General features: G+C 46.2%; 3 protein-coding genes, 2 non-coding genes and 1 pseudogene across 8 annotated transcripts; 4 read left to right on the forward strand and 2 right to left on the reverse strand.

Moving 5' to 3' along the window:
- Positions 1-3,953: 3,953 nt before the first annotated feature.
- On the reverse strand, positions 3,954-5,175 carry RXFP4 (relaxin family peptide/INSL5 receptor 4). The gene has a single exon (XM_010368102.1). It carries the CDS (start codon positions 5,158-5,160, stop codon positions 4,039-4,041), a length of 1,122 nt encoding a protein of 373 aa, XP_010366404.1. The 5' UTR covers positions 5,161-5,175; the 3' UTR covers positions 3,954-4,038.
- A 10,764-nt stretch (positions 5,176-15,939) lies between these two features.
- On the forward strand, positions 15,940-41,473 carry KHDC4 (KH domain containing 4, pre-mRNA splicing factor). Of its 3 annotated transcripts, none has more exons than XR_748508.2 (14): positions 15,940-16,056; positions 16,544-16,760; positions 21,390-21,518; positions 21,849-21,928; positions 24,655-24,707; positions 25,014-25,177; positions 26,384-26,595; positions 29,091-29,151; positions 31,222-31,279; positions 31,512-31,765; positions 36,358-36,531; positions 37,314-37,398; positions 38,411-38,502; positions 40,186-41,473. XR_748508.2 is itself a non-coding variant. In XM_010368103.2 (14 exons), exons 1-14 carry the CDS (start codon positions 16,019-16,021, stop codon positions 40,383-40,385), a joined length of 1,845 nt encoding a protein of 614 aa, XP_010366405.1. In that variant the 5' UTR covers positions 15,940-16,018; the 3' UTR covers positions 40,386-41,473. The 3 variants fall into 3 exon arrangements, 2 of the variants coding, with proteins under 2 accessions (XP_010366405.1, XP_030790868.1); XM_010368103.2 differs by having other exon boundaries at positions 37,286-37,398; XM_030935008.1 differs by lacking the exon at positions 40,186-41,473 and having other exon boundaries at positions 38,411-38,536.
- On the forward strand, positions 26,139-26,267 carry LOC115899449. Its single transcript, XR_004059154.1, has one exon.
- LOC115899444 lies at positions 33,092-33,228 on the forward strand. Its single transcript, XR_004059149.1, has one exon. It is a non-coding gene; the product is annotated as a small nucleolar RNA SNORA42/SNORA80 family (small nucleolar RNA).
- A 1,975-nt stretch (positions 41,474-43,448) lies between the features above and the next one.
- On the forward strand, positions 43,449-56,737 carry RIT1 (Ras like without CAAX 1). Of its 2 annotated transcripts, XM_010368104.2 has the most exons (6): positions 43,449-43,584; positions 44,038-44,186; positions 44,336-44,392; positions 49,810-49,883; positions 50,112-50,303; positions 54,130-56,737. In XM_010368104.2, the coding sequence occupies exons 2-6, from the start codon at positions 44,081-44,083 to the stop codon at positions 54,358-54,360; spliced, it is 660 nt and encodes a 219-aa protein (XP_010366406.1). In that variant the 5' UTR covers positions 43,449-43,584; positions 44,038-44,080; the 3' UTR covers positions 54,361-56,737. The 2 variants fall into 2 exon arrangements, with proteins under 2 accessions (XP_010366406.1, XP_030790869.1); XM_030935009.1 differs by lacking the exon at positions 44,038-44,186 and having other exon boundaries at positions 43,484-43,584.
- Positions 56,738-60,047: 3,310 nt separating this feature from the next.
- LOC115899331 lies at positions 60,048-60,153 on the reverse strand (annotated as a pseudogene).
- Positions 60,154-69,728: the final 9,575 nt, after the last annotated feature.

Below are 69,728 nucleotides of genomic sequence, written 5' to 3' on the forward strand. Positions count from 1 at the left end.
CTCCACCTATTGTCCCCATCCCCAGTGTTATTCATTGTCAGATCCAGCCCCCACAGGGCCCTTGTTCATCTCCATGATGTCGGGCCCTGGGGTTACCCGTCACAGGAGCTGCTCATTTACTGTCCCTCTTTGAGAGGCAGTGAGAGATGAGCTGGTTTCAGTTCTTGGTTTTAGTTGGTTTTACTTCCTGTTTTCCGGTTGGTACTTTAGGGCTGTGGGGGGAGGGGAGGAGGTGAGAATCTAGGGTTGTATAAATGCTGGTATGAATTCACATCCCTGCTGGAGCCTGTGGGGTCAGATTAGCAGAAGGGGGCTCAGGCCCTCAGCTAGAAAGAGGAATTTAAGTCATGTAGGGAGCAGGCTGGGTGAGCAGCCAGCACCCTCCCCTTCTGTAACTCTCATCCACCAACATCAAGCCTTTACAAGATGCTTTCTCAGCCATTAAGGGGATCCTGAGAATGGGGAATTGTTCTCATTTTATGGGCAGGGAAACCTAGGTGCACAAAGCTTGCTAGGCCAGGAGGGGACTGGCCTTCTTAGTTCCAGTCCACCACTTTTCTCCTTTGGCTACTCTGCCTAAACATACCAGGGCTGGCTGGGTGCAGTGGCTCACGTCTGTAATCCCAGCACTTTGGGAGGCTGAGTTGGGTGGATCACTTGAGGTCAGGAGTTTGAGACCAGCCTAGCCAACATGGTGAAACCCCATCTCTACTAAAAATACAAAAATCAGCCAGGCGTGATGGTGGGCACCTGTAGTCCCAGCTACCTGGGAGGCTGAGGTGGGAGAATTGCTTGAACCCGGGAGGCGGAGGTTGCAGTGAGCCGAGATTGTGCCACTGCACTCCAGCACTCCAGCCTGGGCGACAGAGCAAGACCCTGCCTGGAAAAAAAACAAAAACAAAACAAACACCAGGGCTGCAGATTTCATACACAGGGACACAGGGCTCAGCAGCTGTCTGCCAGGTCAGCTGGAGGCAGCTCAGACCCAAAGCTGTGAGGGTGGCACCTTTAGGTAGGAAAGGAAGGTAGGTGGGGGTGGGGTGAGGATATTAGATAGCATGCAGAGACCACCAAGAAAGGGGAATGCAGGCTCTCCTAGAATCCCCGACAGATCCAGTGAGAGATGCTGGTCAGGACAGGACAGAACGCGGAAACCTGGAGACAGCCCAGAGTGGGTGTGAAGTCCCCCGCTGCTTTCTTCCAAGCAGTGCTGTCCCTTCTGCCACCCTGTACCAACCCCCTCCTACACACGCGCGCATGCATGCACACACACACACACATCTTCAGCCCCAGAACATGGGGCACAAGCATTTGTCTGATGTGGTTGCTCCTGAGAGCTAGGCCCCTTCCTCACATCTTTGACCATTGTGTCCCCTGTCCCCTCCCTAACCCACTTTTGGGAACCCACGGCCTTAACCTCTGTCCCTCCTGCTGAAGTTTCAAAGCCATCTGGCTTTGTATTCCAGGGACCCAGGGACCAGGTTCTCACCAAAACATTGCCTTCCTTCCATTCCAAGAGAAGCTCCAGGCTGCCTGCTCTGCCCAGCCCTCCCTTCTCCATCCTCCAGCTGCACCCTCCTCCTTCCACTCCCCCACAAGAGTAGGTCTTTGTGCATGCGTTCATCTCTAACTTGGACCTGTGTATACTTTGTCAATATTTACCTCTGGGGCCCATAAAGCAGAGATGCCCCCAGAGGAGCCAATATCCGGAGCCCAGCAAAGCCGTCAGAGGGAGCTGCTGGGGTGGGAAGATGGGTGCTTAGATGGGGAGGGATTTTCCATTGCCTGCATGGGCTAGGAATAGACCTGGAGTTTTGGAACTAGTTTAAACATCATCAAAAAGAGGAAATTAAACAAGAGGCTAATTAAGTTCCTTTCACATTGCTTAATCTGTTGTGAATTGGGTGCCTCTTTGGAGCCTCCTCTGCCCAGCAATTAAAGGAAGTGGGACAGGGGGCACCTGGAAGCACTGTGGCCTTACCCTTCACAGGGGGCTCTGCACTTAATAAGGTGGCACTGCTCCCAGCTGCTGTCCCAGGGCCTGAGCAGCCTGTGTCCTCATAGGTTACAAGTCATGCCAGAGAGCCTGGGGGTGGGGCAGTGGAAGTGGGAGCTCTACCTCATCTTCCCTCTGCCTCCCTCCTTTCTAGGGTCTGCCTCCCAGAAAATCCTTCTGATGGCTAATCTTTATCATTGATGCATCTCAAATACAGGAACCAAAGAGGAGCCCCTGTCCTGAAGAACACACCTTCAAGAGGGTCTTAGGGGCCAACCTCTGAGTTCTTTATGTGAGACTTTCATTATACCCCACCTCAGAGCATATACAACCATTCCAGATGAGACATGGTTCCCCATCCCCATCTCCCAGCTGTGCGCTTATTTCCTCCTTTCTCTGTCTCCATTTTACACAGGGTGTAAGAATAATAGCTCGACCGGGTGTGGTAGCTCAAGCCTGTAATCCCAGCACTTTGGGAGGCAGAGGCGGGTGGATCACTAGAGGTCAGGAGTTCCAGACCAGCTTGACCAATATGGTGAAATCCTGTCTCTTAAAAATACAAAAAAATCGCCAGGCGCGGTGGCTCAAGCCTGTAATCCCAGCACTTTGGGAGGCCGAGACGGGCGGATCACGAGGTCAGGAGATCGAGACCATCCTGGCTAACACAGTGAAACCCTGTCTTTACTAAAAAATACAAAAAACTAGCCAGGCGAGGTGGTGGGCGCCTGTAGTCCCAGCTACTCGGGAGGCTGAGGCAGGAGAATGGCGTAAACCCGGAGGCAGAGCTTGCAGTGAGCTGAGATCCGGCCACTGCACTCCAGCCTGGACCACAGAGCGAGACTCCATCTCAAAAAAAAAAAAAAAAAAAAAAAAAAAAAAAAAAAAAAATCGGCCGGGCGTGGTAGTGGGAGCCTGTAGTCCCAGCTACTCGGGAGGCTGAGGCAGGAGAATCGCTTGAACCCGGGAAGCGGAGGTTGCTGTGAGCTGAGATCATGCCACTGCACTCCAGCCTGAGCGACAGAGCGAGACTCTTGTCTCAAAAAAACAAAATAAATAAATAAATAATAGCTAACAGTGTATTTCACTGTTAAATCTTCAGTAGCCCATTTTACAGTTGAGAACAGTGAGGTACAAAAAGGTAAAGTAATGTGCTGGAGGTAAAGGTGTGAATCCAGGTGCTCTGACACTCAAATTGATACTCTGGGCTTTGCATTTGGGGCAGGCAGGAAGAGTAGCACCACTTTCTGAGGTCTCCGCTTTTCTGGCTCTACCTGCAGCCTGTTCTCCCAGCCCCCTCCCCTTTTTAATCTCTCACCTCCCTTCACCCCGCGCCCCCCATGTCTTTGATTTGTCATTATCTTCACTTCTTTCAAATCCTGATACAAGGGGAGACACACAGGCGCTCTGTCAGCACCAGGGTTTTACACCCAGGGCCTGGCAGGTGCTGGGAATTCCAGCAGTACCCCACACCTGGCATCCCTTCAGGGGAACTACAGTTTTTGCAGCTGAGGCCTCTGTGGGCAGCAAGTTTCTGTGGTCACCACTGAGATGGTAAAGTGGGGACAGGGGAAGCAGACATTTTTGGCCTTGATACTGGAGAAAGACAAGGGATACCCTGTTTTGAGGTGGGGAGTGGGTACAGAGGGACGGGGCACTGACCTCTGATTCATTAGCCTAGAACCCTTAGGGAAGTTTTTCTAGATATTTTTGCAGAAGGCAGAAATGGAGCAATGAATCCTTTTGTTCCATACTGCACTGGAGGTGGAACTGGGATAAAAGGTCAAGACAATTTGTGGATAATCCAGAGGTTTATTCTCAGATCCTCTTCTTTCCCATCTCCAAATAAAGACTTAAGCTTTGTCACACCCAGCTCTGATCTGGGCCCCCGCCTCCCCCATTCACCACACCCAGAGTTGGGGATCAAAGATCAGACTTTTCCCTGCGGGCGCTGCAGCCTGGCAGAGAGGGCAGCTTCTCCCCAGGACTCGATGATCCTACACTTGGTGGATCTCAGAAAGAGGAGCGTGTTCAGCTTGCGCCCTTTACCCGGGTGTCCCTCTGTCCAGGTTGGTGAGCAGGGTAGAAGGGCAGCTCTCCGGGGGGTTGCTCACGACCCACCGCCTGCCTACCTGCTTTAGGGCCACCTGTTGCACCCAGCCTCCGCCCTGGGGCCACAGCCTCGACCGCAGATCCCTGAAGGTGTCTGCCAGAGCCTGCCGGGGCTCCCGCCTCAGGAGACAGTACAGCACAGGGTTGAGGCAGCTATTGCTGTGTGCCAAGCAAGTAGTGACAGGGAAGACATATGTCTGGATAGTATAGAAAGTACTGTTCCAGGGCACTAGGTCAAACTTCACCAGGACACCCCAGAGAGTGACCACATGGTTGGGAAACCAGCAGAGGAAGAAGGAAGCCACCAGGATGCGGACAGAGCGGGCCACGACCCTGCTGTCCTGCTGCCGCCGTTGCCGCTGCTGCAGGAAGGCCAGCAGCAGCAGGTAGCTGGTGGTGATGACGCCCAAGGGCACCATGAAAGCCAGCACCACCCTCTGCAGCTGGTAGGCCCCCAGCCAGTACCTGCTGGGGAAACGCAGCAGGCAAAGGCGCACACCACACACCTCACCCTCCACCCCGAAGACAGCTGTGGGCACCGTCACCAGAGCAGCCGCCACCCACACTGCCAGAGTGGCTATTCGGGCCCAGAAGAGTGAGAGGTGGGTGCCTGGCCCCGCAGCCATGGCCACCACCCAGTAGCGAGCAACACTCAGCGCTGTGATGAGGAAGATGCTGGCATAGACGTTGAGGACAGTGGCCGTCAGAACCATCTTGCAGAGGGCACCTCCGAAGGGCCAGTGAAAGTCCAGTGCCGACTCAGCTGCCCAAAAGGGGAGAGTGAGTGCCAGTCCCAGGTCCGCCAGAGCCAGGTTGAAGACGAAGGTGTCTGAAGGTGGGCCAGGGGCTCTCCGGGCACAGTTACTCAGTACCCACAGCACCGCCAAATTTCCCAGCAAGCCAACGGCCCCCACAAGCCCATAGGCCAGGGCAACTATGAGCCTCAGGGCTAGGAATTTGACAGGCATCGGAGCATCATCAGCACTCAGCACACTGCCTCCGGAGGCATTGGCCCAGAACACGGGTGGAGAGGCAGAAGTATTGAGTGTGAGCATCGCAGGGCATCAGAGATTGGTGGCGCTGAGAAGAGAGGTCTGCAAGTATCTGCCAGACTGGCAGAGGCCACTGAAGGCTCTAGGCAGAAGGCTCTAGAACTAGGTCCTCTGGGGCCTCTGGCGAGCCCTAGTCCGCGCCCACACCTCAGAGGGAGGGGTATGGAAAGGACAACCCACCACCTCCCTGTTGGTCAAGATTGGTGGTGGGTGGGGCAGGGCGAGGCAGAGCCTGGGTACATGCGCATGCGCCTGCCTGTAAGAGGGACTCTAAATGGCAGAGAGGGAGGGGAGAAGGGAGAGTTACCTCACTATGGAGGGCAGCCCCAAGCCTCCACCCCAGGGAGAGAGCTGGAGGTTCCCCATCCCAGAGATAACAGGAACCAAACTAGAGCTGCCTCTGTTCCTAACAGCGTGCAGAGGCCTCCCTCCTCTGCAGAAAGTGTTCCCTTGAGGCCCAAAGGAAGGGGCCTGGGAGGTGGCATAGAGGCAGGGAATCAGCATGGGTGTCCAAGAGAGGAAAGAGCAGAGGCTACGGAGTCCCAGACCTGCTACTCACTAGCCATGTGACTGGGAGAGTTACTTCACTCCCATAAACCTGTTTTCTTGCTTAAAATTTTCAGGTAAGTCTGCTTCACAAGAGTGGCATGATGAAATGAGAGAATACGTGTGAAATAGCAATTTGTATGAATATTATTTCAAAGGAGAAGTTTGAGGTGTTTGTGGCAGAAGGGTACTGAGAGGCTATTACCGTGCCCAGGGAACAGTGCCAACTAAAACAGGTTGGAATTCATCTCAGCAGCAGTAACCTTGAGGCTAAGAGCAGGGAGGGAAAAGAGAGAGGAAGTCACAGCTTCCTGTTTCCTCCCCGCTGGGAACACTGGGCCTGTGAGGGCCTGCATGGACCTGGGCATGCCCTCAGTTCTGTTCCTGCTCCTGATAATTAAATATTCCTGCTAACCTCTATCGCCGCCCTTTCTTCCTTTCCTGCTCTAGTCTGGACAGAGCTCAGCGGTCCCCCTACTTTCTCCTGCAAACCGCATGTCAGAGCTAAGGATCCTGAGATACACCCTCACCACACCTCATCCTGTCTCCCCATGATCTCAATCATAACTGGAAAAAAAAAATGCTTCACTGGGCCCTCCCCTTTCATTGCCTACATCTCTACCTACTGCAGAAGGAGCTGTGATGGGGACAAAGAGAAGGCAGGAGGCGGGTAGATAAACGAGTAAGGCTTTCTCAAGGTTTCCAATATATTCAGCCCCTTCTTGTCCTCTGCCAGCTAATTAAGATAACGTTCGATGTTCAGTTCCCTTGGAGTGCGGAGGGAAGAGAGGGGCCCTTTGCAACAATAAATCAGCAGTGGGCTTTGTGAACACATAGGAGAAACCCAGAGGTGAGAGTGATCCAGGCTGGGTGCCAATATATTGGGGCTTTCGAACCAGGGATGAGTATAAAGGGGGTGGCAGAAGGAGAGTGCCCAGCCTGAGGTCAGGTGAGCCCCACAGGCTACCTCCTGGCCTTGTGGCTGCTCCTGTGTGACTGTGTTGTCACTGTCTCTCGGGGCCATGTCTACTCCTCTGCCCACCCAGAATCACCTTGCTAATCTGGCAGTTAAGATAACCGCTTGGCCGGGCAAGGTGGCTCATGCCTGTAATCCCAGCACTTTGGGAGGCTGAGGTGAGCGAATCACCTGAGGTTGGGAGTTCAAGACCAGCCTGACCAACATGGAGAAAGCCTGTCTCTACTAAAAATACAAAATTGGCCAGGCATGGTGGCGGGTGCCTGTAATCACAGCTACTCAGGAGGCTGAGGCAGGAGAATCACTTGAACTGGGAGGTGGAGATTTTGGTGAGCTGAGATCATGCCACTGCACTCCAGCCTGGGCGACAGAGTGAGACTCCATCTCCCCCCAAAAAATAAATAAATAAAAAACAACAAAAACTGCTTAATGCTTTGGACTTATTTTCTTTATTGACTTAGAGAAAAGAAAGTAGACCAGAATTCCAGGGTTGTGCTATTCATTTCAAATATCTGGTCCTCCAATCATTTCTTTACCTTTTTATCGTTTTTAGTCCTAAGCCTTTCCCTTGGTCTGAGACTAGCAACACCCCCTTGTGGTTATGTGGAGAGGTGATGCCACCAGCTGGCCGTGTCTAAGAACTTCATTTGTCTAGCATTTCGTTCATGCATTCACTAATCACAGCATTCCCTGAACCCTTACTGTGTGCCAGGCACTGTGCTTGATGCCAGGAGACAAAAACAAAAAATATAGTCACACTCTTCATAGAAAATAATAAACTTTTTAGATGGAAGGGATCTTTCAGACCATCTCGTTCAACTTCTTTTTTTTTTTTTTTTTTTTTTTGAGGCGGAGTCTCGCTCTGTCGCCCGGGCTGGAGTGCAGTGGCCGGATCTCCGCTCACTGCAAGCTCCGCCTCCCGGGTTTACGCCATTCTCCTGCCTCAGCCTCCCGAGTAGCTGGGACTACAGGGGCCCGCCACCTCGCCCGGCTAGTTTTTGTATTTTTAGTAGAGACGGGGTTTCACCGTGTTAGCCAGGATGGTCTCGATCTCCTGACCTCGTGATCCGCCCGTCTCGGCCTCCCAAAGTGCTGGGATTACAGGCTTGAGCCACCGCGCCCGGCTCAACTTCTTATTTTATGTAGAATGAGAGTGATTTGCCCCAAGACCACCAGGGAGGTGACGGTAGAGTCAGGGTTTGAGACAAAAGTCTTTTGACTCCTAGAACAGGAGTCTTTGCCACTACATCACGAACCCTGAGGGACACAGTGCCAGGACGTGGATGGAGGGACAGTGACAACACCTTTCAAGATGATTCTTCACTCACAGCTGCTGAGAGATGAGGAGGAACTAGATTCAGCAAAAATGCTTGTGCTGTCCCCCACCTTCATATTACCCTGTAGAGCCAGACTTTGCCAGTGCCATTTTCTTGTCTGTTTGTTTTTACTAACTCATAGGCAGTGCGCCCAGTCAGCCACCAGTGCCATCTTCCATCTCAGAGTCCAGGGACCGGTAGTAGTACATTATGTGTCTGCCTTCCATAAAAAGGACCTCTAGGGGCCAAACCATCCCCTCAGTCACCTGAATAGCCACACCTCCCTCAGCCGGCATCTCTCTCCAGCCCCACATCCCTGTCCCTGCCCTTCACAGCCCAGGCTACGGCGTCTCCGAAAAGGAATTGGAGAGGAGGCAGAAGGGACTGAGTTATCACTCTACAGAGCACAGAGAGGAGGGAGCTTTGCATTTACATTTGTAGTAGAGGGGACAGAAACTAAACCCTTGGGGGTACTACAAATGGTGAGAATAGGAAACCTACCTCTAATCCAAATCCCTAAGCTCACATCAACTCAAGCAGCCACCATCTCTACTCTGTCATACGTCTGCCAAGGTTCACTGGGGGAAAATCTCCAGTATTGGTAAGGGGTATGGGCAGCTCCAATGCTCAGGGGCAGGTTCTAAATCAGTCTCTCGGCCAGGCGCGGTGGCTCACGGCTGTAATCCCAGCACTCTGGGAGGCTGAGGCGGGCAGATCACGAGGTCAGGAGATTGAGACCATCCTGGTTAACATAGTGAAACTCCATCTCTCCTAAAAAGACAAAAAATTAGCCGGGCATGGTGGTGGGCGCCTGTAGTCCCAGCTACTAGGGAGTCTGAGGCAGGAGAATGGCATGAACCCGGGAGGCGGAGCTTGCATAGAGCCGAGATCACGTCACCGGACTCCAGCCTGGGCAACAGAGCAAGACTCCGTCTCAAAAAAAAAAATTTTTTTTCTTTTTTTTCTTTCTTTTTTTTTTTTTTTTGGTTGAGAAGGGGTCTCACTCTGTTACCCAGGCTGGAGTGCAGTGGCACAATCTCGGCTCAGTGCCTCGACCTCCCCAAGCTCAGGTGATCCTCCTACCTCAGCCACAGGAATGTGCTACCACACAGGCTAATTTTTGTATTTTTAGTGGAGACAGGGTGTCCCCATGTTGCCCAGGATTGTCTTGAACTCCTGGGCTCAAGCAACCCTCTCACCTCAGCCTCCCAAAGTGCTGGGATTACAGCCATGAGCCACCATGCCCAGCATCAAAAATACTCTTGAAACGTCAATTGATCTGTAGATTCAACACAGTTTTTTTTTTTTTTGAGACAGAGTTTCACTCTTGTCACCCAGGCTGGAGTGCAGTGGGGTGATCTTGGTTCACTGCAACCTCCGCCTCACGGGTTCAAGCGATTCTCCTGCCTCAAGCCTCCCGAGTAGCTGGGATTACAGGCACCTGACACCATACCCGGCTAATTTTTGTATTTTTTAGTGGAGACAGGGTTTCACCATGTTGGCCAGGCTGGTCTTGAACTCCTGACCTCTGCCTTGGCCTCCCAAAGTGCTGGGATTACAGACGTAAGCCACGGTGCCCAACCTCAACACAGTTCTAATCAAAGTTGTAGCAGGCTTTTAAAAGCATGTATAGGCCGGGGGCGGTGGCTCACGCCTGTAATCCCAGCACTGTGGGAGGCCGAGGTGGGTGGATCATGAGGTCAGGAGATCGAGACCATCCTGGCTAACACGGTGAAACCCCGTCTCTACTAAAAAATACAAAAAACTAGCCGGGCGTGGTGGGGGACGCCTGTAGTCCCAGCGGCTCGGGAGGCTGAGGCAGGAGAATGGCATGAACCCGGGAGGCGGAGCTTGCAGTGAGCCGAGATCACGCCACTGCACTCCAGCCTGGGCGACAGAGTGAGACTCCGCCTCAAAAAAAAAAAAAAAAAAAAAAAAAAAAGCATGTATAAAATTGACAAACTGATTCTAAAATCCATGTGAAAATACAAATACCTGGCCGAGCGCGGTGGCTCACGCCTGTAATCCCAGCACTTTGGGAGACTGAGGTAAGTGGATCACCTGAGGTCGGGAGTTCAAGGCCAGCCTGACCAATGTGGAGAATAACCCTGTCTCTACTAAAAATACAAAAAAATACAAAATTAACTAGGCGTCGTAGCGCATGCCTGTAATCCCAGCTACTCAGGAGGCTGAGGCAGGAGAATCACTTGAACCTGGGAGGCGGAGGTTGCAGTAAATTGAGATCTCACTATTGCACTCCAGCCTGGGCAGAAGAGCAAAACTCCATCTCAAAAAAAAAAAAAAAAAAAAAGCAAATATCCAATTTTGTAAAATAGTAAAATCAATTTTTTGTTTTGTTTTGAGACAAGGTCTCTGTGCTCTGTTGCCCAGGTTGGAGTGCATGGTGCAATCCAGGCTCACTGCAGCCTCTGCCTCCTGGGCTCAAACTATACTCTTTTTTTTTTTAATTATACTTTAAGTTCTAGGGTACATGTGCATAACGTGCAGGTTTGTTGCATATGTATACTTGTGCCTCAAACTATACTCTTACCTCAGCCTCTGGAATAGCTGGGACTACAGGTGTGCACCACTACAGTGGGCTAATTTTTTTTTTAAGTTTTTGTAGAGACAGGATCTTGTTATGTTGCCCAGATGGTCTCGAACTCCTAGGCTCAAGCAACTCCCACTCTGGCTTCCCAAAGTGCTGGAACTGTAGGTGTGTACTACGACACCTGGCTATGTGCATAGGATTACTGTAATTAAAAACAGTGTATACTGGCTGGGCGCGGTGGCTCGCGTCTGTAATTCCAGCACTTTGGGAGGCCAAGGTGGGTGGATTGCCTGAGGTCGGGAGTTGGAGACCAGGCTGGCCAACATGGCCAAACCCCATCTCTACTAAAAATACAAAAATTAGCTGGGCGTGGTGGCGCATGCCTGTAGTCCCAGCTACTTGGGAGGCTGAGGCAGGAGAATCTCTTGAACCTGAGAGGCAGAGGTTGTAGTGAGCCAAGATTGTGCCACTGCACTCCAGCCTGGAGACAGAGCAAGACTCTGTCTAAAAAAAAAAAATCAGGCCGGGTGCGGTGGCTCACGCCTGTAATCCCAGCACTTTGGGAGGCCGAGGCGGGCGGATCACGAGGTCAGGAGATCGAGACCATCCTGGCTAACACGGTGAAACTCCGTCTCTACTAAAAATACAAAAAAAACTAGCCGGGCGTGGTGGCGGGCGCCTGTAGTCCCATCTACTTGGGAGGCTGAGGCAGGAGAATGGTATGAACCCAGGAGGCGGAGCTTGCAGTGAGCCGAGATGGTGCCACTGTACTCCAGCCTGGGTGACAGAGCGAGGCTCCATCTCAAAAAAAAAAAAAAAAAAAAATTAGCTGGGTGTGGTGGCTTACACCTGTAGTCCCAGCACTTTGGGAGGCTGGGGCGAATGGATTGCTTGAGCCCAGTAGTTCAAGACCAGTCTGGGCAACATGGCAAAACCCCATCTCTACAAAAGATAACAAAAAATTAGCCAGGCATGGTGGTGCATGCCTGTGGTTCCAGCTCCTTGGGAGGCTGATGTGGGAGGACCACCTGAGCCTGGGAGGTCAAAGCTGGAGTGAGCTGTGATCATGCCACTGCACTCCAGCCTGGGTGACAGAGTGAGACCCCATCTCAAAAAAAAAAAACACTGGGTAACTTCATGACAATCCAAGCACATGGCACAAAGTATAGCCAGGCCTCATAGGGGCTAGAAATGGGGCTGTATACTCTCATTCTTTTTGAATAGCTGCTCCATTATTCTTTTTGATAGATTTCCCCTTGTAAGAAAGTGGAAATATATTTTAAAATTATTTTTAGAGGTGACATCAGAATCCCTCACAGGAAATCTCCTTGTTTGGAAAAATTATTCAATAAATGCTTGAGGTAGCACCCCTAGGGGTGATGTGGTGAATACTGGAGACATTGAGAAAGCCCACCCTCCATCTTTTCTTTTTCTCCCATCACAACTCCTACTGCTGTGGGAAAGAATATTAGGCCAAAAGAGCATGACCCAGTTTGGCATTTTCCAAGGTTGGGCTGATCTAAATGAAGTTGGGGGAGATACTCTGGAGACAGGTATGGGAATGCAGCACCACCATCTGGAGAAAAGGGGACTGAATCTTAGCTAGAAAGTGCCACTGAAACAAAGGGGGAGTAGCAAGGGGAGGAGACTGACAGATTATGGGGCCTAGCTTTATGGATTTTATGGCTCCCCAAGGTGTCACTACCTTAGAGTTGGTAGTAAATGACCTAATAATACCTAAATGACCACTAGGCAAGAATAAATGAAATTCATATGTCAATTTTTTGACCATACCCCCAACAGAAAGGAAAAATGACCTCAGCCTAACCTATCTCACTTTAGAGAGACTTTTTCAATTAGCAGTAGAACAAGGTGCTATTGAATTGAGTTTAGAAAATCAGACTCGGTTGTATCAATAGAGAAATGTTTTATTATTTTATGTTTTTGTTGCTCTGTCACCCAGGCTGGAGTGCAGTGGTGTGATCATGTGTCACTGTAGCCTCAAACTTCTTGGTTCAAGTGATTTTCCCACCTCAGCCTCCTGAGTAGCTGAGACTACAGATGTGCCACCACACAGGCTAATTTTTATTTTTTGTGGAGATGGGGTCTCACTATGTTGCCCTGGCCTCAAGTGATCCACCAGCCTCAGAATCCCAAAGTGCTGGGATTATAGGCATGAGCCACCTCACTTGGCCATCAAAAGATAAATGTTATTGGTGAAATTAAGACTTTTATGAGAATTATAAGGCTGGGAGCAGGACTCACACCTGGAATCCCAACACTTTGGGAGGCTGAGGCAGGTGGATCACTAGAGGTCAGAAGTTCAAGACCACCCTGGTCAGCATGGTGAAACCCTGGGCATGGTGGCCAGCACCTGTAATCCCAACTACTCAGGAAGCTGAGGCAGGAGAATCACTTGAACCCGAGAGATGAAGGTTGCGGACAGCTGAGATAGCATCCTTGCACTCAAGCCTGGGCAACCAGAGGGAAACTCTATTTCAAAAAAAAAAAAAAAAAAAAAAAGAATTATAAATAAATGAACTAAATATGAACTAAATATTTAACTTAAGAAAGTAAGGGGGGCTGGGAGCAGTGGCTCATTCCTATATTCCCAGCACTTTGAGAGGCTGAGGCAGGCGGATCACGAAGTCAGGAGATCAAGACCATCCTGGCTAACATGGTAAAACCCCGTCTCTACTAAAAATACAAAAAATTAGCTGGTGTGGTTGTGCTTGGGAGGCTGAGGCAGGAGAATGGTGTGAACCTAGGAGGCGGAGCTTGCAGTGAGCCAAGATGGCGCCACTGCACTCCAGCCTGGGCGACAAAGCAAGACTCTGTCTCAAAAAAAAAAAAAAAAAATTAAGTGGGGAAAAACAATATAAATCTTCCCAAAAGGAAGGCCGGGGCATGGTGACTCATGCCCACGCACTCAATCCCAGCACTTTGGGAGGCCAAGGCTGATGAATCATCTGAGGTCAGGAGTTCGAGACCAGCCTGGCCAACATGGTGAAACCCCGTCGCTACTAAAAATACAAATAATTAGCTGGTGTGCTGGTGTGCGCCTGTAATCCCAGCTACTCAGGAGGCTGAGGCAGGAGAATCACTTGAACCCGGGAGGCGGAGGTTGCAGTGAGACAAGATCACACCACTGCACTCCAGCCTGGGCAATAAGAGCGAAACTTCGTCTCAAAAAAATAAAAAAAGTTAACATGGAATTGATGAATACAACTAAAAGCTAGGTTCTTTAAAAAGGCAAAAAAAAAAAAAAAAAAAAAAAAGATAAGACACTGGCAAGATTAAGGAAAGTAAAAAGAAAAAATATTTTTTAAAAGTTGAAAATCCCAAGGGTTGGGGATGATGTGGAGTAATAGGAACCCTGGTACATTGCTGGTGGGCATGTAAAATAGTGTAGCCAGTTGGTTTGGCAGTTCCACAAAAGTTAAACAAGATGTCCATGTGACCTAGGAATTCTGCTCCTACATATAAGCCCTAAAGAATTAAAAACAGATACTTAAATACTTGTGAATGTTCACAGCAGCACTATTTACAATAGCCAAGAGGTGGAAACAACTCAAATGTTCATCAATGGATGAATGGGTAATTGTGGTCTGTACATCCAATGGAAAAGAAATTCAGTGATAAAAAAGAATGAAGTTTATTCAGTGATAAAAAAAAGAATGAAGTTCTGACATATGCTACAACATGAATAAACTTTGAAAACACTGCAAGTGAAAGAAGCCGATACAAAAGGTCACACATTGTGTAATTCCATTTATATAAAATGTGTAGAATGGGTAGATCCAGAGAAACAGTAGATTAGTGGTAGCCCATGTCTTGTGGGGCGAGAGAAATGTGAAGTGACTGTTAACAGGTGAGGGGTTTCTTTTTGGGGTGACAAAAATAATCTGGAAAAAAAATCTGGAATTAGATAATGGTGACTGTCGCACAATCTTGTGGACACACTAAAAAACACTGAATTGTGCACTTAAATTTACTCTTTTTAAAAAGGGTAAATTTATGGTATATCTCAAATTTTTTAAAATGACAAATATAATAAACAATGTAATTTCAATCAGAATCCCAACAGCATAGTGTTTCGGGGAGAATAGGAAAAGGGGCACTTTGGGGAGGCCGAGGTGGTAGGATCCGTTGAGCCTAGGAGTTTTGAGACCAGCCTAGGCAACATAGTAACCCCCCACCTCCGCATTCCCTGCCACCCCGGTATCTAAAAAAAAAAAAAAAAAAAAAAAAAGCCAGGTGTGTAGCGCATGCTTGTAGTCCCAGCTACTTCAGAGGCTGAGGTGGGAGGATCTGGAAACCCATTGAAGTTCCAAGACATCCCAAAGGTTAGAAACCTAATTTAGCCTCGGCCGGGCGCGATGGCTCACGCCTGTAATCCCACCACTTCAGGAGGCCGAGGCGGGTGGATCATCTGAGGTCAGCATAGGCCAAACCCCGTCTCTACTAAAAATACAAAACAAAACAAAAATTAGCTGGGCGTGGTGACAGGCGCCTGTAATCCCAGCCACTTGGGAGGCTGAGGCAGGAGAATCGCTTGAACCCGGGAGGCGGAGAGTGCAGTTAGCCGAGATCACGCCATCGCACTCCCAGCCTGGGTGACGGCGTGAAACTCGGTCTCAAAAAAAGAAATCTTTAGCCTACAGAATCAACTCATTCAAGGCCTTTCAACTCCTGGCCTCCCGCACTCCAGCCAGCTCAACCGTTAAGTACACAGATCCCAGAACAGGATGCTCCATAACCTACGCTTGATCGCTTCTCCAGCACTCTACCGGCTTTTTAGCGTCCCATTCTTAGACGCTCCAGCAAGATGAGCAGCTTATCTTCTTCGACCTTTGCTTAATATACAACTCTATCATACATATTTGCCTGTGTATCTGCCTTGCCACATTGAGAGTACCAGAACGGCAGGGCCTGCGGCTTATTCATCTTTTTATGTTTATATTCCCTGCTTGGTGCACAGAAATGGACCAAACAGACAGAGAAATTCTTCAAATGATCTTGGCAACGAATCATTTTCCTTTTCCTAAGTAACAGAAACGTGAAACGGGCAAAAGCCGCGGGAAGGCTGTCTCCCCAGACAGAAACTAGGACTCAACACAAACGTAGCGGAATTTGAGGAGAAACCTGTTTAATCTGACTCATGCGTATTGTCTTCTTGTCTCACAACATGCCCACGATAAAGATGGATTCGGCTAGGCCCGATTCCGCATCTATAGTAGGCATAGCAGCCATCTTTCTTAAGGGTAAGGGGCAACCCGGAAGATCACACCCTACCTGTTTCAGAAACGCCAGACGCCTTTAAATCGTCAAGAGTCCAATCGGAATCGACATTTTCACCGGAACCGCTCGGCCTCACGACCGGAAAAGGCTGTGCGTAAGAGCGTTGGGGGCGGAAGTGACGAGAAGGTGGTAGTCGGGTAGTTGGCGGGTGGTTGAGTAGAACCGGTCGCCATGTCCGCGGGGAGCGCGACACATCCTGGAGCTGGCGGGTACGGCTTCAGAGGCGAGGGCATCGGAGCGAGCACTGGGGCGCGGGAGAGGCGGAGGGACCCTGAGAAGCTGCGTTTGGGGTGGAGGGCCCCTTAAGTAGGAAGTAAAGGGCTGGACGTTTGGGGAGAAAGATCTTGAGCAGGCCTGGGGCCCTTAAAGGGCCGGCTGGGATCCGAGGGAGGAGGGAAACGGGGACTTTTGGAAGGGCGAGCCAAGGGGAAGGCGTAAACGAGAGCGTGCAGGATAGAGTGGAGTCTTTTGATACAGGTGACAGTAGAAACGAAAGATTTTGGGGAAGGGTGGAAAGTGTGGGTTTGTTAAATATAGCAATAATTGTTTAAGGAGAGGGGAGTTTTAGATTTAGAAGGTGATTCGGAAGTGTAAGTGGAATATAATAGAGGGAAAATGGGGTGCTAAGGCGTAGTAAGGAAAGAATAACATACATGAAAGCTTTGAGGCCTAATGTTTTCCTTTTTCTACATGTAGGCGACGCAGCAAATGGGACCAACCAGCTCCAGCCCCACTTCTCTTCCTCCCTCCAGCGGCCCCGGGTGGGGAGGTCACCAGCAGTGGGGGAAGTCCTGGGGGCACCACAGCTGCTCCTTCAGGTGCCTTGGATGCTGCTGCTGCTGTGGCTGCCAAGATCAATGCCATGCTCATGGCAAAAGGGAAGCTGAAACCAACACAGAATGCTTCTGAGAAGGTATTTGAAGTCGAAGGGTCTCCACTAATTGCGAATTTAATAGTTGTTTTGCCAGGCGCGGTGTCTCACGCCTATAATCCAGCACTTTGGGAGGCTGAGGCGGGTGGATCACGAGGTCAGGAGTTCGAGACCAGCCTGACCAACATGTTGAAACTCCGTCTCTACTAAATGTACATAAATTAGTCGGGTATGGTGGCACGCGCCTGTAATCAGCTACTTAGGAGGCTGAGGCAGGAGAACTGCTTGAACCCAGCAGGCGGAGGTTGCAGTGAGCTGAAATTATGCCACTGCACTCCAGCCTGGGCGACCCAATGAGACTCCGTCTTTTAAAAAAAAAAAAAAGTTTGTAATTCTGTAATCACATAATAATTTGTGTTAGTAAAGGATAAAATGGATATAGTAGTTGAGAGATCATTCAGTTTTGGAATGTTCCAGAAGATATTTTGTTACAAATACATACGAGGCATTTTTGATTGGGCTGATTACATTTATGGACGAAATACCTTGTCTTGTCCTTGTCCACTTAGTTCAACTTAAGTTCTATTTCCATAGTCATTTAAAGCAACATAACATGTTTTTAATATATGTGCTTTTTCCCTGAACTCAAAGGAGAAGTTCAGGTAAATCAAGTGAGCCCCATAGTGTCATCTCTAATTAGAACCTGTAGGGTTTTATTTATTTATTTATTTATTTATTTATTTTTTGATAGAGTCTCACTCTGTCTCCCAGCCTGAAGTGCAGTAGTGGGGTGATCTCGGCTCACTACAACCTCTGTCTCCTGGGTTCAAGTGATTCTGCTGCCTTAGCCTCCCAAGTAGCTGGGATTACAGGTGCATGCCACCATGCCCGGCTAATTTTTTTTTGTATTTTTAGTAGACAGGGTTTCGCTATGTTGATCAGGCTCATCTCAGCCTCCCAAAGTGCTAGGATTACATGTATGAGCCACCATGTGCAGCCTATTGTTTGCAAAGATTGTTTTATGAGGAAAAATTAAAAACATCTTTTTTTTTTTTTTTTTTTTTTTTTTGAGACGGAGTCTTGCTCTGTCGCCCAGGTTGGAGTGCAGTGGCCAGATCTCAGCTCACTGCAAGCTCCGCCTCCCGGGTTCACGCCATTCTCCTGCCTCAGCCTCCCAAGTAGCTGGGACTACAGGCGCCGCCACCTCGCCCGGCTAGTTTTTGTATTTTTTTTTTAGTAGAGACGGGGTTTCACCGTGTTCACCAGGATGGTCTCGAACTCCTGACCTCGTGATCCGCCCGTCTCGGCCTCCCAAAGTGCTGGGATTACAGGCTTGAGCCACCGCGCCCGGCCGAAAAAATTAAAAACATCTTGACGAAGATGTAATGCTCCTTGTATATTAAGATTCTTAATACTGATATTAATAGTTTAAGCTCTTTTTTTCCCTTAAAATAATAATCTTTAGGTAGTTGACCTCAGCAAGATACATAAACACTGAATTTAGAATCATAAAACCTGAAAACCCAGAATCCACAATTTGAAACCCAGAATCCACAGTTACTGGTTACATGGCTTTGGCGTAACGAAACTCAGCTTTCTCGTTGGTAATATATACCTGCATTGTGTAGTGCAGTAGTCACTAGCCTCATGTGGCAATTTAAATTAAAATTAAGGGGCTGAGTGTGGTGGCTCACACCTGTAGTCCCAGCTCCTCTGTAATTCTTCTTGGATTCTTGGAAGGCTGAGGTGGAAAGATCACCTGAGCCTAGGAGCTTGAGGCTGCATTGAGCTGTCATTTTGCCATTGCACTCCAGCCTGAGCATCAGAGTGAGAACTTGTCTAAATAATAAAAATAATTAAATACATTATCAGCCTCCATAACTGTGAGAAATAAATTCCTGTTGTTAAAGCAAAAAGCAAGGCAAAACCAAACAAAATACAATTTAAAATTTAGACCTTTAGTCACATTAGCCACATGTCAGGTGCTCAACAGACACATGTGGCTAAATGGTTACCATATTGGAGTGATAGACTAGAACACCTGTCACCAAAAGTTCTCTTAGACAACATTGATAAGTATTATTAAAGGCGGTCATAAGGATTCATTGAGATGATAATGTAAATGAATACTATAGGGGGTTAAATAAAGGTAAGGTGATATTGTTGAGTTTGTATTTAGTTTTGCCTCCACATTTAAAAAATGTATTTAATGCACAAAGTAAACAATATCTTACCTTCTAGACATAGGTTGGGGAGATAGGCCCCTGTAGTCCCAGCTACTCAGGAGGTTAAGGCAGGTCGGTGGTTCACTTGAGGCCAGAAGTTCAAGACCAACCTGGGCAACATGCTGAAACCCTGTCTCTACAGAAAAGACAAAAACAGCTAGGTGTGATGCATGCCTGTGGTCCCAGGGTCTGGCTTGATTGCCCAGGCAGTGACTGTGCAGTGGCACGGTTAAGTAGTATGTACTCCCAAGTAGTAGGACTACAGTCGCATGCCACTGTGCCCGGCTAATTTTTTTTTTATTTTTGGAAGAGATGGGTTTGCCATGTTGCCCAGACTGCTTCAGCCTCCCAAAGTGCTGGGATTACAGGCATGAGCCTGTTTGGTTGGTTCGTTCATTCGTTCGTTCTTTCTGTCTTTCTGTCTGTCTTTCTGGTTTTTCATGTGATAGAGTCTTGCTCTGTTGCCCAGGCTGGAGTTCAGTGGCGCAATCACTGCTTACTGCTGCCTCAGCCTCTTGAGTAGCTGGAACTACAGTCTCATGCCACCATGCCCAGCTAATGTTTTGTATTTTTTGTAGAGATGTGGTTTTGCCATGTTGCCCAGGCTGGTCTGAAACTCATGGGCTCAAGTGAGCCACCCGGCCCAGCCTTTTTTTTTGTAATTTATTTATTTATTTTTGAGACGGAGTTTCACTCTTGTTGCCCAGGCTGGAGTGCAATGGCGTGATCTCGGCTCTTTGCAACCTGTGCCTCCCGGCTTCAAGGGACTCTCCTGCCTCAGCCTCCAGAGTAGCTGGGATTACAGGCACAAACCACCACACCTGGCTAATTTTGTATTTTTACTAGAGTCAGGGTTTCACCATGTTGACCAGGCTGGTCACGAACTCCTTGTAGTTTAAATTGAAAGAAACTAGATCAGGTTTTACCATCTTAATGGCTTTTCATTCTTCTTTGTTCTTCCGTAATAGAGTGAGGAATGATTAGTTAGATACAATTTAAGGGCTTTTGAGAACTTTACAAGGATGGAATTAGTTGGATTTTATGTTATGATTGTGGGAGTGGCACAAAACAACTTCCTATTATACGCTTGAAGTATATGTGTTGTGTGCGTTGCTTCTCTACCTTCTATTATGTTTTACTCCATGTACAGCCAACTAACTGAGCTATAGAGTATCATAACTTTGCTCTTTAATTTTCTTTCTGAAGGTTGTAGCTTCTAGTCCCTAGTGCTTCTATAATTAGGTGGTCATAAAAATGCACATAGGGCTGGCCGGGCGCGGTGGCTCAAGCCTGTAATCCCAGCACTTTGGGAGGCCGAGGCGGGCGGATCACGAGGTCAGGAGATCGAGACCATCCTGGCTAACATGGTGAAACCCCGTCTCTACTAAAAAAATACAAAAAACTAGCCGGGTGAGGTGGCGGGCGCCTGTAGTCCCAGCTACTCGGGAGGCTGAGGCAGGAGAATGGCGTAAACCTGGGAGGCGGAGCTTGCAGTGAGCTGAGATCCGGCCACTGCACTCCAGCCTGGGCGACAGAGCGAGACTCCGTCTCAAAAAAAAAAAAAAAAAAAAAAATTCACATAGGGCTAAGGTCACAGAGAAATCTTGATTGTGGCCTTCAAGCAGATAGACTTTATTTAGTGAGGTTTTTGTTTGCTTGTTAATTCGTTTATGAAGAATGACCAACTGTGTTTACAGGCAGATGAAGGGAAGGGTAGGGAGGTGCGGGATTTGGGAAAGGATAGTTGTATTTTGGATGACTAAAAGGCTTTATCTAGGCTGGGCACAGTGCTCATGCCTGTAATCCCAGCACTTTGGGAGTCCAAGGTGGGCAGATCACCTGAGGTCAGGAGCTCGAGATCAGCCTGGCCAACATGGTGAAACCCCATCTCTACTAAAAATACGAAAATGAACTGGGTTTGTTGGCTCATACCTGTAATCTCAGCTACTCAGGAGGCTGAGGCAGGAGAATCATTTGAACTTGGGAGGCGGACATTGCAGTCAGCTGGGATTGTGCCACTGCATTCCAGCCTGGGTGATAGAGTGAGACTTCATCTCAAGAAAAAATAAAAATAAAAAAATAGGCCAGGCGTGGTGGCTCACGCCTGTAATCCCAGCAGTTTGGCAGGCTAAGGCGGGTGGATCATGAAGTCAGGAGTTTTGAGACCAGCCTGACCAATATGGCAAAACCTCATCTCTACTATAAGTAGAAAAATTAGCCAGGCATGGTGGTGCCCACCTGTAATCCCAGCTACTCAGGAGGCTGAGGCAGGAGAATCGCTTGAACCCGGGAGGCGGAGGTTGCAGTGAGCTGAGATCACACCACTGCACTCCATCCTGGGCGACAGAAAGAGACTCCGTCTCAAGTAAATAAATAAATAAAATTTAAAAAAAGAAGACTTTATCTCACCATAAAAACTTTTTAATCTAATTTCTCTTTTTTCTAGCTTCAGGCTCCTGGCAAAGGCCTAACTAGCAATAAAAGCAAGGATGACCTGGTGGTAGCTGAAGTAGAAATTAATGATGTGCCTCTCACATGTAGGAACTTGCTGACTCGAGGACAGACTCAAGATGAGGTGAGGAGGCATTGGGACTCTGGGGAAGGTGGTGAGTGGATTCAGATAAAGAAGACCTCTAAATAGACAGGTGTTAGATATTTATTAGTGAGTTTGGGTCATAGTCTCTGAAGTCAGAACTGGGTTTAATTTAACTTCAGAGGAGGATAATGAAATGGATATAAATGAATTCTCTGCATTGATTTGAGTAAGAAACCATGGAATAAAAATTTCAGATATAGGAGAGAATTCATTCCTTCTTACTTGGTCGAATGAATGAATGGGAAGAAAATCTGTCTGCCATTGAAATCAACCAATTGCCACATCTTCATTGAACATTTCCTTTTTTAGATCAGCCGCCTTAGTGGGGCTGCAGTATCAACTCGAGGGAGGTTCATGACAACTGAGGAAAAAGCCAAAGTGGGACCAGGGTACGTATTCTCTTGTTTATGGAAGGGTTGGGTGTATGACTCACGTTAGTCTCATGTTTTTCATCCGTAGGTAATACGTGTACACCATATTTGATTCGAGGTTTGAGGGGTATGTGTGTGCACACTGTATAGCAGAATTCTGGATATCAAACAGATACAAGATGTTGGGAGCTGCTTTTGTACTTTTATTTCACATTTAATGTTTTTATTGGAGGGAACAAATTATAGGAAAGTGTAAAAGAAGATACTAACCACTAACATTTAATGTATATACTTTTTTTCTTTTTTCTGTCCTATATGATCTGCAGAAATAATGTATATACTTCCTTTTACTTCCTTTTTTTTTTTTTTTTTTATTTTATTTGAAATGGAGTCTTGCTCTGTCACTCAGGCTGGATTGCAGTGGCACGATCTTGGCTCACTTCAAGCTCCGCCTTCCAAATTCACGCCATTCTCCTGCCTCAGTCTCCCGAGTATGTGGGACTACAGGCACCTGCCACCACGCCCGGCTAATTTTTTGTATTTTTAGTAAAGATGATGCTTCACCATGTTAATCAGGATGTTCTCAATCTCCTGACCTTGTGATCCGCCCACCTCGGCCTCCCAAAGTGCTGGGATTACAGGCGTGAGCCACTGCACGTGGCCATGTATATACTTCTTAACTTTTTTCTGTGGAAATAGTTACCCTCACAAATGGGCTCATATATATATTTTTTGTCTTTATGATGGTTATACGTTGTGATTATTCAGGTAAAGACAATCTGTTTCATTTCATTCCTTCCATCATTCAGTGTTTGAGTTTCTCTTCACTGTCAGTTGATAGGTACTTAGGAAATGCAACATTTTTAACATTAGCTTAAACTACACAAAATAAGTAACAAAATTTACTTCCTACCCCAAGCCAAGAATTTATTTATTTATTTAGAGATGGAGTGTTTGCTCTTGTCACCCAGGCTGGAGTGCAGTGGCGCCATCTCGGCCCACTGCAACCTCTTCCTCCCGGGTTCAAGCAATTCTCTGGCCTCAGCCTCCCACATAGCTGGGATTACAAGCGTGCGCCACCGCACCCAGCTACATTTTGTATTTTTAGTAGAGATGGGGTTTCACAATATTGGCAATATTGTCTTGACTCCTGACCTTGGGTGGTCCCCCCGCCTCGGCCTCCCGAAGTGCTGGGATTACAGGCGTGAGCCACTGCGCCTGGCCCAAAGAATATATTTAAACTTTCTATATGTTTTGGTTGCTGTTTTGAACTTTGTCTTTAAAAAGTTATTTTTTTTTTTTTTTTTTTTTTTTTTTTGAGACGGAGTCTCGCTCTGTCACCCAGGCTGGAGTGCTGTGGCTGGATCTCAGCTCACTGCAAGCTCCGCCTCCCGGGTTCACGCCATTCTCCTGTCTCAGCCTCCCGGGTAGCTGGGACTACAGGCGCCGCCACGTCGCCCGGCTAGTTTTTTGTAGTTTTTAGTAGAGACGGGGTTTCACCGTGTTAGCCAGGATGGTCTCGATCTCCTGACCTCGTGATCCGCCCGTCTCGGCCTCCCAAAGTGCTGGGATTACAGGCTTGAGCCACCATGCCCGGCCTAAAAAGTTATTTTTATCTGCCACTTTTTATTAACTGTATATGGTTATTGATCACTTTATTATAATTTAAGTCATCTTAACATTTAGAATCTAAATTATCAGTTGATGTGGGCCTTAAGAGGTTTCTCTATATGCATGATCAATCTTTCCCCATTAATTTTGTGTGTGTGTGTGTTGTTTTTTTTTTTGAGACAGTCTGGCTCTGTTGCCCAGGCGGGAGTGCAGTGGCATGATCTTGGGTCACTGCAACCTCCACCTCCTGGGTTCAAGCGATTCTTGTGCCTCAGCCTCCTCAGTAGCTTGGACTTCGGGCATGCCACCATGCCCAGCTAATTTTTGTTATTTCAGTAGAGATGGGGTTTTGCTTTGTTGGCCAGGCTGGTCTCAAACTCTTGGCCTCATGTGATCTGCCCACCTCAGCCTCCCAAAGTGCTGGGATTACAGGCATGAGCCACAGCACCCGGTTTGCCCCATTGATTTGGATAAACAAGACCACATTTGTTTATAACCTATTAGCCAGCAAAAAGGAATTCTGTTCTTAAATATTGGGTTATCTCCATAGACTGGAAAATCATGGTAGTGAATCCATAAGAACAGATTTGATCTGAAATCTGTTGGCCAGTTGACTTTTAAGATCAAGAAGTTTATAGCCGGGCACAGTGGCTCAAGCCTGTAATCCCCGCACTTTGGGAGGCCGAGACAGGTGGATCACGAGGTCAGGAGATCGAGACCATCGTGGCCTACACGGTGAAACCCCATCTCTACTAAAAAAAACAAAAAAAAAAAAACTAGCCGGGCGAGATGGCGGGCGCCTGTAGTCCCAGCTACTGGGGAGGCTGAGGCAGGAGAATGGTGTGAACCTGGGAGGCGGAGCTTGCAGTGAGCTGAGATCCGGTCACTGCACTCCAACCAGGGCGACAGAGCGAGACTCCGTCTCAAAAAAAAAAAAAAAAAGATCAAGAAGTTTATTTGTTCCCCAGCTGTTAAGGCATGTTCTTAGACATTAGCAAAAACCCTTCTAATGTATATAGTCCCTTTTGGTTATTTGGAAACTTGAAACAGTACAAATTAGATCTGGTGACCCATTTGACTCCTTTTTTGGTTCTGACCACGTTGAGATCATCCTTTTTTGTTTCTCTTTATAGGGATCGTCCATTATATCTTCATGTTCAGGGCCAGACACGGGAATTAGTGGACAGTAAGTAATGTTTTTGGCTCACGTAGCACTTTTTGTGAAGAACAAAGTACAGGGGTCTGTATAGCAAGTTGGCAGACTGTCCCTGATGGCTGTTCTAGCCCTTGTTCATGAACCGTACACGAATTTGTATGGGAGTTTAGAGGGGTTGACAGCCGCATACTTGGGTAACGTATAAAGCGGATTTACGTGTGAGTGATTGAACACTGGCCTGCCTGTGTTCGGTTTTACTGTTTTACCATTCGGTTTTACCATTTTAAAAAAATTTACTGTTTTACCATTCGGTTTTACTGTTTGTGTTTTTCCAAGGAGCTGTAAACCGGATCAAAGAAATTATCACCAATGGAGTGGTAAAAGCTGCCACAGGAACAAGTCCAACTTTTAATGGTGCAACAGTAACTGTCTATCACCAGCCAGCACCCATCGCTCAGTTGTCTCCAGCTGTTAGCCAGAAGCCTCCCTTCCAGTCAGGGGTATGTTTTGGGGAGGGATCATTAATAGCTTTATCATTTCTATAAAAATGATACGTGCCGTCCAGGTGCAGTGGCTCATTCCTGTAATCCCAGCACTTTGGGAGGCCGAGGTGGGTGGATCATTTGAGATCAGGAATTTGGCCGGGCGCGGTGGCTCAAGCCTGTAATCCCAGCACTTTGGGAGGCCGAGACGGGCGGATCATGAGGTCAGGAGATCGAGACCATCCTGGCTAACACGGTGAAACCCCGTCTCTACTAAAAATACAAAAAAAAAAAAAACTAGCCGGGCGAGGTGGCGGGCGCCTGTAGTCCCAGCTACTCCGGAGGCTGAGGCAGGAGAATGGCATAAACCCGGGAGGCGGAGCTTGCAGTGAGCTGAGATCTGGCCACTGCACTCCAGCCTGGGTGACAGAGCGAGACTCCGTCTCAACAAAAAAAAAAAAAAAAAAAAAAAAAAAAAAAAAAAAAAAAAAAAAAAAAAAAAAAAAGAGATCAGGAATTTGAGACCAGCCTGACCAACACGGTGAAACCCCATCTCTACTAAAAATACAAACCTTACCTGGGCATGGTGGCAGGCGCCTATAACCCCAGCTACTTGGGAGGCTCAGGCAGGAGAATTGCTTGAACCTGGGAGGTGGAGGTTGCAGTGAGCCGAGACCATGCCACTGCACTCCAGCCTGGGCCACAGAGCAAGACTCCATCTCAAAAAAATAATAATAATAATAAGACATGTGCCAAGTAATACATATAAAGAAGAAAAAAAAAATCGTCAAATTCCAATCCCGAAAGTTACCTGCCATAGGTATTCTGTTAGTGTGTTATCCAGCTCTCCACAATATAATGAACACCTGAGAACATATCTCTTCATATTGATATGTTCTAGAAAGGAGATTGATAGAGCAGAAGGTATGGTACATTTTGAAGTTAGTGGTTTTAGTTTGTATTTGTAAACTTGATGATAACTGGAGGACTAAGAAGGCTGAGTCTGATGAAGCAAGACTTTGCTGATACATTCCTCCTAGAAAAAAGGGTTGGAGAGAGCAGCCTTCACTGAAGAGTATCACAGGGCTGACTGTGCTAACCAACACTCTATCCCAGTTTTACAGGAGACTGTCTTTGCTATAATTTCTTACTGACTTATTTCAAAGATTGAGGATTTAATTATATATTCTCTGTTTAATATGAAGTATTCTTTTCTTCCTACAGATGCATTATGTTCAAGATAAATTATTTGTGGGTCTAGAACATGCTGTGCCCACTTTTAATGTTAAGGAGAAGGTGGAAGGTCCAGGCTGCTCCTATTTGCAGCACATTCAGATTGAAACAGGTGCCAAAGTCTTCCTGCGGGGCAAAGGTTCAGGCTGCATTGAGCCAGCATCTGGCCGAGAAGCTTTTGAGCCTATGTATATTTACATCAGGTATGGATGCATAGGGCAGGGGACATGTGAATTCTTGTCAACTTGTTGGTACAGTCAGGAGTGATTCAGAAGGAGCAAGAGAAAACCGGGTGTAATTAATAGTAACATGAGGGATTTAGGTAAATGCTAGGAGTAATTATAATTAGTTAAATAAATTGTAGAATTGGGGAACGGTGGCTCATGCCTATAATCCCAACACTTCTGGAGGCCAAGGCGTAGGACCTCTTTAGCCCAGGAGTTTGAGGCCAGCCTGGGCAACATAGCGAAACCCCATCTCTACAAAAAAATTAAAGAAATTAGGCCGGGCGTGGTGGCTCACACCTGTAATCCCAGCACTTTGGGAGGCTGAGGCGGGCAGATCACGAGATCAGGAGATCGAAACCATCCTGGCTAACAAGGTGAAACCCCGTCTCTACTAAAAATACAAAAAATTAGCCGGGCGTAGTGGCGGGCGCCTATAGTCCCAGCTACTCAGGAGACTGAGGCAGGAGAATGGCGTGAACCCGGGAGATGGAGCTTGCAGTGAGCCGAGATGGTGCCACTGCACTCAAGCCTGGGCAACAGAGAGAGACTCCATCTCAAAAAAAAAAAAAAAAAAGTCAGATGTGGTGGTGCACACCTATAATCCCAGCTGCTCAGGAGGCTGAGGCAGGAGGATGGCTTGAGCCCAGGAGGTTAAGGCTGCAGGTAGCTGTGTTTGCACCACTGCACTCCAGATTGGGTGACTGAGTGAGACCCTGTCTTAAACCAGGTGCCGTGGCTCACACCTGTAATCCCATCACTTTGGGAGACCAAGGCAGGTGGATCACCTGGGGTCAGGAGTTTGAGACTACCCTGGCCAACACGGTGAAACCCTGTCTCTACTAAAAGTACAAAAATTAGCCAGGTGTGGTGGCAGGCACCTGTAATCCCAGCAACTCAGGAGACTGAGGTAGGAGAATTGCTTGAACCCCAGAGGTGGAGGTTGCAGTGAGCTGAGACTGCGCCATTGCACTCCAACCTAGGCGACAGAGCAAGACTCCGTCGCAAAAAAAAAGAGATAAATTACTGAATTAGGAGACGAAATTGTCTCTTCAGTATTCAAGTCTTTTTTTTTGAGACGGAGTCTCGCTCTGCCGCCCAGGCTGGAGTGCAGTGGCCGGATCTCAGCTCACTGCAAGCTCCGCCTCCCGGGTTCACGCCATTCTCCTGCCTCAGCCTCCCGAGTAGCTGGGACTACAGGCGCCCGCCACCTCACCCGGCTAGTTTTTTGTATTTTTTAGTAGAGATGGGGTTTCACCATGTTAGCCAGGATGGTCTCGATCTCCTGACCTCGTGATCCGCCCGTCTCAGCCTCCCAAAGTGGTGGGATTACAGGCTTGAGCCACCGCGCCCGGCCTATATTCAAGTCTTTTGGTTTTTTACAAGTCTGTACAAAAGTGAATCTTGGCCTGTAATCCCAGCACTTTCAGAGGCCTAGGCAGGCGGATCACAAGGTCAGGAGATCGAGACCATCCTGGTTAACACGGTGAAATCCTGTCTCTACTAAAAGTAGAACAAAAATAATTAGCCAGGCATGGTGGCGGGCACCTGTAGTGCCAGCAACTCAGGAGGCTGAGAGGCAGGAGAATGGCGTGAACCCGGGAGGCAGAGCTTGCAGCGAACCAAGATGGCGCCACTGCACTCCAGCCTGGGCGACAGAGCGAGACTCCCTCTAGGAGTAGCTGGGACTACAGGCGCCTGCCAACACGCCCGGCTAATTTTTTGTATTTTTTTGGTAGAGACAGGGTTTCACCGTGTTAGTCAGGATGGTCTCGATCTCCTGACCTTGTGATCTGCCCCTCTCGGCCTCCCAAAGTATTGGGATTACAGGCGTGAGCCACCACACCTGGCCAAAAAAAGTGAATCTTAAAGTGAGCTGTGATAAGCCTGAAATAATTTTCATTTAAACCTATATCAATATTAACACATTTTGGCCGGGCGCAGTGGCTCAAGCCTGTAATCCCAGCACTTTGGGAGGCCAAGATGGGCGGATCACGAGGTCAGGAGATCAAGACCATCCTGGCTAACACGGTGAAACCGCGTCTCTACTAAAAATACAAAAAACTAGCCGGGCGAGGTGGCGGCGCCTGTAGTCCCAGCTACTCGGGAGGCTGAGGCAGGAGAATGGCGTGAACCCGGGAGGCGGAGCTTGCAGTGAGCTGAGATCTGGCCACTGCACTCCAGCCTGGGTGACAGAGCGAGACTCCGTCTCAAAAAAAAAAAAAAAAAAAAAAAAAAAAGAAGTACCATTATTCAGAGAAAGACTAATAAAATATTTGTGGTAATGATAATAGTTATATCTAAAAGACTTACGTTATTTTGTGTTTCTGTTTTGTGATTTTCAGAGGCCTAGATTTTGAGCTACAGTAAATGTATTAATGTAGATTTGTAAAATAGCATGAAAAAATGAAAGCAGAATTCTGCATCTTTTATTTATTTTTCTCTCCTTTGAATTCCTGGTTATTTCTTTGCAGTCACCCCAAACCAGAAGGCCTGGCTGCTGCCAAGAAGCTTTGTGAGAATCTCTTGCAAACAGTGAGTTGTATTTGTCTGATACTCATTCAGAAAAGCAGTTGCCGTTTTGGAGTATGTCTTAACTCTTTCTTTCACCTGTTTAGTTTCCTAGTACTGCTATAATAAGTTACTGCAGTTGGGTGGCTTAAAATAACACAAATTTATTCTGTCACACTTCAGGAAGCAGTCTGAAATCAAGGTGCTGGCAGAATTGGTTCCTTCTGGAGTCTGAGAGAGAAATCATCCCATGCCTCTCCTCTCTCCTAGCACCTGGTCATTGTGTTGGTTTGCTATTTTTTTTTTGTTTTTTTTGAGACGGAGTCTCGCTCAGAGTCTCACTATGTCACCCAGGCTGGAGTGCAATGGCGCCATCTCGGCTCACTGTAAGCTCCGCCTCCCAGGTTCACGCCATTCTCCTGCCTCAGCCTCACGAGTAGCTGGGACTACAGGCGCCTGACACCACACCCAGCTAAATTTTTATATTTTTAGTAGAGAAGGAGTTTCACCACGTTAGCCAGGATGGTCTCGATCTCCTGACCTTGTGATCCGCCCACCTCGGCCTCCCAAAGTGCTGGGATTACAGGCATGAACCACCGTGCCCGGCCCATTGTGTTGGTTTTGGCTTATATTAGCATAGCTCCAGTCTGAAGTAAGGGTAGAGCTATAATAATTTAAAACCAGTTAGACATGTTTGGGGGATGATTGCTCATTTGATTATGGATTCTTTTTTCTGTAAACAACCAAAAGTTAAACCTTAGGTCTTTATAGCACTTAAAGGAAATCAGGTTTTGGACTGAATATGTTCAACCTTGTGTTCTCTGGTACCTTATTGGGTAGCTTATGGTGGTGTTTTTTTTTTTTTTTTTTTTTTTTTTGGAGACAGAGTTTCTGTCGCCCAGGCTAGAGTGCCATGGCACAATCTCAGCTCACTGCAACCTCCATCTCCCAGGTTCACGTCATTCTCCTGCCTCAGCCTCCTGAGTAGCTGGGACTACAGATGCCCACCACCATGCTCGGCTTAAGTTTTTTGTATTTTTAGGAGAGACGGGGTTTCACTCTCTTAGCCAGGATGGTCTCGATCTCCTGACCTCGTGATCTGCCCGCCTGGGCCTCCCACAGTGCTGGGATTACAGGCATGAGCCACTGCGCCTGGCCTTGTTTGTTTTTTACTTTGTTTTGTTTTTTTTACTTCCTTTGTTTTTTTTTACATATCACCTGATTTACCAACCCTTGTACCAGATAACTTTCTTGACCATTTCCCATCTTTTTGTTGGTACTTGAGGTTATGGACTTAATAATATATAGGAAGGAAGTATGAGGAAAATACTAAACCCTTAGTAAACCATGAGTAAACCTTGAGGAAAAGTCACCCAGTAAATGTGAATGAATGAGGTCTCATCAGTTATACTAACAACTTGGAAATTTCCTAGTTACTTAATTTCTGTGGCTTTCTAAATGATTTTGTACCCCAGAATTGAGTATACTTTAGGGGATTCAGGATTATTCATGCTTCTAATGCCCAAAATTGGCTTACTAATTTATAGATCTGCCTTATTAAAATGTTGAGGTGGGCTGGACGCGGTGGCTCATGCCTGTAATCCCAGCACTTTGGGAGGCCAAGGCGGGTGGATAACGAGGTCAGGAGTTCGAGACCAGCCTGGCCAACATAGTGAAACCCCCATGTCTACTAAATATACAAAAACTAGCTGGGTGTGGTGGCACGCACCTGTAGTCCCAGCTACTTGGGAGGCTGAGGCAGGAGAATCGCTTAAACCTTGGAGGTGGAGGTTGCAGTGAGCTGAGACCATGCCATTACATTGTAGCCTGGGTGACAGAGCAAGACAGTCTCAAAAAAAAAGGTTGCAGTGATACGAGATCGCACCACTGCTCTCCAGCCTGGATGACAGAGTGAGACTATATCTCAAAAAAAAAAAAAAAAAAAAAGTAGGTTAAACCAGTTTAAATTTGATTGGAACATCGGTAGATATATTTTAATTGCTAATGGCTTTGGTCCTAGAATTACATAATCAGACCCTTGTAAATACACAGCTTGGGCTGTCCCATGTTAATTTGTTTCCCCCTCTCTTTCAGGTTCATACTGAATATTCTAGATTTGTGAATCAGATTAATACTGCTGTACCCTTACCAGGTGTGTACATCTTGAAGTGTTTAAAAAATATTTTGCTAGTGATAGTTATGTGTAACTATGATACTGGAGGCTAGACTGTGCCAGGGCACTATTAATGTTCCCTTTAATTTAGGGTAATTTGGAAAGCCATTCATGCCTCAGTATTTTTCTTCCCTAGATATTAAGTTTAATATTCAGCTAAATTGTCTCATTCTGCTGCAGCTGATTAAACACTTTTTTTCTTCCCCCTCAGGCTATACACAACCCTCTGCTATAAGTAGTGTCCCTCCTCAACCACCATATTATCCATCCAATGGCTATCAGTCTGGTTACCCTGTTGTTCCCCCTCCTCAGCAGCCAGTTCAACCTCCCTACGGAGTACCAAGCATAGTGCCACCAGCTGTTTCATTAGCACCTGGAGTCTTGCCGGCATTACCTACTGGAGTTCCACCTGTGCCAACACAATACCCGATAACACAAGTGCAGCCTCCAGCTAGCACTGGACAGGTAGGATGTCAGGATATGCAACAAGATACTACTGAATTTAGGAAAAACTGGGGGAAGAGGGGAAGTAGTGGTATTCCAGAAATAAATCATGTAATGTGGAATGTTTTTTTCCTGTCTTCTGTGTTCCTACCACCAACCTACCTGAATATTTTGGATTAGCGTGTATGTGTGTATGTCATCCTAAAGTTTATATTTTCACAGTCTTGCACACCAAATAACTGTTTAAAGTGGGGCTGGTGGGCACACTTGCTATAAAGGGTCAGGTAGCAAATATTTTAGGCTTTAAGGGCCATACATTCTCTGTCACAACTATCACACTTGGTAGTTGTAGTGCAGAAGCAGCCCGTGGATAATACCTCAAGGAATAAGCATAGCTGTACTCCAGTATAACTTTATTTATAAAACAGGTGGCAGGCCACAATCATAGTTTGCCATACCCTTGGCCATTGTTTGCCTAACCTTGCCTTTGCAGTGTTAACAAAGTCCTCAAGGAGAATGGGGCTACCTTCACCACACCTCTCAGTGATTGGAACTGAGTTACAATTTCACATCTTAGGAGGAAACATAATCTCAGCATTTGGGGAGGCCAAGGCAGGAGGACTGCTTTAGCTCAGGAGTTTGAGACCTGCCTAGGCAACATAGTGAGACCCCATCTCTACAAAAAAATTAACTGGACATGGTGGCACATACCTGTATTTCAGCTACTTAAGAGGCTGAGGTGGGAGGGTCCCTTGAGCCTAGGAGGTCACGGATGCAGTGAACCAAGATGGTGCCAGTGCACTCCAGCCTCAGTGACAGAGTGAGACACCGTGTCTCAAAAAAAAAAATTATGTAAGAGATATATAAATTTTTCAAATGTAAGGATTATAAATGCTGGTATGTTTCTTTTATAACTTAAGAAATGTATACTTACTTTTTTTTTTTTTTTTTTTTGAGATGGAGTGTCGCTCTGTCACCCAGGCTGGAGTGCAGTGGCACCTCTCGGCTCACTGCAAGCTCTGCCTCCCAGGTTCACGCCATTCTCCTGCCCCAGCCTCCTGAGTAGCTGGGACTATAGGCGCCCGCCACCACACCTGGCTAATTTTTTTGTATTTTTGGTAGAGATGGGGTTTCACTGTGTTAGCCAGGATGGTCTCGATCTCTTGACCTCATTATCCGACTGCCTTGGCCTCCCCAAGTCCTGGAATTACGGATGTGAGCCACCGCACCTGGCCACAATTTCTTAAATCGTGAAAGTAGAATTGTAGGAAAAGAGTAGATGTCTGGATGATAATCTGGATGGTTTATATATCCTGGTCTTAGAGGCAGGGGAGAGACTTCATGAGAGCATGGTAATGGATTTATGGTGGGTCCTTCGCTGTGGGCCTCTCATAGTGTACCCATGCCAGAGTAAATGGCAGCCTCAAACCATTGCCCAGCCCCCTTACCTGTGGGCTGTGAGCACTGAAGGGGGTTGCACAGTGTATAACAGAAAAACTATGACCTAAATTTTATTTGTGGTCCCTGGTAAAATTTATTTATTTTATTTTTATTTATTTTTTTTATTATTGTTTTTTGAGACGGAGTCTCGCTCTGTCGCCCAGGCTAGAGTGCAGTGGTACCATCTCAGCTCACTGCAAGCTCCGCCTCGCAGGTTCATGCCATTCTCCTGCCTCAACCTCCCAAGTAACCGGGACTACAAGCGCCCTCCACCACGCCTGGCTGATTGTTTTGTATTTTTAGTGGAGACGGGGTTTCACCTTGTTAGCCAGGATGGTCTCTATATCCTGACCTCGTGATCCGCCCACCTTGGACTCCCAAAGTGCTGGGATTACAGGTGTGAGCCACCGTGCCTGGCCTTTCTTACTTTATTTTGAGAAGAATCTCACTCTGACGCTAAGGCTGGAGTACAGTGGTGTGATCTTGGCTCACTGCAACTTCCGCCTCCTAGGTTCAAGTGATTATCCTGCCTCAGCCTCCCAAGTAGCTAGGATTACGGGCACATGCCACCACGCCCAGCTAATTTTTGTATTTTTAAGTAGAGATGGGGTTTTGCCATTTTGGCCAGGCTGGTCATGAACTCCTGACCTCAGGTGATCCGTGGCCTCGGCCTTCCAAAATGCTAGGATTACGGTGCTAGTATTACAGGCATGAGCCACCGTGCCCGGCCGAAATTATTTTAATTTTTATATTTAGACAGCTCTGTAGGTCCCCAGTTTTGAGTGTCAGTCCTTTGTAATTGGGAAGCAATACAGCAGAGTGGTTAAAAGCAGGGAGTTAAGGCGGCTGTGTTGGCTCATGTACCTGTAATCCCAGCACTTGGGGAGGTCAAGGCGGGTGGATCACTTGAGGTCAGGAGTTCAAGACCAGCCTGGTCAACATGGTGAAACCCTGTCTCTACTAAAAATATAAAAATTAGTTGGGTGTGGTGGTGGGCACCTATAATCCTAGCTACTCGGGAGGCCGAGGCAGGAGAATTGCTTAAACCCCAGGAGGCAGAGGTTGCAGTGAGCCGAGATTGCATCACTGCACTGCAGCCTGGGTGTCAAGCAAAACTCAAAAAAAAAATGCTGTGAGTTAGAATTAGATTGACAGTGTTCATCATGCTTTCCCATTTTTGAGCTGTGTGATTATGGGATGTAACTTGACCTGTCTAGCGTTTGGTTTTCCTTAGATGTAAAATGGGCACAGTGATAAAAATCTAAGAGGTTTGTGAGGATTAAGTAAGATCATCCAGGCCGGGCACGGTGGGTCAAGCCTGTAATCCCAGCACTTTGGGAGGCCGAGACAGGCGGATCACGAGGTCAGGAGATCGAGACCATCCTGGCTAACACGGTGAAACCCCGTCTCTACTAAAAATACAAAAAAACTAGCCGGGCGAGGTGGCGGGCGCCTGTAGTCCCAGCTACTCGGGAGGCTGAGGCAGGAGAATGGCGTGAACCCGGGAGGCGGAGCTTGCAGTGAGCTGAGATCCGGCCACTGCACTCCAGCCTGGGTGACAGAGCGACACTCCATCTCAAAAAAAAAAAAAAAAGATGATCCAATCTGTCAATAAATGTTAGCTGTGTTATTAATACAGTCAGCCACCTTACAACGTTTTAGTGATAGACCTCATATATGATGCTTGTTCTGTAAAATTGTAGTAGCATATTTTTACTGTACCTTTTCTACATTTAGATACACAAATACCATTGTGTTACAGCATTCAGTACAGTAACATGCTATACAGGATTGTAGCCTAGAAACAGTAGGCCATATCATATAGTCTATGTGTGTAGTAGGCTATTTTCATCTTAAGTTTGTATAAGTACACATTTGTTCAATGACAAAATCGCCTTGCAGTGCATTTATCAAAACATTTCCACTGGCGTAGTGGCTCACACTCGGCGTAGTGGCTCACACCTGTAATCCCAGTACTTTGGGAAGCTGAGACGAGTGGATCACAAGTACAAAAAAAAAATTAGTTGTGCATGGTGGCACGTGCGTGTAGTCCCTCGGCAGGCTGAGGCAAGAGAAGCGCTTGAACCTGGTAGGCAGAGGTTGTAGTGTCCCTCCGCAGGCTGAGGCAAGAGAAGCGCTTGAACCTGGTAGGCAGAGGTTGTAGTGTCCCTCCGCAGGCTGAGGCAAGAGAAGCGCTTGAATGTAGTAGGCAGAGGTTGTAGTGAGCCGAGATCGTACCATTGCACGCCAGCCTGGGAGACAGAGCAAGACTGAGACTCTGTCTCAAGACAAAACAAAACAAAACACGTATTACCATTGCTAAGCAACGCATGGCTGTATAGAGTTTTCTCTTCAGACCTGCCTATTCTTCTGTAATATATATTGTCTTTTGATACCCCTTATTCCTTTTTGGAACAACATCTTCAAACATTAGACTTAATCTTGACATAGTAACTTACTAATAACTAAGGGAGTGGAAGAGAAATTGCTTCTTCCACAAGCATTAGCAGCATTTATAAATTACAGAAAGCTTATTACAGAAAGCTAATCACGTTGACTGTCAGTGGTTGGAGTTCTGTTTGTTAATGGTCATGTTTGCTTCTAGTAGCCCAAATGCACAACACAGTTTTCTTAAAAGTCCAAAGCACTGGGCCGGGCACAGTGGCTCAAGCCTGTAATCCCAGCACTTGGGGAGGCCAAGACGGGCGGATCACGAGGTCAGGAGATCGAGACCATACTGGCAAACACGGTGAAACCCCGTCTCTACTAAAAATGCAAAAAAAACTAGCCGGGCATGGTGGCGGGTACCTGTAGTCCCAGCTGCTCGGGAGGCTGAGGCAGGAGAATGGCGTGAACCCGGGAGGCGGAGGTTGCAGTGAGCTGAGATTGCGCCACTGCACTCCAACCTGGGCGACAGAGCCAGACTCCGTCTCAAAAAAAAAAAAAAAAAGTTCAAAGCACTGTATATAGGATGTCAATTTCATGTTTCCCTAGGATGAAGGTGAGAAGGCTAGGTGATACTGTTACCAAATTATACATGAAGGAAACTAAGGACCTGAAGATGTAAAATTCATACGATACTTACTGATCCTTAAAGTATATTGTAATCATTGTTTACTTATTCCTTGGGCATTCTCACACTTTTTTTCTTCCTTGGTTTGTTTTGGTCCCAGAGTCCGATGGGTGGTCCTTTTATTCCTGCTGCTCCTGTCAAAACTGCCTTGCCTGCTGGCCCCCAGCCCCAGCCCCAGCCCCAGCCCCCACTCCCAAGTCAGCCCCAGGCACAGAAGAGACGATTCACAGAGGAGCTACCAGATGAACGGGAATCTGGACTGCTTGGATACCAGGTTAAATAAAATACCCTGTTTTCCTATCTTCATCTTATTCTCCTACTATATTCTCCCTTTAAAAAAGATAAATTCACGTCATTCTCCCAGCACTAGGATTTCTGCTCTCTGGAATTTATTTTGGTTAGGTTTTTTATCCTATTCAACAGACTCTTGAAAGCCTCTGAGAGTTCTTACTTTCTTATACATCTCACTCAAAGCTATTGATCTACCAATATGTGGCTTGTATTTAAAACCTTGGCTTTCAATGGTGCTCTTTTACCCTCCACCTAAAAAAGAGAGTGATATTTCCCTCCAGTCTCCCCACCCCGCAAGACTGCTAGAAAAGGAGTGATTCTGTACATGTAATTGTAAAGTTAGCCACTAAAGTTAAAAAGATTCTTAATTTGCAGTTTTGGTGCAATTTTATCAGAAGTACCTTTCCATTTTGTCAGAATCCTTGAATCATTCTTTAAACCAAAATTTTTTTTATGGTTTCTAGCTAGGTTTATAGAAACTAGTTGAGCTACGGGCAGTCAGTTAAAAACAGGCTATAGATAGCATAATGAATTATAACACCCCTGTCCAAGTCCTACAGAGAAAAAAAAATCCCTACTTTTGACTACAGTTACACAGCAAATCCCAAAGAGCTTTGTAGTAGTTTAACTTACTACAACTTATCAGAAAGATGAGGCACTTGACAGTTACATTAAGGAGCTAAAGTCAATACAGCAGTTGTAGATTTGCTAATGCCACTGTATTTTTCTGCTCATAGCATGGACCCATTCATATGACTAATTTAGGTACAGGCTTCTCCAGTCAGAATGAGATTGAAGGTGCAGGATCGAAGCCAGCAAGTTCCTCAGGCAAAGAGAGAGAGAGGGACAGGTAAGTTGGAATAATTATGCAAATATATTCAGATGTCATTTGTTTGCACCATTAGTCAGAGTAGTGATCATTGCTATGAGCTGAAGTATTCTGAAACTGAAATGAAATCTTTGAATCAAATATGCATCTGTTTGTTGTAATTGATGCAATGAAGGAAAAGATAATGATAGGCCTTTTACAGACTTAGAAGCAGTTATACTCGCCGGGCGCGGTGGCTCAAGCCTGTAATCCCAGCACTTTGGGAGGCCGAGGCGGGCGGATCACGAGGTCAGGAGATCGAGACCATCCTGGCTAACACGGTGAAACCCCGTCTCTACTAAAAATACAAAAAAACTAGCCGGGCGAGGTGGCGGGCGCCTGTAGTCCCAGCTACTCGGGAGGCTGAGGCAGGAGAATGGCGTGAACCCGGGAGGCGGAGCTTGCAGTGAGCTGAGATCCGGCCACTGCACTCCAGCTTGGGCGACAGAGCGAGACTCCGTCTCAAAAAAAAAAAAAACAAAAAAAAAAACAAAACAAACAAAAAAAAAAAAAACAAGAAGCAGTTATACTCGACTCTGAATAATTTATTACTTGTTCAGACATCTTTCTTGACTTCCATTGTCCGCATCTTGGCCATTTTCCTAAGGATAGACAGTAACAGAAATGTTATATAATTCAGCTATTTTTGCTACTGTAGAATTATTAGAATATCATGGATGGAAGTACATGAATGTGGGAGTTCAGCCTGCCACACAGTGCTTGAATTTACCTTTCTTACATTAGTATATTAACCTTCATAAGAAAGGAGCTGATATCGTTCCATAACAGTTCATTCGATTTTTGTCATGGCAATTGCTGTGTAGATGGGCCTTATACTTTTATAAAGGGGCTGGGGGAAGGTGGAAGCAGTTGAAATTAATAGTTAAGATGAATTTGAAGGATTGTCTGCAGACTTAATTGCACTTCTGATTCACTGGATAAGTTAAGAAAATTTAAATTGTCTGAAAGAAAGTTTCATTTTGTCTTTCAATAGGCAGTTGATGCCTCCACCAGCCTTTCCAGTGACTGGAATAAAAACAGAGTCCGATGAAAGGAATGGGTCTGGGACCTTAACAGGGAGCCATGGTGAGTGTGGTATAGCTGGGGGAACAGGGGAGTGACTAAGACTAGTCTAGAGCTATTAGTTTTCTCAGCCAGGCGCAGTGGCTCACGCCTGTAATCCCAGCACTTTGGGAGGCCAAGATGGGTGGATCACCTAAGGTCAGGAGTTCAAGACCAGCTTGGCCAATATAGTGAAACCCCATCTCTACTAAAAATACAAAAACTAGTGGGCATGGTGGTGGGCACCTGTAATCCCAGCTACTCAGGGGGTTGAGGCAGGAGAATTGCTTCAGCCTGGGAGGTGGAGGTTGCAGTGAGCCAAGATCAGACCACTGCCCTCCAGCCTGGGCAGTAGAGCAAGACTCCATCTCATAAATAAATAAATACATAAATAAAGCTATTAGTTTTCTAACCTGATGTTCATTCAGGTGTTGAATCCAACCTCTGTAATCTATTAGCCAGTGAAAATACTTTTGGGCTGGGCACGGTGGCTCACGCCTGTAATCCCAGCACTTTGGGAGGCCAAGGTGGGCGGATCACCTGAGGTCAGGAGTTTGAGACCAGCGTGGCTAACATGGTGAAACCCCATCTCTACTAAAAATAGAAAAATTAAGCTGGACATGGTAGTGCATGCCTGTAATCCCAGCGACTTGGAAGGCTGAGGCAGGAGAATCGCTTGAACTTGGGAGGTGGAGGTTGCAGTGAGCCGAGATCACACCACTGCATTCCAGCCTGGGCAATAGAGTGAGACTCTGTCTCAAAAAAAAGAAAGAGAAAGAGAAAATAGTTTTTAAAAAATTGTATACAGATAACCTTTGATTTCCAACCAACGTGTTGTTTTGAGACAGAGAGAGAAAGAATAGTTTGAAAAAATTATATACAGACAACCTTTTATTTCCAACCAATGTGTATCTAGAAAAGAGTTAGTCGACTTATTTTATACATAGCATCAGTGAATATTAATGAGTAGTAGGTCATTTAAAAATCCTGTTGCCTGGAGAATGGCATGAACCCGGGAGGTGGAGCTTGCAGTGAGCTGAGATCCGGCCACTGCACTCCAGCCTGGGCGACAGAGCGAGACTCCATCTCAAAAAAAAAAAAAAAAAAAAATCCTGTTGCCTATATTGTGTGAATACCAGGAGGTCATCTGATACGGACTTAATAAAGGTTGATTTTGCTTTGTATTGGGAGCTGAGCCACACACCTCCCCTTATAGCTCTATTGGTCGGTAATGGTCAGTTTGTGGCTGTTAGGAAAATGTTGCTTTTTAGCATCCCAGAACTCTAAATCCTGTAGAGGTACATGGGATATTTTGTTCTTTGCTTGTACTCATAAAAATGAACAGAAGAAAAGACGTTTTTTTCTTTTCTTAACTTCTTTTCTTTTAACTCTTTAAAAGGTGAAATATCATCCCTCAAGAGACTCACTTGCTAACTTTCCTTTTTTTCTTTTTTTTTTCTTTTTTTTGTGTTTCTTTTTTCTTTCTCTGTTTTCTTACATGGTTCTGGTGGATTCACATTTGCTGATGCTGGTGCTGTTTTTCGTGTGATCTTCAACGTTTTTGGGTGACCATTGACCCTGTGACCTCAAAATGGTGTCCAACTAACCACTTAAAATTAACATCTTTTTTTTTTAATTAACGAATTTATGGTATTTTTTTTTTTCCCTTGGTGGGGATGGGGTTGGGGTTGTTTTTCTCTATTCTAGATTATCCAGCCAAGAAGATGAAAACTACAGAGAAGGGATTTGGCTTGGTGGCTTATGCCGCAGATTCATCTGACGAAGAGGAGGAACATGGAGGTCATAAAAATGCAAGTAGTTTTCCACAGGGCTGGAGTTTGGGATACCAATATCCTTCATCACAACCACGAGCTAAACAACAGATGCCATTCTGGATGGCTCCCTAGGAAACAGTGGAACAGAGTTTTGACCCTCAGTGACTCTTCTTAGCAATAATGCATGCATTTGATTTAACAAGACTCTGGGGCCTGTGCTGGGAACCAACTTGGACTTTGCAGAAGTTTGAGATTCAGTGCCACCCTTTCTTAAAGGGGTTCCTTAACAACAACAACAACAAAAATCCTTATTTCTGCAGTGGCATAGAATCTGTTAAAATTTAATTAGAATCACAAACTTATCTCAGAAGCTTTTTAACAGTTCGTGAAATGTGCTTGTCCAACAAAGCATCCTAACAGGGTCGTTCCCATACACATTTGACCTGGTCCAGCCTTTTCCAAATGAATAGACCCAATTCTGACATAAAGAAAGTTTTATTTGTATTTTACTACTGTTTGGTCAATTTTGATACATAACTGGTTACAAACAGAGCCTTACTATTTATTAGTGGGGAAATTATTTTAAGACCGTCCTTTTCAATATTTAATTCTGACAGATCTGCATCCCTGTTTCATTTTGGATTCTTTCTGTTTTGGAAAATGCTGTCTCATTTAAAACTGTTGGATGTAGCTGGATCCTGGATAGGAAAATGAAGTTATTTTTTCATTGTGTTTTTTAATTGGGGTGATCCAGAGCTGGCACCTTCAGGCACATTGGTCTCATAGCCATTACTGTTTTTATTGCCCTTCTAAGATCCTGTCTTCAGCTGGGTCAGAGAAAACTTCCTGACTAAAACTGGTCAGAACTCATCACAGAAATGAAACACAGTGGTCTGTCTCTCTCAGAACTGGTTGCAGCTAAAATAGAGAGATCTGACTGCTGGCTATAGGATTTTGGACTTAATGACTGAAATTGCAACTTGTCCTTTTTCTTGGCATTACAGGTTTTGCCAAAAGAACTTTTTTTGTATCAAATACTGATGTGTGAAAGTGAAGGAGCTAGTCTGCTGAACCAGGAATAGTTTGAGATATTGAACTGTCATTTTTGCACATTTGAATACTTTGCAGGCTGGCTTTGTATAAACTTTACCCTCTGGTTTCCTATATGTTGTAAATATGTAGACCATAATTTCATTATAAATAAATGTATAAATACTCTGCTTGTGGTTTCTCTGTTTTCTTCCACAACCCATCCATACACTAAAATTCATAAACTTTTTTACTCATAGCATAATGCAACTATAACATTACCAGAAAAATACATATACAGACCCCAAGGTTTGCATATAGTTCCAAGAGTTATGTAACTGCAAAATGTACCCTTAAAGTTCAAATGAAAATGTTAAAGATGGCCGGGCGCGGTGGCTCAAGCCTGTAATCCCAGCACTTTGGGAGGCCGAGACGGGCGGATCACGAGGTCAGGAGATCGAGACCATCCTGGCTAACATGGTGAAACCCCGTCTCTACTAAAAAATACAAAAAAAAAAACTAGCCGGGCGAGGTGGCGGGTGCCTGTAGTCCCAGCTACTCGGGAGGCTGAGGCAGGAGAATGGCGTAAACCCGGGAGGCGGAGCTTGCAGTGAGCTGAGATCCGGCCACTGCACTCCAGCCTGGGCGACAGAGCGAGACTCCGTCTCAAAAAAAAAAAAAAAAAAGAAAATGTTAAGGATTATTATGCTGGATATTTTCCATTTTCACATTTTAGCCCTCCTTTATTTAATAGGGTATTAAAAGGACTTCATGACTGAAGCAGATATTAAAGAAAATATGTTATTCTTGGAAAGACATTTTATTTTATTTTTTTTTTGAGATGGAGTCTCGCTCTGTCGCCCAGGCTGGAGTGCAATGGTGCAATCTTGGCTCAGTGCATCCTCCACCTCCTGGGTCCTGGGTTTAAGTGATTCTCCAGCCTCAGCCTCCTGAGTAACTGCGATGATTACAGGCACCTACCACCATGCCCAACTAATTTTTGTATTTTTAGTAGAGACAGGGTTTCACCATTTTGGCCAAACTGGTCTTGAACTCCTGATACTCAAGTGATCTGCCCACTTCAGCCTCCCAAAGTGCTGGGATTACAGGCGTGAGCCACCATGCCTGACCAGAAAGACTTTTTTTTTTTTTTTTTTTTTTTTGAGACGGAGCTTTGCTTTGTTGCCAGGCTGGAGTGCAGTGGCACCGGCTCAGGCAGCTCTGCAACCTCCACCTCCCGGCTTCAAGTGATTCTTCTGCCTTAGCCTCCCGAGTAGCTGGGACTTACAGGCACATGCCACCAAACCCAGCTAATTCTTTTGAATTTTTAGTAGAGATGGTTTTACATGTTGGCCAGGATTGTCTCGATTTCTTGACCTCATGACTTGCCCGCTTCGGCCTCCCAAAGTGCTGGGATTACAGGTGTGAGCCACCGCGCCTGGCCCAGAAAGACATTTAAAAAGAACAGTGGTGGGCAGAGCTGCATCAGAACAATTTTCCAGTGTCAGTTTTTTCTAGCACCTGTGCTACCTAGAGGGGAATATGGTTATGGTGGCTTCAGTTTTGTATTTAACTCAAGGCTGCTTAACAAGCTCTCTTTCCTGCCAGAGTGTGGTACATTTATTTAAAACAAGTTTTTGTGTGTCTTATACGTGTTTAAAAAACATACACAGAACTCTGATCAGGGAGTGTTGTGAACATCTGGTTTTTGAGAATGAATCTGGGTTTCAATAGCCAAAGTCATTGTGACCACTCCTTTAGGAAAGTCATTTTTCTGCTGTGAAGCAGTCATCCCCGGTAGACTTTATTGAAATCCTGTGTTTTAGGAGGATTTGGGGGGTGCCCCTGTCCTCACTTCCTCTCATTGCATTGGGTCAAATTAGTTTCGAGTTTTTGTGGGTTTTTTTTCACAAGCAGCAAACAACCCTGGGTAAGTTGTTAATGTTTTTAAGTGTCCCTGCGTGTCTCTTACCACGTACTCCCCTTTTGTGTAACTAATTTACTTTCTACTCCTAATTAAATACCCTTGTCTGTGAGTGCATACACCCTACGTTGGGTAGGTGACCAGAGAGCCTTCAGCGGTGAGTCCCGGAACTGGGTTTAGGGACCTCGGGGGGAAAGAGGGCGGGGCAGGCTGTGGGCGTCACAGAGTGGCCCCGCCCCTCCTTCCGCGACTCGGGAGCCGGTGGCGCCATCTTACCCGGCTGCGGGAGGGGTCACAGGTCAGTGACGGAGCCTCTGCGGGTGAAGGAAGACAAGTGGGTGACCCGACCGGCCGTGGTGTTCCAGTCCCCACTGACCGGTAGGAGCAGCAGGGCGTCGGCTTGTGAGGAAGATGGGTGGGGAGTCTGGCGGCGGAGGAGCAGCTGGGGGCGGGGAGGGGTCTCGGAGGAGAATGGGGAGGGGGCGGAACCTCCGGGTACCGCAGGCGTGAGGGGACCCCTGCGGCCTAAGGGGTCGCATCCCTTACTTCCCGAAACTTTCTCCTTGCCCCTACTGTGCCGGGACGTAAATTTATTTGTATCTTTTAATTTTTCTCTTTGGAAAAAGTAAAACCTGTGATGTGTCTGTCATGTGACTGAACTGTCTTGGAGGGAGGGTGAAGATGTGGGGGGTTTCTTAGGGCCACCAGAAGGGGTGCAGTGGTGAGCAAGACGGACAGGCCAGAGTATGTATGGAAAGGTAAGGCACTGGCTTGAGGGCTGTCGCCGTGGTGTCTCCATCCTGGATTAAGCATTTCCTCCTCCTTTTCTAGGTGGCTTTTCCTCGGGGCAGCCCAGGAAGGCCCCAAGAGGACAATGGATTCTGGAACTCGCCCAGTTGGTAGCTGCTGTAGCAGCCCCGCTGGGCTCTCACGGGAGTACAAACTAGTGATGCTGGGTGCTGGTGGTGTAGGGAAGAGTGGTAGGTAACATTTTCCATTTGACAGAAAGCATGGACGAAAAGTACTTAAGTGACCAGATGGGATACTTGCTATCTTGCAATGTTAATACTTAAAATTCTCTCTGTGGGTCACCTTTGTGAGGATTTGACTTTTATTTCTTCTTTTGAAGCCATGACCATGCAGTTCATCAGCCACCGATTCCCAGAAGATCATGATCCCACCATTGGTAAGCCAGATCATCACTTATGTTTCCAAATATACCCCATAAAAATATCTTAATGAATATCAATGGTTTCTAACTGTTTATATTTTGAGCCCCTGGAGTCTCATTCAGATTTATTTATAGACAAGGGTATCACCAATTGGTAAGCAACTGAATATTTCTTTTTTTTCAGACCTTATGTCATAAGCCATCTTTAGTCTTTTGTCTCTTACTGAACATTAATGGGACTACTCTCTTGTATTTTTTTATGGTTGCATACAGGCCACTTAACGAAGCCTTTTCTTGCTGTCACTTCTCTAAGGGAATGACTTGAGACTCACTCTTTAACTGTGAGTCAGCTGGTTTGAACTTCCACAAAAGGAAGCAGAAAAACAAGTAGAGCCAGGCTGCTGAACTCTTACAACCCAGACATGCCAAGCCTGGACATCTTGCACTTGGAGCTCTTCATTTACTTCCTTATACCTTGAGTTCATTACATAGTAATGTCTTCTCCTATGTCTTTTTTTTCTTTTTTTTTGAGACAGAGTCTCGCACTTTCTCCCAGACTGGATTGCAGTGGTGCGATCTCTGGTCACTGCAACCTCCACCTCCTGTGTTCAAGCAATTCTCCTGCCTCAGCCTCCTGCGTAGCTGGGATTATAGGTGCCTGCTACCACACTCGGCTAATTTTTGTATTTTTAGTAGAGATGGGATTTCACTATGTTGGCCAGGCTGGTCTCGAATTCCTGACCTCTAGTAATCCACCCGGCTTGGCCTCCCAAAGTGTTGGGATTACAGGCATGAGCCACAGCGCCCAGCCCTCCTATGTCTTTTATAGTCCTTAACTCTTGTTGTAGAATGCTAGTAGAGTAAAAAAGTCATTTTGTTTGCTTTGACTTTTTTTTTAATTGCTAGTCTCTACAAAGACTAAGAATTGGCCGGGCGCGGTGGCTCAAGCCTGTAATCCCAGCACTTTGGGAGGCCGAGACGGGCGGATCACAAGGTCAGGAGATCGAGACCATCCTGGCTAACACTGTGAAACCCCGTCTCTACTAAAAAATACAAAAAACTAGCCAGGCGAGGTGGCGGGCGCCTGTAGTCCCAGCTACTCAGGAGCCTGAGGCAGGAGAATGGCGTGAACCCGGGAGGCGGAGCTTGCAGTGAGCTGAGATCCGGCCACTGCACTCCAGCCCCAGCGACAGAGTGAGACTCCGTCTCAAAAAAAAAAAAAAAAAAAAAAAAAAAGACTAAGAATATTACTGTCATTCCTAAACCATAAGGAAGCAGGTTTGATTCCAAGGGTTTATATCCTAATATGAAAGAAAAATGGATGTGGGAATGGGAGAGGACACAGGAAGTCAGCTGTGCTGCTGTTATTTTCTTTTTCTGAAGATGGTGTCTCGCCCTGTTGCCCAGGCTGGAGTGCAGTGGCACGATCTCGGCTCACTACAAGCTCCGCCTCCTAGGTTCACGTCATTCTCCTGCCTCAGCTTCCCGAGTATCTGGGACTACAGGCGCCCGCCACCACCCCTGGCTAATTTTTTTTGTATTTTCAGTAAAGATGGGGTTTCACCGTGTTAGCCAGGATGGTCTCGTTCTCCTGACCTCGTGATCCGCCCGCCTCGGCCTCCCAAAGTGCTGGGATTACAGGCGTGAGCCACCATGCCCGGCCATGTTATTTTCAGTATGTGACACTCTTTGCCATGATTCTAGTTCTCTAGGAAGGATTTCCACTGGGTCAGGCATCTGCTGCTCTGTTTCCCACAAAGCCAATAATGTTTTGTGGTGGCCTAGCTTTTTGTATGGTTATTTCATACGGCAGATGATTCCAGGGATGGGAAAAATGGAAAAAAATCTTGACTTTTTCATGTAGTATATCAAATTTGGAACATTGTTCAGAGATTCAGGCTGGATGCAGTGGCTCACGCCTATAATCCCAGCACTTTGGGAGGTCTAGGCGGGTGGATCACCTGAGGTCAGGAGTTCGAGACCAGCCTGGCCAACATGGTGAAACCCTATCTCTACTAAAAATACCAAAACTAGCCAGGCGTGGTGGCGGGTGCCTGTAATCCCAGCTACTATGGAGGCTGAGGCAGGAGAATCACTTGAACCCGGGAGGCGGAAGTTGCAGTGAGCCGAGATAGTGCCATCGCATTCCAGCCTGGGGGGCAAGAGCGAGACTTTGTCTCAAAAAAAAAAGAACATTGTTCAGAGATGGTGGGAGTACTAGGAATAAAATGAATTTAGGGCTTATGATAATTTACTTGAGAATTCCAGAAGCATCTTTTGCTTTCTTTCTTTCTTTCTTTTTTTTCTTTTTTTTTGGACACGGAGTCTCACTCTGTCACCCAGGCTGGAGTGCAGTGGTGTGATCTTGGCTCCCTGCAAACTCCCCCTCCCGGGTTCATGCCATTCTCCTGCCTCAGCCTCCCAAGTAGCTGGAACTACAGGTGCCCACCACCACACCCAGCTAATTTTTTATAGTTTTAGTAGAGACGGGATTTCACCGTGTTAGCCAGGATGGTCTCGATCTCCTGACATCGTGATCCGCCCGCCTTGGCCTTCCAAAGTGCTGGGATTACAGGCGTGAGCCACCGCGCCTGGCCGCATCTTTTCTTTCTTTAAAGTAAAACTCAAATACTCGTCTCCTGTAAGAGTTATCTGTTTTAATTTTCCCCAGTTAACTACTCTCCTGGCAAAATTATCTAATTCAACAGCAAATAGTTATGTCTCCCGAATTTCCGTTATGTGCCAAGCACTGCTTACCCTCAGAGTACAGTGGTGATCAAAAAGATGAGGTTTCTGTTCTTGAGTTTATAATTTAGTGCATTTGGGCCGGGCGCGGTGGCTCAAGCTTGTAATCCCAGCACTTTGGGAGGCCGAGACGGGCGGATCACAAGGTCAGGAGATCGAGACCATCCTGGCTAACACGGTGAAACCCCGTCTCTACTAAAAATACAAAAACTAGCCGGGCGAGGTGGCGGGCGCCTGTAGTCCCAGCTACTCGGGAGGCTGAGGCAGGAGAATGGCGTAAACCCGGGAGGCGGAGCTTGCAGTGAGCTGAGATCCGGCCACTGCACTCCAGCCCGGGTGACAGAGCAAGACTCCGCCTCAAAAAAAAAAAAAAAAAATAATAATAATAATAATAATAATTTAGTGCATTTGGTTTCAAACTCTGACTGTAAACTCAGAAAGACTTTGCATTGTAACTGGTAGAGATATAAAAGCATATGAGGCTGAGCACAGAGGCTCATGCCTGTAATCCTGAACCTGTAATCCTGAGCCTGTAATCCTGTAATCGAAGCACTTTGGGAGGCCAAGGCACCTGAGGTCAGGAGTTTGAGACCAACCTGGCCAACATGGTAAAACCCCGTTTCTACTAAAAATACAAAAATTAGCTGGGCGTGTTAATGCTGCTGTAATCCCAGCTACTCAGGAAGCTGAAGTGGGAGAATTCTTTGAATCCAGGAGGCAGAGGTTGCAATGAGCCAAGATTGCACCACTGTACTCCAGCCTAAGCGACAGAGTGAGACTTTGCCTCAAAAAAAAAAAGTATATGAATGTGTGCATATGTATATGTAAATTATATACACAAGCACATGTGTATGTGTAACTAAAATATTATGAAACTTTACCTCACTACATCTGGTGCACTCTGATATTTTCTTGAGACAAGGTCTTACTCTGTTTCCCAGGCTGGAGTGCAGTGTTGTGATCTTGGCTCACTGCAGCCTAGACCTTCTGGGTTCAAGTGATCCTCCCACCTCACCCTACCAAATACCTGGGACTACAGGCATATGCCAGTACACCCAGCTAATATTTTTGGTTTTTAAGTAGAGATGAAGTCTCGCTCTGTTGCCCAGGCTCATCTCAAACTCCTGAGCTCAAGTGTTCCTCCCACCTCGATCTCCCAAAGCACTGAGATTCCAGGTGTGAGAGCCACTGTACCTCACCCACTCTGATATTTTCTTTCTATTTTTTTTTTTTTGAGATGGAGAGTTTCGCTCCTGTTGCCCTGGCTGGAGTCCAGTGGCGCAAGCTTGGCTCACTGCAACCTCCGCCTCCCAGTTCAAGCGATTCTCCTGCCTTAGCCTCCGAAGTAGCTGGGATTACAGGTGCCCGTGACCAAATCCAGATAATTTTTCTATTTTTAGTAGAGATGGGGTTTCACCACATTGGCCAGGCTGGTCTTGAACTCCTGACCTCAGGTGATCCACCCGCCTCAGCCTCCCAAAGTGCTGCGATTACAGGTGTGAATGACTGCGCCCAGCCTGGTATTTTCTGTTTTTATTTAGGTTTCTGCTTGTTTATTTTAATGCCGGTCCCTACCCATTAAGTAGATTTCACAACTCACTAAATCCTAATGAATAATTGAGAAGCATTGATTTAATGAGCTCTTCTTGAGGACAAGTCTGAAGCAGGAATTCAAGAAAAAATGTTAAAAGGAAATACATTGAGATGTAAGCAGCAGTTGTTAAGTGAATGAAATATTGAGTGTTTTTTTCTCTTTTTAGTTTTCTATATTTTCCAAGGTTACTTTAGTAATATGCATAAAGAAATTTGCTTTCAGAAAAGAGAAATTATGGGCCGGGCGCAGTGGCTCACGCCTGTAATCCCAGCGCTTTGGAAGGCCGAGGCGGGCAGATCACGAGGTCAGGAGATGGAGACCATCCTGGCTAACACGGTGAAACCCCGTCTCTACTAAAAAGTACAGAAAACTAGCTGGGCGAGGTGGCGGCGCCTGTAGTCCCAGCTACTCGGGAGGCTGAGGCAGGAGAATGGCGTGAACCCAGGAGGCGGAGCTTGCAGTGAACTGAGATCTGGCCACTGCACTCCAGCCTGGGCGACAGAGCGAGACTCTGTCTCAAAAAAAAAAAAAAAAAAAAAATTAGCCAAACATGGTGGTCACACGCCTGTAGTTCCAGCTACTTGGGAGGCCGAGGTGGGAGAATCACTGGAGCCTGAGAAGAAGTCAAGGCTACAGTGAACTGAGATCGCACCACTGCACTCCAGCCTGGGTGACAGTGAGACCCTGTCTCAAGAAAAAAAAAAAAAATGAGCTCTTGCTGTGTTGCCCAGGCTGGTCTTGAACTCCTGGGCTCAAGAAATACTCCTGTCTCAGCCTCCCAAGTACCTGGGACTATAGGCAGTCACCACTGTGTCCAGCTGGCCTGAGAAAGACATCTTCTCAGAATCCTTTTTTAGCTTAGAATTGTAGGCGAAATCTTCAGCTATGAATAAACTACATCATCACCTATGTGGAAAAGAAAAAACTTGTTGAAGTCTCAGTTTATGTATCTCAGTGGATTTAGCATGCTTCCTGAGCAAATGTGGGCATTTAACGAATTTGGATGCAATGTACTACTCTGTAAGATGAGTTTTAAATAGGCATTTCTTCCTGCATTTATGACTTTATAGTACACCTTTCTTCCCTCCTGTAGAGGATGCTTATAAGATCAGGATCCGTATTGATGATGAGCCTGCCAATCTGGACATTTTGGATACAGCTGGACAGGTATTAAATCCGAGAATGTTATGAGTAAAGGCTCTTTTACTCTAGTAAAGGGGAGGGGAAGGCCTATGCAGAGAAGATCACTAGTTTATCTCTCTTAATTTTTCATGCACTCTGACTCAGGATAGCAGGTAATGGACATGCATTTTCTTTAATCTGAAAGAAATAGCTAATTGTGTGTGTAGTAGCACTAGAATGCGTCAATACATGATGATCCTTGTTTTCCTCTAGGCAGAGTTTACAGCCATGCGGGACCAGTATATGAGGGCAGGAGAAGGATTTATCATCTGTTACTCTATCACGGATCGTCGAAGTTTCCATGAAGTTCGTGAGTTTAAACAGCTTATTTATCGAGTTCGACGTACTGATGATACACCTGTGGTTCTTGTGGGAAACAAGTCAGACCTCAAACAGCTAAGACAGGTGAGGATAGAGAAGAAAATACTGTCTGTAATCTTATACAATCAGTCATTTTTGTTTCTTGGCTTACAGATTCTTGACTTGGCTTACAGATTTTTTTGCCTTAAAATAGAAAATCAGGCTGGGTGAGGTGGCTCACGCCAGCACTTTGTGGGGCCAACGTGGGCAGATTGCTTAAGGTCAGGAGTTTGAGACCAGCCTGAGCAACATGGCGAAACCCCATCTCTACAAAAAATACTAAAAAACATAGCTGGGCGTAGTGGTGCATGCACATGTGGTCCCAGCTAGTTGGGAGGCTGAGGTGGGAGGATCCCTTGACCTGAGGTGGTGGAGGTTGCAGTGAGGTTGGGGCTACAGCTCACTGCAGACTCTACCTTCCTGCTCAAGTGATCTTCCCAATTCAGCTTTGAGGGTAGCTGGGACCATAGGTGTGTGCACTACTCACTGCTAATTGTTTTTACTTTTTGTGGAGACAGGCTCTCACTATGTTGCCCAGGCTGATCTTAAACACCTGGACTCAAGTGATCCTCCTGCCTTGGCCTCCCAAAGTGTTGGGATTACAAGTATGAGCCACCACACCTGGCTGGAAGTAGTTTGATAGTTGTCAAATTCATAATGCTTCTCTGTTAATCTCCATTGGAAAAAATTCTTAGGGATTTGTATATAACATGTTCATTGCAAGGATATATGGTAGCAGAAACAGTCTAACCATCCAAAAGTAGAAATTATGGCATATCCATAACTAGATGTATCAATTATGGGCTCCTAATAGTTTTCAGTATTTTAGTGTAAGCGTATATCTCTTTCCCTTCCTTTGTATTTCTTTTTCTTTTTCTTTTTTTTTTTTTGAGACAGAGTCTCACTCTGTTGACCAGGCTGGAGTGCAGTGGCGCAATCTCGGCTCACTGCAACCTCCTCCTCCTCCTCCTGGGTTCAAGCGAGTCTTCTGCCTTAGCCTCCTTAGTAGCTGGGATTACAGGTGCATGCCACCATGCCCGGCTAATTTTTGTATTTTTAAGTAGAGACAGGGTTTCACCATGTTGGTCAGGCTGGTCTCAAACTCCTGACCTCATGATCTGCCCACCTCGGTCTCCCAAAGTGCTGGGATTACAGGTGTGAGCCACTGTCCCCAGCTTTCTTTTCTTTCTTTTATTTTTTATTTTTTATTTTAATTTTGTTGTTTTGAAATGGAGTCTCACTCTGTCGCCCAGGCTGGAGTGCAGTGGCGCAATCTAGGCTCACTGCAGCCTCTCTGACTCCCGAGTTCAAGTGATTCTCCTGCTTCAGCCTCCTGAGTAGCTAGGATTACATGTACCCTGCCACCACATCCAGCTAATTTTTGTATTTTAGTAGAGATGGGGTTTCACCATGTTGGCCAGGCTGGTCTTGAAATCCTAACATTAGGTGATCCACCCACCTTGGCCTCCCAAAGTGCAGGGATTATAGATGTGAGCCACCGTGCCCAGTGTTTTTTTGTTTTGTTTTGTTTTGTTTTTTAGACAGAGTTTCACTCTTATCACCCAGGCTGAAGTGCAGTGGCATGATGTTGGCTCACTGCAACCTCTGCTTCCTGGGTTCAAGCGATTCTCCTGCCTCAGCCTCCCAAGTAGCTGGGATTGCAGGCACCTGCCACCACACCCAGCTAATTTTTCTATTTTAGTAGAGATAGGGTTTCACCATGTTGGCCAGACTGGTCTCGAACTCCTGACCTCAGGTCGTCTGCCTGCCTGCCTCAGCCTCCCAAAGTGCTGGGATTACAAGCGTGAGTGACCACACCCAACTTTTTTTTTTCTTGAGACAGGGTCTTGCTCTGTCACTGAGGCTGGAGTGCAGTGGCGCAAACACAGCTCACTGCAGCGTTGCCTTGATCTCCTGGGCTCAAGCAATCCTCTTACCTCAGCGTCCTGAGTAGCTGGGACCACAGGTGTATACCACCACATCCAACTAATTGCTTTTTCTTTTTTTTTTTTGAGACGGAGTCTGGTTCTGTCGCCCAGGCTGGAGTGCAGTGGTGCAATCTCAGCTCACGGTAACCTCCGCCTCCCAGGTTTAAGTGATTCTCCTGCCTCAGCCTCACGAGTAACTGGGATTACAGGTGCCCAACACCATGCCCAGCTAATTTTCTTTTTAGTGGAGACAGGGTTTTGCCATGTTGACCAGGCTGGTCTCGAACCCCAGACCTCAAGTGATCTACCTGCCTCAGTCTCCCAAAGTGTTGGGATTACAGGTGTGAGCCACTGCACCCAGCCCCAGCTAAATTTTTAAAAATTTTGTAGAAATAGGGTCTCAGCCGGGTGCGGTGGCTCAAGCCTGTAATCCCAGCACTTTGGGAGGCCGAGACGGGCGGATCACGAGGTCAGGAGATCGAGACCATCCTGGTTAACACGGTGAAACCCCGTCTCTACTAAAAAATACAGAAAACTAGCCAGGCGAGGTGGCGGGCGCCTGTAGTTCCAGCTACTTGGGAGGCTGAGGCAGGAGAATGGCGTAAACCCGGGAGGCGGAGCTTGCAGTGAGCTGAAATAGGGTCTCACCATATTGTCCAGGTTGGTCTCAAGCTCCTGGGCTCAAGCAATCCTCCCACCTCAGCCTCCCAAAGTTCTGGAATTACAGGGGGGAGCCACCAAGTCCAGCCTATTTATCTTTCTTAAAATAAAAAGTATGGGGAAAATTAAGATTGTGTGTTTGATATCTATAACTATTCCCTGTTCCAAAAAGTATCTTAAAAATAGACTATACTTTGGGAGGCCGAGACGGGCGGATCATGAGGTCAGGAGATCGAGACCATCCTGGTTAACACGGTGAAACCCCGTCTCTACTAAAAAATACAAAAAACTAGCCAGGCGAGGTGGCGGGCGCCTGTAGTCCCAGCTACTCAGGAGGCTGAGGCAGAAGAATGGTGTAAACCCGGGAGGTGGAGCTTGCAGTGAGCTGAGATCGCACCATTGCACTCCAGCCTGGGTGACAGAGCGAGACTCCGTCTCAAAAAAAAAAAAAAAAATAGACTAGAGATCAGGCGCAGTGGCCCATGCCTGTAATCCCAGTACTTTGGGAGGCCGAGGTGGGCAGATCACTTGAGGTCAGGAGTTCGCGACCAGCCTGACCAACATGGAGAAACCCCATCTCTACTAAAAATACAAAATTAGCCAGGTGTGGTGGCGCATGCCTGTAATCTCAGCTACTTAGGAGGCTGAGGCAGGAGAATTGCTTGAAGCCAGGAGGCCAAGGTTGCGGTGAGCCACAATCACGCCATTGCACTCCAATCTGGGCAACAAGAACGAAACTCCATCTCAAAAAAAAAAAAGAAAAAAAAGCCAGGCGTGGTGGCTCATGCCTGTAATCCCAGCACTTTGGGAGGCTGAGGCGGGCAGATCACGAGGTCAGGAGATCGAGACCATCCTGGCTAACACGGTGAAACCCCATCTCTACTAAAAATGCAAAAAATTAGCTGGGCATGGTGGTGGGCGCCTGTAGTCCCAGCTACTTGGGAGGCTGAGGCAGGAGAATGGCGTGAACCCGGGAGGCGGAGCTTGCAGTGAGCCGAGATTGCGCCACTGCACTCCAGCCTGAGTGACTGATTGAGACTCCGTCTCAAAAAAAAAACCAAAAAAAAAAAAAAGTAGACTAGAAATAGAATCTTATCATTTAAAGGCAGAAGAAGAAACCTTAGAAGTAATCTTGCCTCCTGAAATTGCAAAAATTAGTGCCATATGCTTGAACACCTCCAGAGTTGAGAAGCTTTCTTTGTGTTAAGGTGGTGGTGCATTCAGGTTTTTGGACAATTTAATTGTTTTTCATCATTACTTTTTCTCACATTTTGCCTTTAAAGGTCACCAAGGAAGAAGGATTGGCCTTGGCCCGAGAATTCAGCTGTCCCTTTTTTGAGACGTCTGCTGCATACCGCTACTATATTGATGATGTTTTCCATGCCCTTGTACGGGAGATACGTAGGAAAGAAAAGGAGGCAGTACTGGCCATGGAAAAAAAATCTAAGCCCAAAAACAGTGTATGGAAGAGGCTAAAATCACCATTCCGGAAGAAGAAAGATTCAGTAACTTGAAGAGAAGATGGGAAGTGTTTATCTGTGAACTGCGGTGCTGTATCAAAGCAGTCCAGTAACCTGCAGTACTGAGCATGGTGCTTGCTCTTTCTCCTAACTGATAAGAGGGACATGCCTACTAGGAGTTTTTAGTGATGTGGTATTTGAAGTATTGTCTCTTAGTTAAGTATGATTTATTAACCCAGTGGAGCACTGTCTGCTTTTAAATCGTCACATTAGAATTTGATCTACCAATGTTTTGGGTTCTGTTGCGCTGATATTAATTAATGTAAATTTGTTTATACCCAGGAGAATATGTATACCATGTGTGTTTGACTAAGTTCACAAGGGAAGTTTTTGGCTCTGCACTCCACATTATCCTTCAATTTCAATTTCCTGGGACTATCCCAGAGAAAGACCTCAGTCTCTTCTATTCACACTATGCTTCCTAGAGACTGAACAAAAATCATGTAGGGAAATTCGAGCTAATGAGATCAATGCCAGATTTCAGCAGATACCTGTGGGGCTGACACCTGTTGCAGACTATGGAGTGGTGAGATTTGGGAAAGTTGGGCTATATGTTTGCAGGGACTTAAAAAGGTAGGTTCAGAACAATATTCTCAGTACAAGCTTGGCTTTTCTAAGAAGTACACGTTTGGCCCACATGCACCGGGATGAGTGAGAACAGCCAGAAGCATATAAAATGTGATGAAGGTTTCTCCCAGGAACCTTATTTTACGCTTCATTTCAGGGTTTTCTTTTTTTACCTTCAAAGGTAGACATTTTGGAAATCATAACTGTATTACTAAATGTGTTTAATCAAAATTCATAGTTGGATCAGCCATTGCCTTGTACAGGTTTATTTTTTCCCCATAGATGCACACGCCAACACATCTATATTAATTGCTTCCTCCTACGTTGTGCTCTGTAAAAGAACTACAGCTGGCAAGATGTGGTTTTGGTCCTTCATCACTCCAATCACATCTTCTGTATGATTGCATTTTCCATACAGAAGAGACATCAGGGATTTGGGTAAAATTGTGTGTGTGCCTCCTTTACGTGGACAATCACTAGACTCAGTGCTCTGAGAAAATGCTATTTCTGTTTAATAGGTCAGTCTTAAAGCTTTAAAGTTCACATAGGTGGAGTTTCTCATCTGAAGATTTCCTTACAAGGACTTTGCTAAGTTCACCTCAGGGTTGTCTGAGCCTTGACTAAGTTTATTCTAAGGGAATGCCACTTTGCTCCCTGTGCATAGTTTAGGAACTGTAGTCCGAGGAAGAAACAGTTAAATATTGGTAGTGAGTTCTCTGTTTTAAGATCAGGACTGTTTTGATATCTGACCTTGTTATATGTGGTGAGTAAATGCAAAAATGCTGAGTAATGCATCATATATTGAATACTAAATGTCACTGAAGCAATGTTTGTGTCTACTAGAAAAAACAGATGACTTGTGTAGCACCTCTTTATAAGCACACAGCTCATCTTAATATTTTCCATTTTTATTAGAGTAAGTTGGACAGAGTTGTGTTTTTCTTTATAAACTAATGATAAATATTCTAGATTTTTTTAAAAAGTGACTGTTAGAACTATTTTAGCTCTGAGTAGTGGTCCCTTTTTAAACTCCTGGAAACATTTTTGTTACCAAATAAATCATGTTTTATGGTACTCAGCCATCCAAAAGTGAAAGACCTAGAATTTGATTCTGTGCAGGACACAAATCTCACAGGAACTATAGCACTTTGGAAAAGCATCAAAGTAGAAAAGAAATACAGTGCAATTCTATTATGAGAATGTTTTACATTTAAGCTGGTTTAGCACCTTTTAAGTTTAAAGCCCATAGCTTCTTATTACTAGTGACCTGGAGAAGGAATTATTAGCATTAAGCAATATATATATATGTATATATATGTTTTGTTTGTTTGTTTTTTCTTTTTTTTAATGAGATGAGGTTTCACTATGTTGCCCAGGGTGATCTCGAACTCCTAGGCTCAAGCAATCCTCCCAATATGCTGGGATTACAGGCATGAGCCACCACCTGGCCCAAGCAAGAAGTTGACACTATATAATTATTTAAGGTAGTCCAGGCAGTAGAAAACATTGCCAGAAGGATAGAAAGGAATTTGGATTATATATAAGGAAAATAACAAATTGGTGTTTTTAAGACTATCACTGTCATATGTTAGATCCTTGTATTAGTTCATCCATTAATATTAGTTCTATTTGCGGTGCTAGGTAGTTTGACAGGTATGATATGCGTAAGTCATAGCTCTATTCTTAGTGTCATAAAGTGTAGCTAATTTATAAGCTCTAAGTAATCAGCTTTATCCAATTTGAGGGCATTAAAATTACTGCCTAGAACTTTGAAAAGAGAAAAATTCAGGGATAAGTTGAAAGGCACTGGAACTGTTTCTGCCCATACCAGACCAGTAAATTATAAGATCCAGATGTTAGTGTCTAGAATTAGCTCTTTAGAATTCAGAGGGGACATATGTTTTGACTTTGTCGTATATTAGGAAGAATTGGTCTACTGTGATGTTTGGGGAGGAGGAGGGGGAAATTTTTTTTAATGCACTTGTATATGAAGACAGTTTGTATGATATAATACAAAACTTTTAAACAACTTGGGCTTTCCTTTGCTTAACTATCAGTGGGTAGAATTTTTGGAATCATTGCAAAAGAGCTGTTTTAAGAAAAACATAACTATGAGATGTGATATTCTGGAAAACACGAATTCAAAAAATTTGAGTGCCCACCGTGAACAAAACACCATGTCAAGTGCTAGGGAGCATGCCATGGAATCCCCGTTCATTTGAACAGATTACCTCTTGGGAGGGGACAGGAAAAACACATAGGGATAATGGCAGCACATTTGCTACCTGATCAGGGATTACTTAAAGTTGTTATAAGTAAATACACTAAATAAGTGAAAGAATGATAATTTTTTACATGGTCATTTAATCTCCATTACTGTAAATGGCCACTAGTGGAGAGGGCCTAGTTTGGAAGTTAAACAAATGGATTTTTTTGTTTTGAGACAGAGTCTTACTGTCACCCAGGCTGGAGTGCAGTGGTGTGATCTGGGCTCACTGCAGCCCCTGCCCCCTGGGTTCAAGTGATTCTCCCATCTTAGCCTCCTGAGTAGCTGGGATTACAGGCGCACACTGCCACGACCAGGTAATTTTTGTATTAGAGACGGTTTCGCCATGTTGGCCAGGCTGGTCTCGAACTCCTGACCTCTCGAACTCCTAACCTCAAGTGATCCACCCACCTTGGCATCCCAAAGTGCTGGGATTATAGGTGTGAGTCACTGCACCTGGCCCATCTTTGGTTTAAAAAAGACAGTGTCCCTCTGTCTGCTAGGCTACAGTGCAGTGGTGTGATCGTGGCTCACTGTGACCTTGAACGCCTGGGTTTAAGGTGATCCTCCTGCCTAAGCCTCTTCAGTAGCTGGGACTATGGCACATGCTACCATGCCATGCCAAATTTTTACATATTTTGTAGAGGTGGGTCTCGAACTCCTGGCCTCAAGAATCCTCCTGCCTCAGCCTTCCAAAGTGCTGGGATTACAGGCCTGAGCCACCTCACCTGGCCCAGGAGTGGATTTTTATGTCTTTATTATTATTTAAGTTTTTTTTTTTTTGAAACAGAGTCTCACTGTCACAGGCTGGAGTGCAGGGATACCATCTCAGCTCAGTGCAGCCTGTGCCTCCTGGGTTCAAGTGATCCTTGTGCCTCAGCCTCCCAAGTAGCTGGGATTACAGGCATGCACCACCATGCCTGGCTAGTTTTTTGTATATTTAGTACAGACAGGGTTACACCATGTTGGCCGGGCTGGTATCAAACTCCTGGCCTCAAGTGATCCGCCTTCCTTGGCCTCCCAAAGTGCTGAGATTGCAGGTGTGAGCCACTGCACCCTGCCTATTTTAACATTTTTGAATGGTCAGTAACTGTCAGTGTCCACTAGAAACAGGCACTGGAGGAATGGCATTCCATTTTTCCTTCTCTCTCTTTTTTTTTACTTAATTTAAAAAATCGTTCCCCTGGCTGGGTGTGGTGGCTCCCGCCTGTAATCCTAGCACTTTGGGAAGCCAAGGCAGGTGGATCACGAGGTCAGGAGTTCAAGACCAGCCTGGCCAAGATGGTGAAACCCCTTCTCTACTAAAAATACAAAAATTAGCCGGGCGTGGTGGTGGGTGCCCGTAATCCCAGCTACTCAGGAGGCTGAGGCAGAGAATTGGAATCGCTTGAACCCGGGAGGCAGAGGTTGCGGTGAGCTGAGATTGCGCCATTGCACTCCAGCCTGAGAGACAGAGCAAGAATCCATATCGAAGAAAAAAAAAATCATTCCCTTTGATTAAATTACTCATACTTAATGGCATTCCATTTTCTAATGTAACCTCTGTTCGAATAGGTAATGGAATTTCAGGTGAAGTATTTATAAGCCTCTTCCATGCATTAAGTACTGTTTTAAAGAGCTGTGAGGGATTCAGTGGAATGTAGAATATGGGCTGGCGTGGTGGCTCAGGCCTGTAATCCTAGCACTTTGGGAGGTGGAGGCGGGTGGATTGCCTGAGCTCAGGAGTTCAAGACCAGGCTGAGAAACATGGTGAAAGCCCATCTCTACTGAAATACAAAACAAAACAAAACAAAAAATTAGCTGTGCATGGGGGCCCACACCTGTAATCCCAGCTACTCGGGAGGCTGAGGCACAATAATCACTTGAACCCAGGAGGTGGATGTTACAGTGAACCAGGATTGTGTCACTGCACTCCAGCCTGGGCAATGGTGAGACTATTAAAAAAAAGTATATGTATACACACAATATATATTATTATTACATGTATATTACATATATACGCAAATATATATATTATTCCTACTCTGGAGCTTAGATAAAATTTGTATATATAAAACAACTAGAGATCAGTCTTAAAGTAGTAAGTCATATGCTTCAAACTGGAAATGTTATAGGAATTCAAAAAGGAAGGAATTAGTAAATTTAGTAGACTCCTAATAAGTCATTGATAATGTTATGCCTTTTCCAAATTCTTATAGAAATTTGAAATCTTGGCCGGGTGCGGTGGCTCAAGCCTGTAATCCCAGCACTTTGGGAGGCCGAGACGGGCGGATCACGAGGTCAGGAGATCGAGACCATCCTGGCTAACATGGTGAAACCCCGTCTCTACTAAAAAATACAAAAAACTAGCCAGGCGAGATGGCGGGGGCCTGTAGTCCCAGCTATTCGGGAGGCTGAGGCAGGAGAATGGCGTAAACCTGGGAGGCGGAGCTTGCAGTGAGCTGAGATCCGGCCACTGCACTCCAGCCTGGGCGACAGAGCAAGACTCCATCTCAAAAAAAAAAAAGAAATTTGAAATCTTGCCAGGCGTGGTGGCTCACGCCTGTGATCCCATCAGTTGGGAGGCTGAGGCAGATGGATCACTTAAGGTCAGGAGTTCAAGACCAGCCTGGCCAACATGGCGAAACCCTGTCTACTAAAAATACAAAATTAGCCGGGTGTGGTGGCATGCACGTGTAATCACAGCTACTTGGGAGGTTGAGGCAGGAGAATCGCTTGAACCCAGGAAGAGGAGGTTGCAGTGAGCCAAGATTGTGCCATTGCACTCCAGCCTGGGCGACAGCAAGACTCCATCTCAAAAAAAAAAAAAAAAAAAAGTTTCCAATCAACTTTTGTTTTTTAAGTTCAGTCTCCACAGAGACTGTCAAAAACTGCCAATGCCAGGGTATTGGGAAAAGTTTTCAATTAGCACTAAGCGTGCCTCATTGGCTATGATCCTGTCACTGTGCAAAGCTGTCCAATCAACTTTTAAACATAGGCCGGACACGGTGGCTCACACCTGTAATCCCAGCACTTTGGGAGGCTGAGGCAGGCAGATCACAAGGTCAGGAGTTCAAGACCAGCCTGACTAACATGGTGAAACCCCATCTCTACTAAAAATACAAAAACAATTAGCCAGGCTTTGTGGTGGGCGCCTGTAATCCCAGCTACTCGGGAGGCTGAGGCAGGAGAATCGCTTGAACATGGGAGGTGGAGGTTGCAGTGAGCCAAGATCGTGCCACTGTACTCCAGTTTGGGCGACAAGAGCAAGACTCTGTCTCAAAAAAAAAAAAAACAAAAAACCAAAAACAAAAAACCATGGCCTTGAGACAAAATTACTGAAATGTTTTAGCTTTAATAATCTTTGCTTAAAAAAAACTCAGGATGAGCAGCTTTTGGTTCAGTGCATACATTCCACAGCACACGTGATCATATCATGAAGTCACTCAGTTTTTGAACAAAAGCTGCTGCAGTGGGGACATGTGTCATTTCCTGCCCTTCCTGGAGCTGGTTATTGCCAGAGTTTATTGCAGTTTGCTCTGAGCCAGAAGAAAAACTTTAGCTCCAAAACATCTCCCACAAAATGCTTTCCCTAGTTTCCTGGCAGAGGAGTGTGCAGGTGAGGGGGCAGAGGCAGATAAATGTATGGTTTTTTATGAGGGTGGGTCCAAGTGCTCAATACACTGCAATCCAACGTAAAATCTCTGCTGCCCAGGAAGGCATACACATCAATGTAGTCAGCCAGAGAAGTAACTTGTGCAGTCCCACCCAAAACATTCTGGGCATTCTTACTTTCATGTCCTTAGACTCCTGAAGAGAAATACATGGGTGTAGTTGCAACTAACACACACCTACCACCATCACCAAAAAAGACAGAACCAAAATCAATCATTATACAAAACTTCTTTTGAAACTCCAACTCAGAATAAGTAGGAAGAAGAGACAGCCTTTTCATGTTTGCTTTAAGTCTGCTTCCCAGGCAGTATTTTGTTCCCTGCCTGCTTGCCTTTGTTGGGTACCTGCTGCACGCCAAGTAATGTGTTGGCGTTGGGAATTCAACAGTGAATAAAGAAAAGCTCACAGTTCTTAGAGTCTCAGTTATTTTCAGTGGGCACCTCTAATTCTAACATTCATAATCTGACAGAGATTTGGATTGAATGGTGGGAGAATGAGAAAGACTAAGGGAACCATAGCAATTTCAACTGCTTGGTAAACAATAATTAAATGTTAACTTGGAAAAAAGCGTGAGTAAGCAGCAGCTGATTTGATGTGGATTAATGTAAATCATGAAAATGTCCAGTTTCATCTGGGTGTGGTGGCTCATGCCTGTAAACTCAGCACTTTGGAATGCTGAGGTGGGAAGGTCACTTGAAGCCAGAAGTTCAAGACTAGCATAGGCAACATAGCAAGACCCCCATCTCTACAAAAATTTAAAAACTAGCTGGGTGTGCTGGAGTGTGCCTATAGTCCCAGCTACTTGAGAGATTGAGGTGGAAGGACTGCTTGAGCCCAGAAGGTTGATGCTGCAGTGACCTATGATTGTACCGCTGCACTCCTGCCTGGGTGACAGTGTGAGACCCTGTCTCAATAGATAGATAGATGATTGATTGATTGATTGATTGATTGATTGATTGACAGATAGATAGATAGGCTGGGTGCAGTGGCTCACGCCTGTAATCCCAGCACTTTGGGAGGCCGAGGCAAGAGGATTGCTTGAGCACAGGAGTTCCAACAAGCCTGTCTGCACAGAAAAAATTTTTAAGTTAGCCAGGTATGGTAGCACGTGCCTGTCGTGGTGGTGCATGCCTGTGGTGCCAGCTACTCAGCTACTTGGGAGGCTGAGGTGTGAGGATTAACTGAACCCAGGAGGCTAAGGCTGTAGTGAGCCATGTCACTGCACTCTGGACTGGGCAACAGAGGAAGACACTGTCTCAACAAGTAAATAAGAATAAAGAAAATGAGTTTTTCTCCTTATGGCCCTGTCAGAGCTTTTCAATTAGATTGAGATTTAATGTACTCTCTGGACATGGTGGCTCATGCCTGTAATCCCAACACTTTGGGAGGCCGAGGTGGGTGGATCACCTAAGGTTAGGAGTTTGAGACTAGCCTGGCCAACATGGTGAAACCCCACCTCTACTAAAAATACAAAAATTAGCAGGGTATGGTGGCATGTGCCTGTATTCCCAGGTACTCCTGAGACAGGAAAATTGCTTGAACCTGGGAGGTGGAGGTTGCAGTGAGCTGAGATCAGGTCATTACAATTCGGCCTGGGTGACAGAGCAGCACTCTGTCTCAAAAAAAAAAAAGCACTGTTTGAGGTGAATTACCAGCTCACCAGGCTTAGACACAAGACTTGCTCATGAATTCCCATACTTTTTTTTTTTTTTTTTTTTTTTTTTTTTTTTTTTTTTTTTTTTTTTTTTTTGAGGCGGAGTCTCGCTCTGTCGCCGGGACTGGAGTGCAGTGGCCAGATCTCAGCTCACTGCAAGCTCCGCCTCCCGGGTTTACGCCATTCTCCTGCCTCAGCCTCCCGAGTAGCTGGGACTACAGGCGCCCGCCACCTCGCCCAGCTAGTTTTTTTGTATTTTTAGTAGAGACGGGGTTTCACCGTGTTAGCCAGGATGGTCTCGATCTCCTGACCTCGTGATTCGCCCGTCTCGGCCTCCCAAAGTGCTGGGATTACAGGCTTGAGCCACCGCGCCCGGCCGAATTCCCATACTTTTATTCAAACTTTTCTGTTAGCGCATCTAATCCTGAGCCTGTTGAGCCTCAGGACTTCCTCTAGGACTTTGTTTCCTAAAGGCCAAGCAGAGTTTTGAGCTTTTTTTTTTTTTTTTTTTGAGACGGAGTCTCGCTCTGTCGCCCAGGCTGGAGTGCAATGGGGTGATCTCAGCTCACTGCAACCTCCGCCTCCCGGGTTCAAGTGATTTTCCTGCCTCAGTCTACCAAGTAGCGGGGATTACAGGGGTGTGCCACCACGCCTGGCTAATTTTTGTATTGTTAGTAGAGATAGGATTTCACCATGTTGTTGGTCAGGCTGGTCTCGAACGCCTGACCTTGTGATTCACTCGCCTCGGCCTTCCAAAGTGCTGGGATTACAGGTGTGAGCCACCGCGCCCAGCTGATGGTGGGCAACTTATTTTTGGGAGTTTGTTATAAGGAGATCGCATGAAAAAGCACCTTGGAGTGAGAGGTCTATAGAAAACAAAATACAGTGGCTGGGCGCGGTGGCTCACGCCTGTAATCCCAGCACTTTGGGAGGCTGAGGTGGGTGGATCACGAGATCAGGAGTTCGAGACCAGCCTGACCAACATGGTGAAACCCCGTCTCTACCAAAAATACAAAATTTTCCGGGCGTGGTGATGCATGCCTGTAATCCCAGCTACTCGGGAGGCTGAGGCAGGAGAATTGCTTAAACCTGGGAGTGAGCTGAGATCACGCCATTGCACTCCTGCCTGGGCAGCAAGAGCAAAACTCCATCTCAAAAAAAAAAAAAAAAAAAAAAAGACAAGGTACAGTAGCTCGCAGTTACCCACAAGGGATACATTCATAGACCCCCAGAGGATGCCTGAAATCATGGATAGTATCGAACCCTATATATACTTTTTCCTATACACATGTATCTATAATAAAGTTAAATTTATAAATTAGATTCAGGCCGGGCGCGGTGGCTCAAGCCTGTAATCCCAGCACTTTGGGAGGCCGAGACAGGCGGATCACGAGGTCAGGAGATCAAGACCATCCTGGCTAACACGGTGAAACCCCGTCTCTACTAAAAATACAAAAAAAAAACTAGCCGGGCGACCTGGCGGGCGCCTGTAGTCCCAGCTACTCAGGAGGCTGAGGCAGGAGAATGGCGTGAACCCGGGAGGCGGAGCTTGCAGTGAGCTGAGATCCGGCCACTGCACTCCAGCCTGGGCGACAGAGGGAGACTCCGTCTCAAAAAAAAAAAAAAAAAAAAAAAAAAATTAGATTCAGTAAGAGATTATCAACAATCTAATAAAATAGAACAATTATAACAATACACTGTAATAAAAGTTACAAGACTGGTTTCGCTCAAAATAGGGTATTTTATTGTGTTGTACTGTGGGTAAGTGAAACTGCGGAAAGCAAAACCCAGGATTAGGATAGGGTGGACTACTGCAGTGCTCTTGGTTGGCTGCCTGCCCAGCGTCTATTCCTCCTTCCAGAAAAACCGACATTTTATTCAAGAATGCACCTTTTCCCACACTCAGCTCCAGGACAGTCCTAAGTAATCTAAAGAAAATTCCATCCTCCTTGTCAATGTTTGGTTCAGAAATGACCATGTTACATTTTGGATCAGCAAAAACAGACAAGAGGATTGCTAGAGACTTTTCGGAATTTATTCTGGGAATAAGGCTCTCTTATTTTTCTGGGAGAGGTCCTGAGCCATCTCCTCTTTCCACCTGGAGGTGAATGAGGAAGCAAGAAACTTTGGGAGTGGTTCATCAGATGAAAGCCACAGGATGAAGCTGACATTGAATGTCAGGGGGCACCCACAGAAAGAATCTGAGTCCTTGACAGTATTAGTGACCTTTTGCAGAAGTCAACTCGGAAGGCTGCCCCACCTTTGGACTTCCAGTTAGGAGAGCTAATGCATTTTCTTAATGTTTAAGCCAACTTGAATTGGGTTTCCTGTTAATTGTAGCCAAAAGTATGCTGAATGCCAAGATAATCTTACCATCATTGTGATATGATGATGTTGTTATTTTTAAGACTGTCGGCCTGGCGCGGTGGCTCAAGCCTGTAATCCCAGCACTTTGGGAGGCCGAGGCGGGCGGATAACGAGGTCAGGAGATCGAGACCATCCTGGCTAACACGGTGAAACCTCGTCTCTACTAAAAATACAAAAAATTAGCCGGGCGACCTGGCGGGCGCCTGTAGTCCCAGCTACTCGGGAGGCTGAGGCAGGAGAATGGCGTAAACCCGGGAGGCGGAGCTTGCAGTGAGCTGAGATCCAGCCACTGTACTCCAGCCTGGGCGGCAGAGCGAGACTCCGTCTCAAAGAAAAAAAAAAAAAAAAAAAAAAGACTGTCATCTAGAAAAAAGTAATATACAAAATTATATACATACCATGATTGCAATCGTAAGATAGTTAAAACAAATTGGAAGACGTGCCAAAATTAGCAATGCTTGCCTCTAAGTGGATTTCCCGCTATTTCTATGACTTGTACTTTATTTTACATATTTTCTACATTGATCCCGAGTGATGTATCACGAAAAATATGCACAGGAAATAAATTCAGAAGATAAAATGGGCCCAGGCATGGTGACTCATGCCTGTAATCCCAGCATTTTTGGAGGCTGAGGCAGGAGGATAGCTTGAGACCAGGAGTTCAAGACCATGGTCAATAGAGCAAGACCCCGTCTCTATTTATAAAAATAAGTAAATAAATAGGCCGGGCGCGGTGGCTCAAGCCTGTAATCCCAGCACTTTGGGAGGCCGAGACGGGCGGATCACGAGGTCAGGAGATCGAGACCATCCTGGCTAACACGGTGAAACCCCATCTCTACTAAAAAATACAAAAAACTAGCCGGACGAGGTGGCGGGTGCTTGTAGTCCCAGCTACTTGGGAGGCTGAGGCAGGAGAATGGCGTAAACCCGGGTGGCGGAGCTTGCAGTGAGCTGAGATCCGGCCACTGCACTCCAGCCTGGGCGACAGAGCAAGACTCCGTCTCAAAAAAAAAAAAAAAAAAAGATTTTGGAATCTTGACTTTTTTTCCTTTTCTCTATTTTCCAATTTTCTTTTTCTTTTTTCTTGAGACAAGGTCTTACTCTGTCACCCAGGCTGGAGTGCAGTGGCACTATGATGGCTTACAGAAGCCTTGAACTCCTGGGCTCAAGGGATGTCCCACCTCAGCCTTCCAAGTAGCCAGGACTTCAGGTACACGCCACCACGCCTAGCTAAGTTTTTGACTTTTTGTGGAGACAAGGTCTTCCTATTGCCCAGGTTGGTTTTGAACTCCTGGGCTCAAGCAATCCTCCTGCCCCAGCCTCCCAAGGTGCTGGGATGACAGGTGTGAGCTACTGCGTCTGGTTCTAGTTTTCTTTTTTTTTTTTTTTTTTGAGACGGAGTCTCGCTCTGTTGCCCAGGCTGTAGTGCAGTGGTCAGATCTCCGCTCACTGCAAGCTCCGCCTCCCGAGTTTACACCATTCTCCTGCCTCAGCCTCCCGAATACCTGGGACTATAGGGCCGGCCACCTCGCCCGCGAGTTTTTTTGCATTTTTTTAGTAGAGACGGGGTTTCACCGGGTTAGCCAGGATGGTCTCGATCTCCTGACCTCGTGATCCGCCCGTCTTGGCCTCCTAAAGTGCTGGGATTACAGGCTTGAGCCACCACGCCCGGCCATCTTTTTTTTTGTTTTCTTAAATGGAGTCTTGCTCTGTTGCCCAGGCTGGAGTGCAGGGCACAATTTCAGCTCGCTGCAACCTCCGTCTCCCGGGTTCAAGTGATTCTCCTGCCTCAGCCTCCCAAGTAGCTGGAACCACAGGTGCGTGCCACCACGCCTGGCTAATTTTTTGTATTTTTAGTAGACATGGTGTTTCATCATGTTAGTCTCGATTTCCTGACCTTGTGATCCGCCTGCCTCGGCCTCCCAAAGTGCTGGGATTACAGGCGTGAGCCACCATGCCTTGCTCCAGTTTTCTTATAACCTGCTTATATTAGTTTATAATTTGAAAATATTTTGTAGTTCCTTCACTGAAACTTTAAAAGAGCAGGAATTGATTCTCCTTCCATTCTCTCTTCCTCTCACGGGGAGGATAAATTATACAGAACAGAAAATACGAAAAGTGAATCACTCCAGACTTTAAGGCATGTAGAGAAATCCACAAAGAGCAGTTGCAAGGGTCATATTACCCCAGTATATTACCCTAGAGTGTTGCATTTACCTGTGTTTCTTTTCTTTCTTTCTTTCTTTTTTTTTTTTTTGAGACGACGGAGTTTCGATCTTGTTGCCTAGGCTAGAGTGCAATGGCTCAATCTTGGCTCACCACAACCTTTGCCTCCCAGGTTCAAGTGATTCTTCTGCCTCAGCCTCCCAAGTAGCTGGGATTACAGGCATGTGCCACCATGCCCAGCTAATTTTGTGTTTTTAGTAGAGACAGGGTTTCTCCATGTTGGTCAGGCTGGTCTCGAACTCCCAACCTCAGGTGATCTGCCTGCCTTGGACTCCCAAATTCCTGGGATTACAGGAATGAGCCACCGTGCTGGGCCTGTGTTTCTTTTCTTTTAGAGCATTTCCTAATCTGTAGTCATACATGTATTAGTGTAATTACTTGATTAATATTGTCCTCTGCTACACTCTATAAGAACAGCACTCTCGTTCATCAATGTATTGTATCTGTAGTGCCTGGCACATAGTAGACACTCAATAAATAAATATTTGTTGACTAATAAATGAATGACAGGCCATTATCCTAAGCACAGAAACAGAAAAGGAAACACCGCATGTTCTTACGAGTAAGTGGGAGCTAAACATTGAGGACTTATGGACGTGGAAACGGCAATAGAAACTGGGGACTACCAGAAGCGGGAGGGTTTAAAAACGATCGGCCTACATTTGGGAGACCAAGGCGGGTGGATCACCTGAGGTCAGAAGTCCAAGACCAGCCTGACCACCATGGAGAAACCCTGTCTCTACTGAAAATACAAAAATTAGCTGGGCGTGGTAATGCGTGCCTGTAATCCCAGCTACTTGGGAGGCGGGCAGGGAGAATCGCTTGAACCTGGAGGTGGAGGTTGTGGTGAGCTGAGATTGCGCCATTGCACTCCAGCCTGGGCAACAAGAGTGAAACTCCGTCTCACAAAATAAAAAACTAGCGGGATGTAGTGGTGCACACCTATAATCCCAGATACTCAGGAGGCTGAGGTACAAGAATCACTTGAACCCAGGAGGCAGAGGTTGTTGTAAGACAAAATCATGCCACTGCACTCCAGCCTGGGCAACAGAGCAAGCAAGACTCTGTCTCCAAAAAAAAAAACAAAAAACAAAAAAGAAACAGCCTTCCCAAGATAGTGAGACCCACGTCTCTACAAAATAAAATTTAAAAATTAGCCAGGTGGCCAGGCACAGTGGCTCACGCCTGTAATCCCAGCACTTTGTTTTTTATTTATTTATTTATTTTTGAGGCGGAGTCTCACTCTGTCTCCCAGGCTGGAGTGCAGTGGCGTGATCTCGGCTCACTGAAAGCTCCGCTTCCTGGGTTCACGCCATTCTCCTGCCTCAGCCTCCCGTGTAGCTGGTACTACAGGCGCCCACCACCACACCCGGCTAATTTTTTGCATTTTTAGTAGAGACAGGGTTTCACCGTGTAAGCCAGGCTGGTCTCAAACTCCTGACCTCGTGATCCACCTTGGCCTCCCAAAGTGCTGGGATTACAGGTATGAGCCACCGCACCCGGCCTGTAATCACAGCAAATCCCGGCATCACTCAATAGAGCCAGGTAACAAAAACCTGCACATGTGTCCCCCCTGAATCTAAAATGAAAGTTGAAAAAAAAAATTATGGCCGGGTGCGGTGGCTCACGCCTGTAATCCCAGCACTTTGGGAGGGTGAGGTGGGCGGATCACGAAGTCAGCAGTTTGAGACCAGCCTGGTCAACATGTTGAAACCCTGTTTCTACTAAAAATATAAAAATTAGCCAGGCATGGTGGCACCCTCCAGCTACTCTACTCAGGAGGCTGAGGCAGGAGAATCGCTTGAACCTGGAAGGTGGAGGTTGCGGTGAGCTGAGATCACACCATTGCAGTCCAGCCTAGATAACAGCAAGACTCTGTCTCAAAAAAAAGAAAAAAGAAAAAAGAAAAAAAAATTACTCAAGCCAAACATCAAACATTAACGTTTACCATTTAATGTTTCACTCAGAAATTAAACTTTCATAACCCAGTGCAAGCTGCATAAAGAAAAAGATAATTTGGCCAGGTGCGGTGGCTCACACCTGTAATCCCAGCTCTTTGGGAGGCCAAGGCAGGCGGATCACGAGGTCACGAGATCGAGACCATCCTGGCTAACATGGTGAAATCCCATCTCTACTAAAAACACAAAAAATTAGCTGGGCGTGGTAGCAGGAGCCTGTAGTCCCAGCTACTCGGGAGGCTGAGGCAGAAGAATGGCATGAACCCGAGAGGCGGAGCTTGCAGTGAGCCGAGATGGTGCCACTGCACTCCAGCCTGGGCGACAGAGTGAGACTCCGATTCAAAAAAAAAAAAGAAAGAAAAAAAAAAGAAAAAGATAATTTATTAAACCTTAGAACTGAGAAGGCTCAGATCTGTCTGAAGACACGGCTTCATCTGAGGTCAAATGATGTCATGGAGTCTGATTTCTCTCTCCCCCTGTTTTAGCTGTACTTCTGTGCAGACTCCGTTCTCAGGCTCTCTCCTCTCTGAGGCACAGTGACTAGAGGAGCCTCAGCCCCACATCCTCCCATATTGAGGTCTAGGGAGATACTTCATGGCTCTTGAAAGGCTTTGAGGCCGAGTGCGGTGACTCATGCCTGTAATCCCAGCACTTTGGGAGGCCGAGGCAG

The sequence above is a fragment of the Rhinopithecus roxellana genome, chromosome 8, assembly GCF_007565055.1.
Source record: "Rhinopithecus roxellana isolate Shanxi Qingling chromosome 8, ASM756505v1, whole genome shotgun sequence".
NCBI lineage: Eukaryota > Metazoa > Chordata > Mammalia > Primates > Cercopithecidae > Rhinopithecus > Rhinopithecus roxellana.

What these genes read in the sequence shown, in the direction of transcription:
- RXFP4 (XM_010368102.1), bottom strand. Translation starts at nt 5,160, where the DNA reads ATGCTCACACTCAATACTTCTGCCTCTCCACCCGTGTTCTGGGCCAAT.
- KHDC4 (XM_010368103.2), top strand. Translation starts at nt 16,019, where the DNA reads ATGTCCGCGGGGAGCGCGACACATCCTGGAGCTGGCGG. An exon ending in GAGGACAGACTCAAGATGAG is followed by an intron (nt 21,519 to 21,848) that starts GTGAGGAGGCAT and finishes TTCCTTTTTTAG; the next exon opens with ATCAGCCGCCTTAGTGGGGC. An exon ending in AAAGAGAGAGAGAGGGACAG is followed by an intron (nt 37,399 to 38,410) that starts GTAAGTTGGAAT and finishes GTCTTTCAATAG; the next exon opens with GCAGTTGATGCCTCCACCAG.
- RIT1 (XM_010368104.2), top strand. Translation starts at nt 44,081, where the DNA reads ATGGATTCTGGAACTCGCCCAGTTGGTAGCTGCTGTAGCAGCCCCGCT. An exon ending in AGATCATGATCCCACCATTG is followed by an intron (nt 44,393 to 49,809) that starts GTAAGCCAGATC and finishes TCCCTCCTGTAG; the next exon opens with AGGATGCTTATAAGATCAGG. An exon ending in ACCTCAAACAGCTAAGACAG is followed by an intron (nt 50,304 to 54,129) that starts GTGAGGATAGAG and finishes TTGCCTTTAAAG; the next exon opens with GTCACCAAGGAAGAAGGATT.